The 60,948-nt window shown below is 35.6% G+C and overlaps 9 protein-coding genes across 11 annotated transcripts in view; 5 read left to right on the forward strand and 4 right to left on the reverse strand.

Annotated features, from left to right (window-relative positions):
- LOC104240353 (calcium uniporter protein 5, mitochondrial-like) overlaps positions 1 to 1,309 on the forward strand; it is a 4,507-nt gene extending 3,198 nt beyond the window's left edge. The window contains exon 3 of one of the 2 annotated variants that reach the window (XR_011400340.1): positions 721 to 1,309. The gene's annotated coding sequence lies outside the window, so the exon portion shown is untranslated. Of the gene's footprint in view, positions 27 to 720 lie in introns of those variants that run through there. The other variant, XM_009795190.2, reaches the window with a different exon arrangement.
- Positions 839 to 1,638, reverse strand: LOC104240354 (LOB domain-containing protein 4-like). The gene is made up of 2 exons (XM_070149771.1): positions 1,332 to 1,638; positions 839 to 1,225 (listed from the first exon to the last, which is right to left on the reverse strand). Exons 1-2 carry the CDS (start codon positions 1,611 to 1,613, stop codon positions 839 to 841), a joined length of 669 nt encoding a protein of 222 aa, XP_070005872.1. The 5' UTR covers positions 1,614 to 1,638.
- A 2,510-nt stretch (positions 1,639 to 4,148) lies between these two features.
- Positions 4,149 to 6,199, forward strand: LOC104240355 (large ribosomal subunit protein bL17c). Its single transcript, XM_009795192.2, has 2 exons — positions 4,149 to 4,438; positions 5,559 to 6,199. Exons 1-2 carry the CDS (start codon positions 4,231 to 4,233, stop codon positions 5,966 to 5,968), a joined length of 618 nt encoding a protein of 205 aa, XP_009793494.1. The 5' UTR covers positions 4,149 to 4,230; the 3' UTR covers positions 5,969 to 6,199.
- A 316-nt stretch (positions 6,200 to 6,515) lies between these two features.
- On the reverse strand, positions 6,516 to 10,051 carry LOC104240357 (reticulon-like protein B2). Its single transcript, XM_009795193.2, has 6 exons — positions 9,844 to 10,051; positions 9,427 to 9,598; positions 8,898 to 9,078; positions 8,239 to 8,380; positions 8,073 to 8,142; positions 6,516 to 7,058 (listed from the first exon to the last, which is right to left on the reverse strand). The coding sequence occupies exons 2-6, from the start codon at positions 9,593 to 9,595 to the stop codon at positions 6,889 to 6,891; spliced, it is 732 nt and encodes a 243-aa protein (XP_009793495.1). The 5' UTR covers positions 9,596 to 9,598; positions 9,844 to 10,051; the 3' UTR covers positions 6,516 to 6,888.
- A 921-nt stretch (positions 10,052 to 10,972) lies between these two features.
- LOC104240358 (cytochrome P450 714C2-like) lies at positions 10,973 to 15,914 on the reverse strand. The gene is made up of 5 exons (XM_009795194.2): positions 15,583 to 15,914; positions 14,455 to 14,681; positions 13,695 to 13,942; positions 12,349 to 12,709; positions 10,973 to 11,554 (listed from the first exon to the last, which is right to left on the reverse strand). Exons 1-5 carry the CDS (start codon positions 15,836 to 15,838, stop codon positions 11,129 to 11,131), a joined length of 1,518 nt encoding a protein of 505 aa, XP_009793496.1. The 5' UTR covers positions 15,839 to 15,914; the 3' UTR covers positions 10,973 to 11,128.
- Positions 15,915 to 30,633: 14,719 nt separating this feature from the next.
- LOC104240359 (KH domain-containing protein At3g08620-like) lies at positions 30,634 to 35,515 on the forward strand. Of its 2 annotated transcripts, none has more exons than XM_009795195.2 (7): positions 30,634 to 30,898; positions 31,025 to 31,113; positions 31,947 to 32,110; positions 33,290 to 33,409; positions 33,689 to 33,805; positions 33,900 to 34,043; positions 34,935 to 35,515. In XM_009795195.2, the coding sequence occupies exons 1-7, from the start codon at positions 30,813 to 30,815 to the stop codon at positions 35,079 to 35,081; spliced, it is 867 nt and encodes a 288-aa protein (XP_009793497.1). In that variant the 5' UTR covers positions 30,634 to 30,812; the 3' UTR covers positions 35,082 to 35,515. The 2 variants fall into 2 exon arrangements, with proteins under 2 accessions (XP_009793497.1, XP_009793498.1); XM_009795196.2 differs by having other exon boundaries at positions 30,675 to 30,898; positions 31,039 to 31,113.
- A 926-nt stretch (positions 35,516 to 36,441) lies between these two features.
- LOC104240361 (cytochrome b-c1 complex subunit 8) lies at positions 36,442 to 38,527 on the forward strand. The gene is made up of 2 exons (XM_009795198.2): positions 36,442 to 36,702; positions 38,248 to 38,527. The coding sequence occupies exons 1-2, from the start codon at positions 36,533 to 36,535 to the stop codon at positions 38,294 to 38,296; spliced, it is 219 nt and encodes a 72-aa protein (XP_009793500.1). The 5' UTR covers positions 36,442 to 36,532; the 3' UTR covers positions 38,297 to 38,527.
- Positions 38,528 to 39,335: 808 nt separating this feature from the next.
- Positions 39,336 to 41,649, reverse strand: LOC104240362 (large ribosomal subunit protein uL16). Its single transcript, XM_009795199.2, has 4 exons — positions 41,605 to 41,649; positions 40,310 to 40,811; positions 39,726 to 39,807; positions 39,336 to 39,602 (listed from the first exon to the last, which is right to left on the reverse strand). Exons 1-4 carry the CDS (start codon positions 41,612 to 41,614, stop codon positions 39,537 to 39,539), a joined length of 660 nt encoding a protein of 219 aa, XP_009793501.1. The 5' UTR covers positions 41,615 to 41,649; the 3' UTR covers positions 39,336 to 39,536.
- A 5,002-nt stretch (positions 41,650 to 46,651) lies between these two features.
- Positions 46,652 to 51,588, forward strand: LOC104240363 (26S proteasome regulatory subunit 6B homolog). Its single transcript, XM_009795200.2, has 6 exons — positions 46,652 to 47,254; positions 49,328 to 49,558; positions 50,484 to 50,642; positions 50,734 to 50,886; positions 51,087 to 51,170; positions 51,337 to 51,588. Exons 1-6 carry the CDS (start codon positions 46,775 to 46,777, stop codon positions 51,469 to 51,471), a joined length of 1,242 nt encoding a protein of 413 aa, XP_009793502.1. The 5' UTR covers positions 46,652 to 46,774; the 3' UTR covers positions 51,472 to 51,588.
- The last annotated feature ends 9,360 nt before the right edge of the window (positions 51,589 to 60,948 follow it).

Below are 60,948 nucleotides of genomic sequence, written 5' to 3' on the forward strand. Positions count from 1 at the left end.
ATATCAATGATTTTGAATTTTTGGTATTTCGAAAATAACCCCTGTCATTTATATAAAAAGTAGGCCAAAGACGATTTTACAAGTTCTTTTTGACTAGAATGCCAGGGCTTTACAAGCCCTTATTACAGGGCTTTCGCCATAGTTTAATTTTGTGGGAAATTGTTATCATACAGGTGTTAATTGAACTGTGTGCAGTATTGATGCTTGATATTGATGCTATATCAATGATCTTGAATGTATTGTTCTCTCCACGATAACATCAGTTAGTGATACTGACTACAATCCTGCTGGAAGGTTTTATTTGACTTGAGTGTCTAGGTCTTTTACAAGCACTTTGCGGAGACCTTTCTTTCATAGTTTCATTTTGTTGGAAATTGTCATCAGACAGTTAATTGATTTCAGTTTCGTGCAGTACAGATAGTGTATAATTTCATTAATCAGCTGCAGTTCGTGGGTTATTGACCTGCTCTACTGACCGGCTTTATAAAGTTTGTTCTGAAAAGCTTAGATTTTATGCACTGATTGTGTATATATACTTTCACTATCAGGGAAAATTGACCTACTACGATATATAACTCTTCATATTAAGCGAGGTATTATCACCTGGAAAATAGAGTGAGAACTTGCTATGATCTGTTGATTCTCCTATTAAATTGCACTGATAGTGTAAACAACTTTTTTGTGTTCAGTGTATGCTACTTAAAATCTTTTTTCATTCAGAGGTTCGAAGCATGAAGAAACTAGTATATCTGCAGCTTTGGTACATTGCCTTTACTAAATCCCAAGGTGTTGAATTGAAGGCAAATATTGACAGTCTTTTGTTGTCCATACAAGAAAACTATATGTCCAAGTAAGGCAGTGGAAGAACTTCAGTTCCTTGGAGACAGTAGTGATCTGCAGCTTCTGGAAGTAGAAGCAAGGCGTCCGAGGCATTAGCATATGCATTTTGCTCACTCGGCTTCTGGAAATGGAGAAACTCATGGTTCTCGGGGGTGAATGGAGAACCTTCAATCAGAGAGGGTAAGGATAAAGCATCGGATAACTGGGTTCTGAGAAACATTGCTTCAGCTAAAGCTTCGTTTAACTCGGATTGTAAGTGAAAGACATGTTTCTGGACGGCAGAAATGATGCCCACACAGCCATAAACTGGATCTCTGAGTCTTGCTGTAGCTTCATAAACCATGCTAATCACTGCATCTTCTCTATTATCCACTGGTATCTCCTGCTACAAATACGACAGATAATTTGAGACGGAGGGAGTATAAAGTTCAGAAGTCTTGTTCTTTTACACTTGAGCACTCTTGGCGTTGCATTATGATGTAAAGTTAAACATTATGGTACAAATCCAAACAGACAAAAATGCTCGGTGATTTCTTCTCATTTTTGGCTAACCTTTGCTTGGCAGAGTTATCAGGTAGTAGATAGCCATTAATTAAGAAAAAAGAAGTTAAAACTTTTGAACTACTTACTTGTAAAATTTTGCTGATATTGCTAGCACCAAAAATGCGATGAACAGCAATAAATTTTTGTGGTTCAGCAGTAGGAAAGTGAGGCAAGAAAATGCAATCCTGAGTGCAGCGTCTACGAAGAAACTTACATGCTGAACATGGCATATGTTTGTTCTTCTTGTTTGTTGAACCCATGAAAAACATTAATTTAAAGCAGTCTTTGGTATTTATTTTTGGTTGAAATTAAAGCAAATGAACTTAATTAACTGAGTATTTAAAGGCACAAAGTAAAACATGGGGTCTAGCAAATTACAAAAGGGGTCCAAGAAAATTAGCTGGAGAAAAGAAAAATCTTTAGACATCTTAATCGTAAGATATTGGAGGTTGTAATAACACTATTATTATCTCCCCTTGTCATTTTCATTGGGGAAAGTTCATTCAACAAAATGGAAACTACATCAATTGCTTTTAATCCCACTTCGTCACTAATATATCTTGAGTGTAACTTAGTGGGCATTTGGACATAAGAATTATGAAATTTCGAAAAACAAGTGTAAATGGTATTTGAAAATTAGAGCTGTGTTTGGACATGAATACAATTTGGAGATGTTTTTGAATTTTTGTGAGTGATTTGAAGAGAAAATTTTAAAAAATCATTTTTTTGGAGTTTTTCAAATTTCCGAAAAATTCTGAAATTCAACTTCAAGTGAAATTTGAAATTTTTATGGCCAAACACTGATTCTGAATAAAGTGAATTTTTGTTTTTGATAAAAAGTAAAAACAATTATGGCCAAACGGGCCCTTATATAAATGGATAGCGGAAAAAAAAAAATATAACTATCACCATTCAGGTCACATTTACTTGTATGACCTGATAGTGTGATCTTTTATACATTTAGTGTATATAAATTAACTCATACATTTTTCTACTTATTGTGTAGATAATTCGATGATTAAGAGCATAGTGATATTATAAAGTAGGACAAAAAAGCTTCACAACTGAGGGTCCATAATAATTAGGTGATGATATGATGATTAGTGGAGGTGACATTGACAATATATCCGAAAGACGTTTGAGACAATATATTTGACAAAACAAGATATGGCACTACTTCAGCTTACCGAGAATATAATCTTCAATAAAACTGTGTGAAAGTCCAGAATTAGTGAGTTAATACGTAGCCGAGAGTCTCTTCTAGTCGTACTAGTAGTATTAGTACTAGTCTTGTATTCTCCTATTCCTAGTTCCTTGTTGTTACACGATGTGTTATTATTATCGGTAGTTTTCGCACTTCTCTTATAGCTTCGCATTCCTAGATCTTTGTTATTACATGTTGTGCCATTTGCTTCCGTTGTCTTATTTCCTTGCCATTGTTATTGTTTGTTTATTGTGTCCTTTTTACTGTTCTTGAGCCAAGGGTCTATCGGAAACAACCTCTTTTCCTTCATAAGTTAAGAATAAGGTCTGCGTACACATTACCCTCTCCAAATTCCACGTATGAGATTTCACTGGGTTTGTTGTTGTTATTTGACAAAACAAGATTAATCGGGGGACGACCCCATTTCATCAGGGAATATATCGATCTTTCTTCCACTTTAATTTGAGTAATTAACTCTAGCTTTTTCGTAGAGAAATAGATTACATATATAGCACAAAAAGTTTCTATATATACACAATGGCAAACAATATGGACGTATTATCACAATTCGGCTTATACATAAGTTTGTATTTAGGGCAATGAGATTCTAAGACTTTATTTCTTTCTCAAATTGATGTTTACTTCGTATTACTTTTTAAGTAGAGTCAGATATGGAATCACTTGTATTATTTTGTATACTGGAGTATTATTTTTTCAAACTAATACTAGTAGATATTATTACTATATTATAAAGGCTGTGATAGAGCTAATCCACCGACAGTTTTATGCAGTATCCTTTGTTAAAATTGGCAAGCAACACCTTACCACCTTAAAAAGTTCGATATAATAAAGAGAAGACAATTTCTTCTAGTAAAATTAAATTGTTTTTAGAAAAGGAGTATGATATTCTTTTTGAGACAAACTAAAAAGAAAATTACAAGGCATTAATTGGAATAGAGGGAGTATATATATACATAAAAAAGAAATTTTTACCTAACTACATATTGTAATTTTTTCGTGAAGGATTATTCTATATGTGGCTTCGCCGCTACTACTCGTATAACCTTTTCTGGAGAACAATTAGAGAGAAAAATTTACACGCGAGAGAACGTATTGAAAATACAATGAAATAATTAAAAGTGTGTTCTCTCTAATCATATATACTTTAATAAGAGTTGATGAAGAAGTTGTAAATGCAAATTGAAGAGAATTTTGCCAGTCCAAATTAAGCAACTGAGAAAGCACAAAAAAAGTGTGAACTAGCTATTAATAAAGTAAATAAAAACCATGAACGATTATTTATAGTACGTTGAAATTGAAATAGAAAACAAAAAATATTAGGATGATTTTTTTCTATCCACATAAGTCATGATAGAGAGTTATGTACTAATAGAAAGGCATAGATACACGGAGAAATAGCTTGAGTGCATACAAATTTACGTTATTTTTTTCTTTAAAAAAATAAAATAAAAAAAAGAACCAAATAGACCGTAATCAAGTCAAAAAATAACAGAAGCAAAAGTAATAGGGGCGGAGGGAAAACATAGAGCAAAATTGAGGTACCAAAAATCACTTATCCATTCAGATAAACCCACAACTCATCCCGAAAACATAACCAGTGACCAAGAAAGCAAACCTCGGATATGGCTTCAGCTTCTACGACTTGGAGCATGTCTTGTCTGAAATCTGCACTTCCTTCAATTCAACCAATTTCGAGCTCTTCACTTCGATTCTCTTGTGGGCCATCCCCTTCTCGTCTCAGGATCTGCAAGCCCAAGTCCAGTTCCAGACTTCTACACTCCTTCGTCGGTCTTGCTCCCCTCCATCCACTCTTGTCCCTTTCTTCCCAGGGTAATTTTTTTTTATATACTATTGTGGAAAGAGATGTATTCATTATTTTGAATAATTCTTTTTCTTTTAAGAAAAAAAAAATCAACTGTGTATATATAGAGTTCAAGTCGAAGGCATTGGATTACTCATGCTGCTAGGGTGGAGCTACATGTATTGAAACTTTTTAATTCATAAATTGTTGAGCCCACCCCAATGTGTTTGTGACTGAGACTTAATTAGATGTCACTCCTATGCATAAAGCATCCCGCGTAGGGTCTGGGAAAGGGCCGCAACAAGGGAGTGTGACTGAGACTTAGTTATTGTTGTAGATGTAAATTGTTGAATTCATTTAACATAAGGAAGCTTCTAGTGTACGGACAAATCTGGCTGGAAATTTGCTTTATGTTGCAAGTTCTAATCTAAGATGCTGCATTCTTGCAATATTTGAATTGTATTAGAATTCTGGCTCCGCCATTGCCTGGTTATGTGTACAATTTTTTTTTGGTCTTATGTTAGTGTTTCTGAGTGGGTATTGGCATCCAATTGAAATTGCTGCATAGTGTATTAGTTTGTTTCCCATTGCATGTGAAGGCACAAAAGTTGACTCTTTTTCGTTTAAGGGAACCCAATTTATCTTATTTTGTGGAGTTGGAAGTAACGGCATAGCCATGTTTAATTGTTTACCCTTTGCTGAAAAACTATACTGTGCATATAGGTGAAAAATCTCAGACCCCGCGCATAGCGGGAGTTTAGTGCATCAGGTTGCCCTTTATTGAATCCACTAGACGCAAGAGATCATTTTTCTTTTGAATTACTTGATTAAAATTCCTGCCTCCGCCATTGGTTCGAAGGCACTCCCTTGATGCATTCGATCTATGGAACAGTACCAATTTGCGTAAAGGAGGCTTTCTTATCTTCGAAAATTACTTATTTTCTTAATTCTATTCTTGCCTTTGTAGAAGTTTATTTTACTTGGAGCTAGATATTGATTCTTCTTGTAAACCTGCATCTTCTTGATGCCTTTTCTAATGCAATTTACTTACCTTATCAAAAAAAAAAATTATTTTCCTATTTGCAGCTTTTGCATGTTTGAGTTGTATTGCTCTACCATTCTTACACCTTTAATATATCTATATTGCAGATTCAACAAGTTTTGAGCACTCATTCACCGTAATTGATAATGGCGGCCGAGTTTTTGCCATGAGACATGGTAGGAAGGTGCCCAAACTGAATAGACCTCCTGACCAGCGTCGGGCACTTTTGAGAGGTCTCACGACTCAACTCCTCAAGCATGGGCGTATAAAGACCACTAAAGCGAGGGCCAGGGCAGTTAGAAAATATGTTGACAAAATGATTACAATGGCAAAGGATGGTTCTCTTCATAAGAGAAGGCAAGCCCTTGGATTCATCTACGAGAAGCAGATAGTGCACGCATTGTTTGCTGAAGTCCCAGACAGATATGGGGAGAGGAACGGAGGATACACTAGGATAATAAGAACTCTACCGAGGCGAGGGGACAATGCACCAATGGCATACATCGAGCTTGTCTAGCAACTGAATATTCTTTTTCAAGGTTCTTTTTCGTTGCTTCTAAATTTTCTGATGTGAATTAAGAGATTTTTGTTAGTTTCCACCAAATTATTCCATCCCAATTTCCTGTATGCCATTCCATTTTAACTTGCAGGTCTACTGTGTTTATTTGGCTGATCACCTTTGATCTGTTTTATGCATTTAGTTGTCGATTACCCCATATTATATCAAATATTGTTGTTCTCATGGAAATTGCCGGTAGTCGTATTTGTTAGTGTAACAATTTTTTTACTCTATCTATGTATAGAAGTGAAACTCAACCAATAAACGTGTAAAAGAAAGGAATAGAACGGGTGGATAAATTAGCCAATATTGCAAGATGAAACTCAGTTTTGTAACATTTAGGACTGCTTACAACAACAATAACCCAGTAAAATCCCACAAGTGGGTTTGGGGAGGGTAGTGTGTACGCAAACCCTACCCCTACTCCGGAGGAGTAGAGGGGTTGTTTCCGATAGATCCTCGGCTCAAGAAGACGAAAAGAGACAATAGATCAGTAACAACAACAGAGACTAGAAAGATAATATTAGCATTGTAAGAACTAGAAAATAGATGGAAAAAGCAATAACAACTACCAGTGACAATGGCACGGTACTATGAAAATGGAAAAATAGTATGAACACAACATGAAGCACTAGCAGTCTAAGACAAAATACTATCAGACTAGCCTCACGCCCAGTACAAAGTAAAAAAACGCTCAACTACCTCCTAACTTTCAACCCTAATGTTCGACCTCCACACCTTCCTATCAAGGGTCATGTCCTCGGAAAGCTGAAGTCGCGCCATGTCCTGTCTCATGACCTCTCCCCAATACAAAAATAAGTTGAAGGCTGCATTGTATTCTTGAAGTGAAGCAATATCTGTCTGAGAGAAGAGTTTCATCAGTCCTGTTTAATGTCTTTAAGGAAAGGAATTGGTAGTTTCTTAAGAACTTTCTCATCCAATTGACTGTATTGTCTTCTGAGCTCTTTAATGGCCATTTCTCCATAGGCATCTACTTGATCATCATACTTCTCATAGAAAAATGGTACAGTCAACAGCATGACAATTACTGTCCAAAAAATGAACAATTGGTTATATTGGTAAATGACTATTGACAAACAATGTAAAACTGCAGTGTTTTAACTGCCTACTGTAATATAACAGTTGAATCTGTCATCTATATAACGTTAATTATAGATTGGAACACAGAGCGGTAAAAATGCTTTCAGCTACTGGATTTATAGCCTGTCTGGCCAAGCTTCTAAAATCAGCATATTTTGAGAAATGCTTTTATTTTAAAAAAAAAAAGTACTACTATTTTTCTCAAAATTAATTTTGGTGAGAAGCAATTTGTGTTTGACTAATTAATTTGAAAAGCACTTCTAAGAAGCAATTAGTGTTTGGCCAAGTTTTTAAAAATTGCGTCTAAGTGTATTTTTCTCAAAAGTGCTTTTCAGAGAAGTACTTGTTCCGCTTCTACTCAAAAGTACTTTTTTTTCCTTCTAAAATCATGGTCAAACACTTCAACTTTGAAAAAAAAAATATTTTTTAAATTAAAAAAAAAAAAAACATTGGCCTTGAAGAAACTTGGACAAACCGGCTATTAACCTATACCCAATAACATTGTATTTTAACCTGTTATCACAAGTTACATGCCTTATTTTCCAGTTTATTAATCTCATTTATTATGGGATGGCTACATGCAGTGGCGAAGTCAGGAATTTCATCTAGGGTGTTCAAACTTGAAAGAAGTAAAAGAAAATCTTCGATGAGGGTATTCAATATATTTTATATACCACTAAAATCTAATATTTTACCTATATATACTGTGTAATTTTTCGATGAAGGGTGGTCTGGGGCTACGTAGCTTCGCCCCTGGCTACATGTACTTATTTTTTAGGTGACCTGAATTTTACACTGTAGTGTTAAGTAAAAACTACACATGGGCATGCCCATATTGGGAGATAAGAAAAACAGGTAATACAAGGACCAAACCACTGCATTTCCACATAGCAGTGAGGAAATTTCATAAGTTAGGCTTCTGCAGCCAACAGAAACAAAATGAAGCGTATAGATAACTTACTGATGTATACAAGGGTCAGAAGATTGAACCACCTTCCAACAATGGAAACAATCCACAAGCCAAAAATTGCCTGCAGATGGACACATAATCATATGAACTTGTCACAATAGAAAATTTTCAAGAGTAAGGTAAAATTAACAAAGTTCAGGGTGTGGGAAATTGGTACATAAAGAAACTTCTTCAAATCATTTCCAGATGCTACTTCCCGAAAAATACCAAATGCACAGGTGAATTGATCCCTCAGCAGGAGAGCCACTTGCGTCCACAGTTCTTCTGGCAATTCAATCTTTGGAAACTCTATTAAACTCCTGCCATGAAATTTAGTTTTGTAGTAACAATTAACCAGAAGACTCTTAAGTTATACTCATCGGCGATATAAATAATTTTTTACACTATTAGGTCACTCCAAGAATATTTACATGTAAACCTCCTTAAAATGTAGGGCTCGACTAACGCTGCTCTAGCACAAGCGTAAGCAGCTGTAGGTGCCACTGCACGTGCTCTAGGCTGGGATCTAGCCTTGCCCTGGCCCCTACCATTGGTAACGGCTACAACCTAGGGCTGCGGCTCCTGCTCAATTATGGCTGAATATTAGGGCCGCCGGCCAAACTGCTTCGCTGAAGACAATGACGGCGGCGACAGTTGTCACGAACCAAAATTACACGTAGTCGTGATGGCTCATGCCATAGTGACCCAAGTGTAAAAAAATCTTTTTTTGACGATGTATATAACTTAAACTCATTAATTGGGAGGCAATTGAAAAACTGAAAGTAGCAGCATAAAGCAAAGTGAGAACTGTAATTAGGCAAAGGGAAGTGAACTAACTTGTTGACAAAGAGGGAGAGATTGGACCAAAAGAACAAGATGGCCAAGGAAACTATGAGTGAATGGCAAATAAAAGTGAGCAAATGATAACCAATCCACTCGAACAGAAACCATATGATAGTTGCACCAGCAAATAATCCTCCTGATATCTGCTTGTTCCTCCACAGTAAAATATCAGCCACTGATCCATTCATTTCAGCATCAGTAACAGTTAATCAGTTACTTAAGGGAACTCAAGAATGACCAAAAAAGTAGAGTCTTTAACCCAAATGGTCCCTTAAGTTTGGGGGCAAGTGTTATTTCGTCCTTACTATAGTACTCGTAACATGCATGATCCTTTAAGTTTGCAAAAGTTGAGCACTTCTAGTTCAGCAGGCGAAACTTAAAGGATCATATATATGCTCGAGAATCGAGATAATATAATAAGGGAAAAAATAGACCCACCCTCAAACTTTAAAAGACCATTGAAATTGAAAACTCAATAATGGACATGACTCACAAGAATTAATTAGAAGTTGAGGAAACGTACGTTTGCCACCACCTAGAGCAGCGTGAAGAGATTTATGACGGCCAAAGAGGTGAAACTTCTTGTGTACAGGGCGTCTAAAGTCATTTTCATCTGTTGATGATGACGAAGAAGAATCATTGCGACCAAGGTTGGCCTTTTGCTTTTTCTCCACCGAAGATTCTGAAACCATTTCCTCCACGAAACAACGACAAAAAAAAAAAGTTCAATGGACATGCATGCAAAGATGCATGCGGTTATCCAGGTAAAGCGAATTCAAGATTTATAGTGACTTTAGAATAAGTGTGATCTAATTATCTATACTATCTTTTTTTTTGTACATAGTTCTAACTAATTAAAAGCAATAGTATTCAGTTGAACCCACATAAACTATCATAGATTCGAAACTCCAAGTATAGAAAAAAATAAAAATGATCTTACTGTGTATGAGGTCGAAGTGACAACAATTGGGTCCCTGTATCTTGATCAATTTGCTTCTTTTTTGATACTATGTATTTTTGTTCGTTCTACTTTACTATAGCAGTTTTGGATCTGCCGTTTGTTTTTGTGTTGTGTTGAAAAGTGAAGATTGCAGTTAGGGTTTCTCCTTAATTCGTTTGTTGTTTTTTCTCTATCTACCATACCACAGTGTAATACGTTAGCAATTCAACTCTTGTTTTTAGACTGTTACTGAATCATTCAAAGAGTCTAACTAACTGAGAGCCAAAGGGTGCTTCAAAAGCGCACAATAACCATATGTAATCCATCTTTTCCGCAAAACTCTGAACTCCCTCTCTTTCCTAGTGCTTTAATACTTATTTGAGGCCCAAAAAAAATTATTGAAGTTTACAATTTTGTTTGGTAGAAACTTACCCCATCATGCCCTAGGGGTGCGGCTATTCGCGAACCCTGCGTGAATACGAGATACACCGGGCTTCACTTGAAAAACATACCCTATCCGGTGAACAATCTCTTATGTATACTTATGTATTATAGCTCAAATGTCTAAATTGGTGATTATAATTGATCATTTGATGTTTACAACAATCTCTATATGGCTGGGTAAATGTTGCCGAAATATTGAGAAATTCATTGTTTATACCTTTGATATATATATATATATATATATATATATATATGTTTTACCAAATATGCTCTATTATACAAATTAAATTAAATTCCCGTGTTCTAGGAATCAACAACCCTCTGGCATTTAAAATTGATCTTGGTATAAAGTGATAAAATTGATTCATATACTTAGACTATTAAGCGAGAGAAAACCTGACTCGGATACCATTGTCATTAAATTAAATAATTTTACATTCAACTCCATACATGTATTTGCTAGCATTACAATAGACAGCCATGACCGTGGTTCTTTAGTATATACTGTGATAAAATTGATGCGACTTGCATTTATTTACTGAAACCATGTAAAAATATGTAGAATGACATAAGAAAAAAAACTCAATATTCTTTTTATTATTATTTTATTTTGCACCAAAACTTATACATAGCTATATTGTTGCATAAATACGCACAATAAAAAAAAACTAATGGAAAATTAGTATCCGAGCTCCACTTTTTCTTAAAAAAAGTTATTGCATCGAGGGAGAGGATGGAGAAAGGGGGAGAGAATGTGAGGTTTGAACCCTCCACCTCAACTGTGAAAGACAGAAAGTTCACCAAGTGAGCTAAAACTCAATCAAATCCGAGCTCCATTTGATCACAGCTTCTTCACTGATAGATACACACCATTTCCAGGCTCAATAACCAAATTCAGAGCAGGAGAATGAATATATTTTGGGGAAATAGAGAAAGAAAATTTGGTCAAAATTAAAGAAATGAGTATTTTAAGTTCCATCATAGCCAAATTTTGTCCCAAACACACCCTTGGTCCAACACCAAAAGGCATATAAACATGTGGAAATTTACATGCACCTTTAATTCCATTTGCAAATCTTTCTGGATTAAATTTGTAAGAATCTTTTCCCCATATTTTTGGATCAGTGTGTAATTTTGTCACTATTGTCCAAATATTGACCCCCTTAGGCACATTAATACCTCCAAATTTAATTTCCTTTAAGGCTTCCCTTGATACCACTGCTACTGGTGGATAAAGACGCAATGATTCGTTAATAGCCATTGTTAACTGCAAAATCAGGTTAAAAACTAACATGTGTTAATCAATATAATATTGCAATTTATTTAATTTTAACATTAATTAGAAAGTTAAAAATTAAAGGTTTTGGAGTAATAATGATGGGTTAATTTTACAGTAGAAGTGACACCATGTAGTCACTCTAAAGGGTTATCATTTAGGAATTAGCCAATGTATCTTGAATTTCAATTTTTCAGTTTAATTTTTCAGGACACAAAGTCTTGAATTGTCGTGAAATTAATTTTTTTAGTTTAAAGCTTTATGACAAAATAAATAGTGGCTAATCTTCCCTAATTTTACGGGTACATCTATAGCCGTGAACTAAAATTCTATTGCAGCAATGTCATAAAACTAAATATATTAACCACAAAAAGAACAACAATTTTTCCTATATTTTGCATAAAATGAAATCGCCAAAAATTCATCAACTTTGGAGCCGAAAATGCCATTTATATAATAAGTTTTGTTACCGGATTGATAAATTTCTAGCTATTTAATTTTATGCGTAATATAGTTACAACTGATGTATTTTTAAAATTGTGAAATATAGTTTTGAATTTATTTTGCAAAAAACTTTTAATTCAATGATCATTTATGAAACTAACCCTTATAAGTACCTAGGGACGGATCTACCACGTATCTTATGGGTTCACGTGAATTCATTCATTCTTTCCAGCCTAAATTCATAAATTAAATATTTTACTGTGAATTCAGTTATTATTGTATATTAACTTGAGATTAAGAAATTAATAAACTTCAAATCCTCAATCTGTCACTGTAAATACCTGTTTCATCTTTCGAATCATGTCAGCATCAGGAATTCGACCCATACAAATTTGTAGGACCTCAGCACGAATACGTTGTTGCCAATTTGGATTTGCAGCCAAAAGCATGAGACACCATGTAGCTGCAACAGCAGTGGTTTCATAACCAGCCAAGTATATGTTTTTGCAATTATCAACTATGAAATGATCAATGAATGCATCATTGCTAATTTGTTCACTGTTTCTGGCTCCTTCAATAACCATTTGTAGTAAATCTTTTTCAGATCCAGCTTCCCTTCTTTCCTTCACTATTTTCAAGATTAATTCTTTGATTTCTTTCTCTAAGGTCCATGTCTCCCTGTTGTTCTTGGTAGGAAGATACCTGTTCCATCCAAGAAAGGAGCTTGAGTAAATGTTATATAGTCACGGAAATTTTTTAGGCGATTCAGGTCCGGGGCACGGGCCGACGGCGGAAGGCGAGGGCTATAGCTCACGAAAATATGGGAATCGGGCGGAATTCTAGTTTTATGGCCATAAAATGCCAAAAAATGAGGAACGGCCATGGCTGGATGGGTTTGATCCCTGTGAGGCTAGATTATTAGGCATTGATTTTGTCTGTGATGCTTTAGAGAAGGTTAAAGTTATTCAGGAACAACTTCGTTCAGCTCAGTCCAAGTAAGTGGTGGCAAAATTTATCTATTTTTTAGTTACCCGTTGAATTTGTCCAAGTTTAAACGGGTTGGATTATGACCGGTTTGTTGGCTTGACCCGGAAATGAGCCATCAAACTATTAGGTCAAAATAGATCAAATAGTGTAACACGTGAGTTAAATTGAAACTCAAATCCAAACATACAAAATAAAATTTCGAGAATATTGAAAAGTATGTAAATTTAAGAGAATTTAAATTCATAATTTAGGCAAAACACATTTTGAGTTCGTGTTGGGTGGTTGGGTTATGACAATTATAAATTTGAACAATATAATTTTGATCTGACGTAGCCAGCCAGTTTGCCACCTTTAATGTTTTAAAAACTACTCACCAACTGTTAGAGCCAGAATTTTCATCAGGGGAATTCAATATATAAAGAAATAAAAAATCGAATAAGCCAAGAAGATTCAACCTCTACTATATATACGTAAAAAATATTTTTTAACCTTGTATATATTGTAAATTTTCCGGCGAAGGGGGTTTTGAACTCCCTCCCGCCACCCTAGTTCCGCCCCTACTCACCAATCAAATTTTTAGCATATCATTACCGACGAAAAATTAGACATGGTTAGTGAGAATTCTTATAGCTAACCTCAACTTGCGTGAACTTGATGCATGGTTATATTATATATGTATCAATATAGGTGAAAAATGTACCTTATGCCTGGAATTCCAGTAGTCAGGACCCTTTTGGAAGCAGCTTCCTGGAGAGCTCTGAGCTTAAAGAAAATCTCTTTTCCTTTTGAAAAATTGCTTCCAAAACATGCTTTAGAAATTACATCTCCAGAAAAACTTCTCATGTCCGGATCAATTTTGATGTCACCAATCCCACCTTGAGCTTCAATTTGATTATTCCATGTACTTAACAATGTTAATGCAGAATCTTGTATTAAATTTATCATTCCCTGCACAACTCAAAAAGGCATAAATATCAATAACTTTGTCGATAAATATAGAGTTGAATCGCCTGCTACAACGTGTTAAAATTGTCATTACACTATGGAATATGGATTGTGGGTGGCAAACGGGAGGGCCGGTCGAGGCAGGTTAAAACGGATAATGCAAAAAATGGATAAATTATCTGACCCGACTCATATTTAATTCGAATAGAAAATGTATTAACCGGCGGAGGGAAACCATGTTATTCATAGCTTTTTGAATATGATCACTTTTGGGAAAATTACTAATCTTGAGGAACCCTAATTTGAGGCTTTATAAATGTAAAAGTTAAACCCATTAGTTATCCATTGGTGATACATTCTCCAAGTGGATAATATGGTTCGTATTTATATTTGACCAGTTTTTAAAAAATTTATTATCCAATCAATTTTTAGTGGATAATATGGATAGATAACTGTTTCTTTTTATCCATATTGACACCACTACTATGGATCCATATAATTTAAATACTTTTTACCTTAACTTTTTCCAAATATAACTCAGGAGCAAGAATCTTTCTTTGATGTGCCCAAAAAGGTCCATTTGAAGTTAGGATTCCATTGCCTAGCAAAGGACCCCTCTCTTTAGCTTGATAGGTTGGCTTACCCAAGTCAAGGGATGTGCAAGTAGTAATCTCTCTTACCATTTCTGGTTGTGTCACATGCATTATTAGTGTGTTGCCAAGAGAAAACATGAATACATCACCTGCTCAATGCTCATCCAAAAAAAAAAAAAAAAAAATCAAGATTATAAAACAATAATTCCTGATATAGCAGAGAATCAAGAAAGTTGTGTTTTCATGAACACCACATTGAATGACATGATTAAATAAATATAAGTGTGTTTTCTCTCGATTTAAACTTCCGAGTGAGACAATGATACAATGACAAAGCCAAGAATTTCCCCAAAGGTGTTCAAACTTGAAAGAAGTAAAAAAATTCCCTGACAAACGGTGTTTCATATAAGTTATATACCTCTAAAACTTAATATTTTATCTATATAGACAGTGTAATATTTTGATGAAGGATGGTCAATTGACCACCCTTTAAGACATGTAGTTTTGTCCCTAAAGGGAGATGCTCACATGATTCAGTATGACACATAGTAGACATGGTATCTTGGTTTTAGTTTTCTAAATCTATTGTCTTGCTATTGCTTGCTATCAGTGCTTCTTCCGTCTTTTATTTAGCCGAGAGTCTATCGGAAATAGTCTCTCTGCCCTTCCAGGGTAGGGGTAAGGCTGTGTACATCCCACCCTCCTCAGACCCCACTTGTGGGATTACACTAGGTTGTTATTATTATCGTTGTTGTTGTTGTACGTCCATTATCAAAAAGAAATTTTACTTGTGATAGGCATGTCGAAGACATAATTAACTAAATAAAAGTATTTTTTGTTTAATAATTTAAACTTTCACATGAAATCGCGCTAATTCTATATGGCACTAGTGCGTAAATAGGTTTTAGTTTCAGAGTCTCATCACCACAATATCAAAATGAACTAGCTCGTTTGCATGTTGAAGATATAATTAAGTAAACAGAAGAAATATACTCTCTCATTTCCACCAGCTTAAAAATTTAGAAGAGACGATTACATAATTTAACATACCGTATTGTTTGTGCCATTGATCAAAGAAAGGCAGAAGAGCTGCTCCACAGTTATGGGAGTCTAAATCTCCATTGAAAGCAGCAGCCTTACGTGATTTTTTGATATCCAATATGTTTCCAAGAAGAAAAGTTGGCTGAGGTCCAAATATCCCCTGATTTCTGAGGGCTGATTGGAGTCTTCTTGGCTTTGTTAAAAGTGAATTGTAAAAATGAAAAAGCAACCCAAATAAACACACTAATGCAACTAATAACAACATTTTTGGATTTATATTGGCTCAATCACTTCTCTTCTTTCTTTTGTTGTTGTTGTTATTCTGTTTTAGTTGTGTTTTGGAGGAGTGTGCTGGTTGTTTGCCTTGTATTTAGGCAGGAAGCTTTTTATATGGAAATATTGGAATGGAAAAATATGCTAGAAGTCAAACCCCATAGACTAGGAAAAAGTTAATTGGTTTGTGCTTCAACTACCATAACTGAGTCAAAATAGAAGAAAAAAAAATATGGATAAGTGGATGCTTGAAGAATCAACCATGGGCCCTCTACCCTTAAAGAGGTATCGATCCGCGACTTCAGAGTCATGAAAATGAAAAAACTCTTGGTAAGGAATATTTCCCCAAACTTTTGATAGGAAGTGATTCACCCTTTAATAGGCTATAAGTGGCGTAAATATGAATTAATTGGTTGAGTGTGATGGAATAGATGATGATTTTTCTACCCTTAACTAGAGGTCTTGTTTTCGACTGCAAAAACCTCTAGTACTGAGCACTTCCCTTTAGTGGGTCATACGTGCTCAATATCTGAATTGGTCGGGCGAATAAATACCCAAATACCATATTGGTTATTTTTTAAAATTGGAAAGAATCAATCGTAAGACACAATTCTATTTTTTTCTTTTCTTTTCTTGTTGTTATTTTTAACTTAGAATTTGAAAAACAGATCCAAATTTGAGAAAGAAAAAAGAAGAAACTTCTTGGAGACATAGTGATAAGATAGTGTGTGCTTTGAAAAAGAAAAAAAGGTTAGTGTATAAGATGACCTGGAAAGGTGAAAGAGAAGAAACCATTTGGGATCAACACATGATATTCTAAATCTTTAAATGAAAAATTTCTATACATTTTCTTCTACTTGATTACTTGTTATATTCTAAATCACTAAGAAAAACTAAAAATATGATTATGATTATCACTTATGCACCTTGGAAAACTTGTCATAATGGGAATCAATGGTATACAACCTGTCTAGACCTCATTGTCTTAGAATTCCGGCATAGTCATTACATAAAATGACTTTGTCTTAAATATTTAGGTGAATTAATAGAAAGAAAAAAATTGGACAATCCCCACTTAGCCTCTGTTTTTAATCAAGTTAGTTTCCACTTAACTTACACTGCTTATTGTGCACCATTAGGACTTTTCAGTTTACCAGTCGATCAAGTAGGCAATTACCACTAGCACAGGTTGGGTTACCATTTTTAACCATTTAACTTATTAGGCCGAGCTTTTTCTTTATTGGTGAAATATACATCGTAATTGGGATATGTTTGATATAACAGAAGTCATTTTTTAGGAAAGTATTTCACATGAGCAAATCATGTTTTAGTGTTTAGTCGACAGAAGTTATTTTCAAAAAAAAAAAAAAAATATCTACTCACAAACCAAGCACCAAAAAAATATTTTTGACAAAAATATTATTTAAAGAGAGAGTAATAATAGTTTTAACATTTCTTGACTTATTGCAACTTCGAAGTATAGAGAGTTCTACCAAATTACTGCCATCCTCCTCCATCAAAAGAATTGAATGTGCGTTACAGCGTTAAAACACAATTATCCAATTAAGCCGGCACAATTGGCAGATTGCGCCAGTAATTAGTCACTAAGCTGAAACTAATTAATCAATGACCTTTTCTTTTTGATAAAGAAGAAAATGGTTCTATGGGAAGTGGAGAAGAAAAAAGAAGTCTTTAAATATTAGTCCACATATTTCTTATGAAAATGTCCATCCTTGGATATGATAATTATATTGGATTTACACTTCTATATGTTTGTGTATTTATCATTAATAAACTTGTGCCTAGTTTATAAAATCGAAATATTCCTTAAATTGATTTTGTTTGCTAATTTTATTCGAAACTGTTCCCGAAGTAGTTAAAAGTATGTTCATTATATCTTTTACAACTTTATAAAACTATATAGGTATATATAACCGTTTTACGTTTAAGGTAAATGCTTACATCCCTTATCTCAAAATATTTTTCACTTTCAAAAATATAATTTTGGGCTGTTTTTGATTTTTTGTGAGTAATCTGAAGTAAAAAATTTGGAAAATAATTTTTTGCAGTTTTTCGAATTTTCAAAAAATTCTGAAATTCATCTTCAAGTGAAAATAAAAAATTTCATGGCCAAACGTTGATTTCGAAAAAAAAAAAGCAAAAAGAAATTCAAAAAAGGAAAAAAAATTTATGCCCAAACGGGCTCCTAGTGTGTAAGTTCTCTTATGGAAGTTAATTCAGTTTATTTGGTTTGTAAGATCTCACAGAATCATCACTTTTTATCTTTGTTTGCTGCCGTAAGAAACCACCACCTTGACATTTTAGTAGAATTAGCATGTTTACTTGGGATTTCCGGTAAATTTTGTTAAGGTTTTCAACCATATAGTTCAGTAAATTTAAAATCTAAAAGATTAATTTAGTAACTTTTATTAAAAAGAACCGTAAGTTAGATGATTATTTGAAAAATTATGTTACCTTTGCCCTTTGAATTGGAACAAACAATCCGCAAAGGCTTTAGAAGAATTAATCCAAATAGCCATACACCCAACCGTTTAACTAAAAATAGCCTGTGACGATATAATATATGTATAATTTATGTATTATATATGTATAATTATATATAATCAATGTATAAATTATGTATATGGCTAAAAAAAGTCCCAAGACTTTACTCTGAAAGCCCAAGTCATACAAATCCATCGAAGAAGCCCGCGATAAATATGATCTATTTTGGGATTTTTACCTAGCTATACTGTAGTAGAAACTTATTTACCTATGTTCTTTATGGTTTGTAGTTTTTAATAAGTATTTAGATTTTTCTTATAAATGATATACATTTCTCATTAAAAGGCTCATATCCCATTGATAGTGCCTTCAATTAAGATATTCAGCCTTTCCTTTCTTTCCCTCTCCTCTTCTCTCTCCTTTTTTTTTACATCAAAATCTCTTAATCTACTCCCACAATCTCCATCTTCTCTCTTCTCATCATTTTCGACAACTTTATATCATTAAAAAATCGTCAACTGCATCGTTCTTTTGCTAGGAGATTGGACAATACTGAGAATGAAGAAAATATTTGGGAATTGCATGATAATTGTATCATAATTGTATTTGAATTGTATCGGATACATAAATACCTAAAACATAATTGTATCATACTTGCATCACAATTGTATCTAACTTGTATATGGTACGTTAATACCAAAAATAATACCTGATAAAATATTAATAAACTAATATACAATTATCATATATTTGTGATACAGACTGTGAAATTCGTCACGAACTTGCAACTCCTTGTAGCAATATACAATGAATATACAATTATCATATATTTGTAATACAATTCCTTCAACAATAATGATATATACAATTATATTACAATCGAGATACATTTCTGAAAAATTGTGAAACAATTATGATCTTCATCTTATTCAAGTTTTAATCACAACTCTACACTAAAAATCTAATATAATCATATTATAATTGTATTAGTATCACATCAAGTATTGTTTTAGGTATAAAAAAAGAGATTTTGGGTGATTATTAAGAAATAGAGAAAATATTTTTGACATCCTTTGGAAAAGAAACAGAATCTTAAATGTAAGGGGGGTTATTGGAAATGGGGGTGGGTGTCATATAACTTACAGGCTAAAATTAAGGGATCTTGAATTTTTTTTTCTTCTTTTTTATGGTTTTGTATATAACTTTTTTTTTGGTAATTAACTTTCTTTTGTATTAATCACCAAAGAAGAATTGTACAAATCCGTAGTCAAGCTAACTCAGCTGACTATCTCAAAGTTTAAAAGCAAACATAGCATACCTATTTACACATATCACTAATGAATCTACTTTGTTCCTAGATAAAATTGATGTATATAACTCTTAGCTCGAGTAGCTACTCTAACATTGCAAATATATGTTATCTCATTTGCAAGAACATCACTGCCTTGATATATTTGGTCAAATATACGTGTATTTCTTTCTATCCAAACTGCATATGAGGTCTCAGCATATATCATTCTGAAGATGCAAGCGTTATTGGACTTCCATTTTCCTTGCTTGATGATCTATTGAAGGTGTTGATCCCAGCAGGTGGTGATCATTTGTACACTTTGAATCCACTTCATGACTTTCTTCCATAGTTTTATAGTATATGGACATTGCACAAAGAGGTTCTCCCTTGATTTATCCTGACCTTGACACATAACACATTGAGGGATGACATTTAAACCCAACTGGCTAGACTATCTTTAGTAGGCCGTCTTCCATGGAGCAACAACCACATGGTAATGACTGCCTTTGATTTGGCAGAGTTGTGAAATACTAGATATTTCCAACTAACTCTTAGTAAGTTTCCTAACATTTGTAGGTATATTTGTCTTATAATGCTCTTGTTGTGATCATTTAAGTTCTGTGTCTGTAGCATGGTTACTCTTGATCTAATTATTCTTCTCACCATCCAACTTTCTTGTTGTGGCAATGTCATATGTTGTAGTTGTTGTTATTTGATATAGTATGCATTAATCCACCTTATCCATAGCTTGTCCTGTTTGTGTGCTAAGTCCCAACATATTTTGGCAATTACTGCTTTGTTCCACAAAGGAAGGTTTATGAGATTAAGTCCACCAGTTGACTTAGGAGTACAAATCTTTTCCCATGCTACTAATGCCTTCTTGGTTATTGTGTTAGTTAGACCAAATATAGCTTCTATAGAGTGCCTCTATCATTTTCAATACCTTAGCAGGCAAGATGAAAAATTGAGCTCAATAAGCTTGAATACCAAAAATAACAGATTGAACCAACTGCACACGACCAGCATAGGATAGCTTTTTAGCAGTCCAGGAAGAGATCTTGGCTGTGATTTTTTAAATCAAAGGTTGTCATTGTATGAGAGCTATTTTCTTTGTAGATAAAGGAATGTCTAGGTATTTGAAGGGCAATGATTCTTTTTCAAACCCCAGGTGAGCCAATATCTGCTCCTTCACATTTTGTTTCACCCCACCAAAATACACTGAACTTTTACCCAAATTAGCCTGCAAACCTGATGCTTCGGAGAACTGAGAGAAGTATTTGTATAATGTGACCACTGAGGATAGATTACCTTTAACAAATAACAAGAGATCATCAGCTAAACTCATATGAGTTATGTCCAGTTTCCTACACCTTGGGTGATACTGGAACGTAGGTTCCTTCTTAAGCTCATGTAGGGATATGCTCAAGTACTCCATCACTATTGAAAATATATTGCAAATAGGAAAGGATAAATAGGATCTCCTTGTCTAAGACCCTTAGCAGCATTGAAAGGTTCTGTGGTTTCTCCATTCACAAGGATAGTATAGTTGATTGTCTTGATGCATTCTATTATCCACTTGATAAACCTATCAGGAAAACCAAGCTCCTCCATCACCTGTTGTGGGATGATCCATTCTACTGAGTAATAAGCTTTTTGGAGATCAATCTTTATCATACAGCTAGGAGATATCTGAGCTCTAGTGTAAGATTTGACTAGCTCATGAGCTAGGATGACATTGTCAGCAATCTTTCTACCATGAATGAATCCTGCTTGAGCTTTATAAATGATAAATGGCATGACTTTCTGCAATCTAGAAGCCAAGATCTTAGAAATCATTTTGTATAGGATTGAACAACAGGCTATTGGTCTATATTTTTTGACTGTGGTAGGCTTAGTCACTTTAGGAACTAATGTAACAGTGGTGCAGTTGATGGCCTTATATATCTTTCCCGTTGAGAAGAACTCTTTATATCATCTGTGATCAGAGTGTTGATAATGTCCCATGCTTTTTTGAAGAAAACTGCATTAAAGTCATCAATACTTGGAGCTTTGTTATCACCAATTGCTTTAAGACTCTCAACAATCTCTTGATTAGTTACCTCTGCACAGAGATCAACTCTTTGGTGATGAGACAGTATATGACCATTCTTTATTATGATCTATTGATAGCAAGCAAAGAAGTGGCAACTGACCCCATTAGGCTTTTACAGAAATCAACAATCTCCCTTTTGATTGCATCAGGGTCAGTCAACTTGTCTCTTAGTAGAGTAATGATTTCTGTCATTTGCTTATTTTAAGTCATATCCTTCATTACTGTTGTGAAGTACTTAGAGTTTAAATCTCCAAGTTTTATCCGTCTTTCTCTAGCTTTCTATTACGGGACACTCTCTTTAATTAATGACTAATTCTCAAGGTTGAGTAGTATTTTCTTATCCATATCTAATAAAGCATAATTGCAATTCAGTGAAATCTTCTCTTGGATAACCCTCAGATCTATTCTAGCCTTCTCAATTTTCTGAGTGATGCCCCTGAATTCCTTAGAGTTTAAAGCTTTCAAGGCAGGTTTTAGGTCTTTCAATCTTGTCCAAATTGATTTTAAAGTGCCCTGTGTACTATGAGAATTTCACATGCTAGCAACTATTTGGGAAAAATCTTCATGTGCTGCCCATATGTTAAAAAATCTGAAAGGCACTCAACTAGTCCATGTTGAAGATGATAGTGTTAATAGCATAGGAGCATGGTCTGAAATTTGAGGCAGTCCATAAGTTGTTTCTACATGACCCCAGGTTATCATCCATTTATAATTGCCAAAAACTCTGTTCAATCTACTGCTGACTCTATCTACTCCGGGCTGCTTATTAGACCATGTATAATAATTACCCTTCCAAGGTAGTTTTGTCAATGTAGTATGTTGAAGGCAGGCATCAAAGTCTTGAATTTTTGAGTAGCTTACTGGATTACAAGACAATATATCATTGTGGTATAGTACTGCATTAAAATCTCCGGCTATCAAACATGGTACTGCTATACTCAATGATAGTAGTTGTAAGTTATCCCATAGGGATCTTCTTTGTTCTAACCCATTGTATCCATAGACTACAGTGAGTAAACAATCTATATCCCCTCTTCTACTTTTACCTAACAATGTATCATTTGAGCATCGTCTTTAATACCAGTGATAATCAAGTGACTGCTATCTCATAGTATTCAAATCCTTCTATTCCTAACATCCTTATAGTTTGTCAGTATGCTTCATCCAGGAACAACACCTTTTGAGATCCTTTGAGCATTCACTTCCTTCACTTTAGTTTCTACAAGTCCTACTAGCTTGATTATATTTCCCCTAATATACTCTCTAACCTCCTTCTGTTTATACCTTTTATTTACACCCCTTATGTTCCAAAACAACCAAATCATCATTGTTGAATGATAGTTCCACCTCTATCCCTAGTTGGGATGTGCTCCTCATGCCTACTTGTTGATATAGCTTCAAATCTATTCTTCACTGGGATGGGAGTCAAAGGTGGAAAGTTGATGAAATTAAGTTAAGGACTTTGCACTGATTTCCCTTTATCATTCTGCTTCTCAGCTACAAGTATGGTGTTGTTATTAGTCTTTATAGGATTAGGTGCCTTTGTTGTTCCTTTTTGATCTACAACTTCCACTTTGTTGCCAATTTGCTGATGTTCCTCAGATGAAGTATTCTAAGGACCTCCTGCATTATGTATAGGTCCTTTGGTTCTCCATTCCTGTGTGACAACCTGGTTACTCCTTGTTCTCCTTGTTTGGTTGGGCTGTTGCATCACAGGTCGTGGTTGGTTGTACACTTGTGTCCCACAACCAAACATTTATCACAATTAGACATGTTAAATGGGCCGACCCGACCCGAACCCGAACCCGTTGACTCTTGGCACGTGGGTCCTTAACCGGTCTGGGCCGGTTCACTTTTTTATAGGGGCCGGGCCGTATTAGACCCATTAATCAAAACATGTTGACCCGACTCGGATCCGTAACCCGTAACCCCTTAACCCGGGTCCTAATAGGCCAAATCTAATTTAATTAGAAAAAGTTAAAAACTAATAAATGATAAAAATTTCAAACTTTTATACATATATACGAACTTGAAATTATTACATGTTCTTGAAGCCAATTAAAATAAAAATGAAAGAAAAATCATACTTTAGTAATATGGAATTCAATTAATTATGTATCTAATACATAAGAAAAATGATATTCTAATATAATATACTCTAATTCTCATTAGCTACTCCATCCACTCCTTCAACATCGGACATGGTCAGATCTTCAACTGAGTCTGAATCATCATTTATATTTCCTTGATTTCTTCTTTCTGCATATATCCAATCTCTAAAAGTTACGAGGACATTCAAAGTGCGAGGACTTAAAGATAATCTTCGCTCTCCAAGTTGTAATTTTCCTTGGCTAAATGCACTTTCTGAACCAACAGTTGAAACCAGAACCGCCAAAAAATCACGAGCCATTGTAGATAGCACCGGGTTGAATGGATTTAGTTTCTTTTTATAAAAGAATATATGTAATATTTTATTAAAATAAATCTTACTGAGCTGGTCGACGTCCAATTAGTCAATTACCCGCTCTACTACCATATTTATAAGGGTGGTCCGGGCCGGTTGACCCGTGGGTCAGTTATCGGTTCATGTCCGGTCCGGTTCAGTGGGTCAAAATATTGTAGCCCAGCCCAGGCCCCTTAAATTAATGTGTTGGTTCGGTTAGGGTTCTGTGGGTCACGGGCCGGTTAAAGGGACAATTTTAATGGATTATGTGGATCGGTTCGTAGGTCGACCCGGCCCATTTGACAAGTCTAATCACAATAAGTAGGTTTCCAGTCATAGGTGATAGCTTGCAGAAATTTCTTTCCAGAAGGATCCAGAAACACAATTTCAGTTGGTAATTCTGTTGTAACATTAACTTCAATAAGCATTCGAGCAAAGGATATTCGAGCCTGCTTAATAGTACACTCATCAGCGAAAAAAGGTGTCCCAATTACACTAGCAATTTTGCTGAGAGAGCCAACTCCCCAGCACGACATAGGCAACTTAGGAAATTTTACCCACAATGGTATCACAGTAGGGAATTCTTCCGTGAAATCAAAGTCAGGAGCCCATGGTTTAAGGATGATAGGCTTATTAGCAATTGAGTAAAGACCAGCACATAATATTTCTCGAGCATCTGCAACAGTTTGGAATCGAATGATATAATAGCCTTCATCATGATAGAACAATTCCGGCTCAGCAACATGCGACCAGTGCAAATTGATGTATCGTTTCATCACATTATACCCTGGTCCATCACCTGTGATATATGCAATCAACGCGCACCTCCATTTGTTCTCTTCAACTTCTACCTCTAATTTATCTAATTGAACCATAGGCTAGCCATCAACAATTTGTGGTGGAATATAAGATAGTGACATACCATTGGTAGCAAACCTATTCTTCTGGAACAAAGTTGTCCATGGAGCTTTAGGTACAGCTTCATTTACTATCACCACCTCTTCTACTGCTGATTTCTCCGATGAGCCTACAATATTTACTTGATTTTGAGCTGGATTTACCAATTTTACTGTTCCATTGACTTGTACTATTGAAGAATTTGCTAAATCACCAATTGTCACTAGGGAAGTTAGATCTAGTCTCTTAGAGATGCCAAAATTTGTTGATATAGGTCCAAAATCACATGCAACACCTCCATCTGTTGTTGGATCTGCAATTGGAACTGACGGAGGTGGAGTTATTTCTGGTGTTGATTTCTCCATCGGTGGTTGATTAGCAGTTACCACCGAGCTTACAGAGGTAGTTAATGGTTGCTTCCTAGGTCATCCACGCACTCTGCCTCTCCCTTTCGCCATGGCTGACACAGGCAGCGTACGTTAACTAACGTGCGCCGAGAGCATGAGGAAGGAGAGTATATTTTGTTGTATATAACTTATAAATATTGATATACAAAGTAATTAATAATGAACCTAAATAAAGGTGGTAAATAAGTTTTTATTATAGTATAGCTAGGTAAAAATCCCGTCTTTTATGCAAAAAATTGCAGAAATATGATACTTTTAGAAGATCTTTAACTTTTGAACTCCGTTTATCCCATAGATAGAACTTAAAGGTCAAAAGATAAAAGTGTTGCTCAGGGAGCAAGCGAGAGACAATATTTATTAAACTTGAAAATTTTCATACGGGACAAACTAGGACAAAAATGTAAGATCATCCACTTTGAAGGCTATTTGTGTACTTCACCCCTATTTATGGCTTGTAGCTCGTAAACACGTTCTATCCCGTCTTTTACATCCAGAATTTATGGCTAGAAAAAAACAAGACTATTGCTCTTTACATCCAGAAGTTAACTCAAACATTTCTTCTTTTCTTTACCAGTCAAAATTGGGCATTGAGGGTGTAGAAACAAATTCTTTTGCATTCTGTTTTAGTTTTGAAACTTATACTCCGCAACTCAAACATATGCACCGAATGAATATCGTCTTTCCTCTTGTCCTTTAGAATCAGTGTCGTTCATCCTAACCTTAATTGAGAAATATATACTTTTAGTTGCTCCCAAAAATAATAGTCAATAAAATGTACTTTATATTTTTTGTATATATGTATATTAGAGTATATACATATAATATACATATATAGTTTATATACTTTTGGCTAGTAAATGCAATTAGTTTCGCCTGACTGGTCAATTTTGTATTTTACCCAATTTTATTCCCGAGTTTAATCAGTGTAGTAATAAAATATATTAAAAAAAAAAGGCAAGTAGCATATTAGAGCAGGTTATTATACTAATACTATAAAATTATTTCACTGTATATAATTTAAATCCGTTACAAATATAATCCCTCAAGCAGTCAGACAATTGCAACCATGAATGTGCAGGAGAAAAAGGATCAATAATTACTGTGAGATTTCATCGATCTCATTCCTCTGTCAATCTCTCATGAAGTCCGAACAAGAAAATTCATATAATGTAATTACATTTAAAAATATAAATCTATATTGCCTTAACTCTATGACATCCTCTCCTTGTTCTCCTTTTTAGGCAAATAAAATTAAGAATTTAATACTAAAAACAGACATATTTAAAAATGACGATATAAATAGTACTTAAATGTATATTTGAGATGCAGTTAGTGTTAACAAACTTTTATACAGTACCGTGTAAGATTAAGTATTTTAAATAAAATGAAAATAACATGATTAAATTCCAAGGTAATCTGCGAAACAAATAAAACATATAGATTAATACAAACGGAATATGGGGGACTTATAGGAAGTAACGATGCTAGGTAAACTGAGAATATTATAACATAAGATGAAATCATGTGAGATATAACTTAATAAGTTCAAATACAACTTAATAAGTTCAAATACAACCAAGAGAAAATACGTAAGATAATCTTTTGACCTATATCTAAATTTTGGCGAGCATGAGAGATAATAAGTATTCATTAAATATGCGATGCATACAAACAAGGGCGGATGCACGTTAAGCGAACCAGTGACACGTGATGCCGCTTCGTCGGAAATTTTTACTAAATATATATATCAATACAGTGAGAAAACAGATAAATAGGAAGAAATGACACCACTTGACACAAATTATTTTTGCATGTTGGTTATATGCCTGATTTTGCTCTAAGAGGTCAGAAGTTTGAATTGCAACTAACGCGTATTTTTTTTTGCGAATATTTGAGAGCGCCTCTATGATTAAAAATTGTGATTAAGTAAAATTGAACAGAATCTTTTTAACTTAAGACTCAACAAAACTAATAGACTAAAGCTATTTACTATCTAGAAATATGATAATTAAAGTTATTTATTCATATTCTTGTATAAAATTCGACATCGCTTACAAAATTCCTGCATACAAACTAATTCGAATACCACGTATTATTAAAATTAAGAACATATATTATATATAGGAAGATTAGGGTTGTCGAAGAAATACATGAAATCAATAATTTAAGAAGGTGGGAGGCTCTGAATGAAGTAGCTTTATTGCGATCCACACATTGTTGTCTCTGTACAACGTGCATGGTCATATAATTTTCAAGTACTCACTCTGCTCTCTCCTTCTTTGGAATCCTATGCTAGTATTACAATATTCCATCTTTCCCCCACTCTATTCTTATCATTGTTTTTACCTTTATTTACCATAATATTATTCTAATGTGAGTGATTATTAGGGGAAAAACTTACTTAATTACATGCGGTATTTAGTGAAAATAGCACGGGCTAATCAGTTTTTGAACTGACAATTGAAAAATAGCCAGCATTTGTAAAGTCGTTAAAAAATAGTCATTATTTTGCTGAAACACGGAAAGTTCCAGCATGATATGCGGGGATTATAGAGCTCCTGCGTATAAACTTCTAGCATATTATGTTGGAATTTCAACACACAAAATATGTTGGATTATGGAGCTCCAGCATATAAATTTTTCGCATATTATGTTGGAACTCCAGCACATTATGCAAGAAGCTTATATGTTAAAAAAATCGAACTCCAGCATATTGTGCTGGAATATTTTCGGATCTTTAAGGGTGTTTTTTTTTTCAGATTTTATCTTTACATGAAAAAATGACTAAATATTTCAATTATCAGTTATTAATCTGGTTATTTTTTATTTTTCACCCGGTATTTACAATAAATTCAGCCGAGTAACGTAAATAGTTACTTAATAATGTAAAAAATAGCACTTAACCAACATTAAGTAATAAAAGTTTATATACAAGACACATGTTTTATATTTATTGCTTGCAAGTAAGTTATTCTTCTCTGTAATGTCAATATTTACTGATTTGATACGTACAAACATCGAATCCGACAAATGCTAGTTGTCTTTACATGTAATTATACTAGTATCTAAGTTTTCAGTAGAATTTTTTTTTTAATAAGGTTTTCTAAAAAGCAAAGCTAGTAATGGTCATTATAGAAGGGAGCCTTGGCGTAGCTGATAAAGTTACTATCATGTGACCAGGAGGTCACGCGTTTGAACCGTAAAAATAATATTTTGCATAAATTCAGGATAATTACGTACAACGGACTCGTGTGATCCGGTCTTTTCTCAAACTCCGCATATAGCGGGGGTTAGTACAGCCCTTAGTAATGGTCATTATAAATAATGCATTAGTTGCATTCACAATAACGGAAAATTCATTGGATGTGTATTTACAAGAAAAAGACACTGGCGCCCATTAAGAGAAGTCATGAGACTCAAGAATTTTGTCAGTAATTAAAATTTAATTATTGTAAAAGACAGTTGATTGGTAAATATTTTTCATTTACTAGCTCTGCATTTGTAATGGAACTGCTAAAAAATTTGGCAGATGCTTTCTGCTAGGCTCTGGCCTCTAGTACTTGTGCTTATAGTAATAATTAACATTGCATTCCTAGATGTGCTGTTTCAGTTTATCTAATGCTATTTCATTAAACATAGAATTTAAGATATTAATTTAATTATATATTTATAATAAAGGACACTCTAGTGCACTAAATTCCCACTATGTGCGGAGTCGGAGAAAGGGCTAGATTATAAGTGTCTATTATACGCAGTTTTATCTTATATTTGCAAAAGGTTCCATGACTTGGTCACATAATAACAACTTTACCACTTACGCCACTTCTAATTATAAATTCATAATATACAATATCAAAGTAATACTACATAAACTAATGTATGTAAAGTTAATTTAATAAGAACAACACCATTATTGAAATTGAAGAATAAATCCCTTTAAATTAAATAGTTACTAAGCTAGTCACCTCACCTCTTCTTTCTCATTTTATATATATAAAAAAAGAACTACGGCAAGTTAAGTTTTTCGGCTTATATAATTTAGCTTATATACAATGTAAACCATTCTTATATTATCAATATAATTTAATAATCTATAGATTATTGTACTTATTATGGTTTAGTTATTAGAAAGGAAGCATTGACGTAACTGGTAAAGTTGTTATTATATAATTAGGAATGAGCCGTGAAAATAGCCCTCCCCCCCCTCCTCCCACGCGCCAAAAAAATATTTTTCTTTTTTCCTGTAATTTCAAATTTGTGTTTTTCGTTTTTCTGCACCACCATCCCACCCCACCAAATCCCACCCCCACTTCCCTCCTCCCCAGCGGTACAAAAAAAAATTACTTTTGTTTTGTAATTTTTAAATTTATGTTCTTTTGTCTTTCTGCACCACTCGTTCCCCACCCCCACCAGGGGCGTACACAGAATTTTTTGTAAGCGGTGTCGAAATTTAGAGAGGAGTATAAATGAAGAGATTACTTTAATAAAATCATACTTCAGAAAAACACAATTCAAATATAGTAGTACAGTTCTCTCCCACGAACTTTTATTTTTATAAAATGTACTCATAATAGACTCAGTACAAATATAAACAAAAAAAAATCTATATAAGACAGCAAACTTTTACTCAATAGGATGTTGCTTCTTTCAAAAAAAAATCAGAAGAATACTAAAATATTAAGAAAAAAGTTGTTAAAAGCGTGGGGAGTGGAACGCTCGACCACAAGCATAAACTAGATTGCTTCATCAACGGGCCAATAGAGTCGTTAACATCAAGTTGTGTCATTTATTATATTTAAACTATATTTCCTTTTTAGATTATTTACATATATATTAATAAATAAAAAATTTCGGCCAAGCGGTGTCGGATGCTCAACGTGCCTCCGCCCCTGACCCCCACTGTCCCAGAAATATAAGGTAAAATTAAGTATAATAAACTCTTGTAATCCGATCCTTCGAACCCCGTACATACTGGGGCTTAATGTACCGGACCTCTATTATGGTTTAGTTACTAGTTGTAGTTTAGAGAGCCTATGTATTCTTTTAACTACGTAGTGAAAACAAGAACAAAAAGAAGTGCTAGCTGCTAACGTGGGGCAAGTACATGACCCACACCTATATTTAAGCCTCCAACTCCAACACAGAAAAAAACAGTTCACTATTTATTTCTTCCCTGTTTTCCAGGGTTTCACTGATTCAAAGCTTTTGTTTTCTTTTATTAACCAGAAAACATTTTTCTTTGTTGGCTGTTTCTTGACCCCTTGTTATTCTTCCCCTTTTTCTTCAACTGTCCAAAGTTTTATTGCACACCCTTTTCTTTAATTGAAGTTCATGTCTAATTTGTATAATCATAACTTGAATTTCTCACCTGCTAGAGCTGTTTCTCCTCATATTAGAACCAACCAAGATGTTGATAGGTAAAGGACAAATCTTTGTTTTTTTTTTCTTTTTTGAGACTTAAAGTTGAAAACTTTATACAAGATTGATTCTTTAGCAAATTATATTTTTTTTTTTTTGTTGTTGGTGTTTTTAATTTTGTGTAGTCAGTACATGACAGAGCTGTTAGCAGAAAGGCAGAAGCTTGGACCCTTTACACAAGTTCTTCCAATATGTAGTAGACTCTTAAATCAAGGTTGGTTTGTTTCTTGATCTTTTATTTACTGCTGTTAATATGTTTTTCTTAACTACTGTGGTGTCTGGGTCTCTTGCGTGCAGCTCGACTAATTCCACCTGTACTTGCTACATACTGCTGTTAATATGTATTAGTCTCTCACTTGGTTATTTTGTTGTGCATTTCTCTGTTAGCTAAATACTAGTGTTCTCTGTCTGTTAAACTGCTAATGCTCTTAATCATGGGTTAAAGTCAATCTATACACTAATCTGTTAAGAAGTTTTCTTATGTTGTTTCAACACATGTTTATGACTGGAAAACATTCATAACAAAGTTGTAGACTTTAGGCCAAATTGATCAAATCTACTAGGTTGCAGTATGCTTTTTAGCTCAAAGAGTAAGCAAAAGACACAATTTGTAGTATGTGAAAAGAAAAAGGAAATAAATGAGATGTGATTTTAGTAAGTTTTGATGTAACGTGTATGGTTTGTTACAGAGAGACGAGTAGTTAGAGTCTTTAGACTTACTACTGCTTCAAAGCAAGATTTTGTTTATTCAAACAGTATCATCACAGGAATAAATTAAGAAGGATCAAGTAATGTCCATTATGTAATGATAAACTTATTATATCGATTGACAAGTGCGTATTCCACATAAACATTAGTCCAGTGGCATTTTGAAAGAGGTGGATTACAGGTTAGGATGTAACCTAGTTTTTCTTCAAAGAAATGTTTGTAGCAGATAATATGTATGAGGTTAGTCTCCTTGGTAAGTTGATGTATATTCTGCTTAATAGCTTTAGTGATTTTCAAAATGGGAAGTTCTTGAATTTTAGTTTTCAATCTCTTTGACAGAAATACTAAGATTTTCTGGAATGATTCCCAACCAAGTACTTAGCGACTATGACAGACTACAACGTGGAAGCCCTAGTCCTGTATCTTCATTCGACATGATGCAACATGTCGGAGGAAAAGGTTTAGGTGGATGGAATGGGAATGGATGGAATGCCTTTCAAGAGGTCAGCTTATACTTACTGCTTCTTTAGGCACAATTTTCAAATTTTCTTTTCATTAATTCTGTAATGCTGCCTATTACATGTCTTATGTGTTCTGCCGATAGGTGCTAGTTCATGGTTTCTATGCTAATTGAAACACTAACATGGTGTAATGGGAATCGTAGTAAGTTGAAATATATGGCATCCTCTTGTTACGACTTAGAATCAGTTTAACCAAATATTGAAATGAAAAATTGATTATAATCCCTAGCATGATTATGGTCATGAAAGTACCTCCAAATGAAGAAGTAGGACTTCACTTCAGTCTACAATATGTTGTGAGCTTAGATCTTGTAATATAACATTTAGTATTAAGTGCTTTTGAACTAACTCACTGGAAGAATTAGTAAAAAGTGGGGGATGCAACCACAGATCACAAACTGCTGTCCAGTCTTTGGATGCTGCTTCATAATTTTACATTTAAAGAAACCTCATTTTACGAGTTTGTAGACTATCAATGTGGAAGCTATCCAGCCAGCTGAAATCCATTTCTGGAGAAACTAACATTTGAAATGTCCTCTTTCTAAGTTGACCTAAAACAACTGCTTTAACTTTTAATCCTCTTCTTCGCTGCAGCTGCTAGAAAAGTTCTTTTGTTTGTTTGAGAAGCTTGAGTCAATTTCACCCTATTATAGTTTACTCATATCATCGAAGTATGTTGTTATTTGTCAGTTTCATTTCTAACACCTTTATTTGACAACAGAAAAAGTAACTTGCACCTTAGGTTTGGTAATTATACTACCATGGTATCAATTGGTATAACTCTGTCCTCTGACCCCGTTACATTTCCATTTCTCTTTACTAGATAACGCTTAGTTAAGTCCATTTCCTTAGTTCTCAAAACATGCAAAGGACTTTTGAAAGGGCTTGGTCAGTCCTTTCTTTATGTCGCTACTTTTTTGGTTCATGAAGTTTGAATGTCATAGAAAATTGTGTCATGGAGTTAGTAATCTACATACACTTTCAGTAATGAACGCTCTGCACTTTCAAGCCTTTCCACTTCAGTTACATGCTCCAGGAAGATATGGGAGCTCAGTTGCCCCACCCACCACCACGTGGTGTTTCTTTGGCTTATGTGGCATTGCTGCTTGTACTCCTACTGCTTTGCTGGTTGTATTGATATCCCTGAAATTCATTTTGCAGCAAAGATTAGGTGTACCACAGGGAAGGCCCATCGACTGGCAAGCTTCACCAGGAAGTCCAAGTTCATTTCTTGTGAAGCGGATATTGCGTTTGGATATACCAGTCGACAGATATCCAAATGTAAGCTGACGCCATGGACTGTTGATAGGTTGCATTATATGTTGTAACATATAATGATGCAGTACATTTTCACAACAAACTCCATGTAATAATATTTAAAATGTCAATTTCAACCCTCAGCGATGGTATTTGTACCAATAATTATGTGAATAACTCGACATAATTAAGTAGCTCACCTAAGATAGAGAAAGGGAGTAAAGGGGATGCTTTTAAGGGGATTTTGATATTTTACCAAATTTATTGAGCAGTAGACTAAATCATATATTTCTCATGGCACAGTTCAACTTTGTTGGACGGCTTTTAGGACCTCGAGGCAATTCTCTGAAGCGGGTGGAAGCGTCTACTGGATGTCGCGTGTTTATACGAGGACAGGGTTCAATAAAAGACCCCGAAAAAGTAAGGCCCTTTGACTTTTTCTTCACAGTATTGCTTTTCGTCCAATTATTTTCTTATATTACTTATGCTTTGTGCTCGTCTTATATTATTGAAGGAGGAGAGTTTGAGAGGCCTTCCAGGTTATGAGCACCTCAATGAGCCACTGCATGTTCTACTTGAAGCAGAATTACCCATCAATATAGTTGACGCACGGTTGAAACAAGCTAGCCAAATTATTGAAGAGTTGCTCAGACCTGTGGTAAGCACCTTCTCACTCCGTCGTATACACCTATAAGCAATTGCAGACAAAACAGTCATTGTACTTCTGTGGTTTTTTATCATGAATAATGAAATGGACAGATTGAAAGAATCGACATATGTGTGATATATTTTGCTCTTCAGGAAATAATCTGAGAAGACAACTTAACTGTTCAACTATCAGGAGTTACTGTACAAAAGAAAAAAGGAGGGTGCGGGACATGGTGGATGAAACAAAAGATATCTCTTATGATCTACTTAAGTTTCTTAAGATGGTGACCTACTACCTAATTACTCTTAGAACTAAAACTGCATAGGAGAAAGGTTTAATGTAACTACTCCCTCTACGCAGAGGCGGATCCAGGATTTGAAGCTTATGAGTTCTTAGTGCGACCTCAAGTAAATATACAATAAGTAACTGGGTTCACAACCAAATATTTATGGATTTTAGTGGATTTTTTAATACTTATACATGGTATGTGCAAAAGTTACTGAGTTCCCGGGAACCCACACCTACTAACAGAGGCAGATGTAGTGTATAACTTACGGGTTCAACTGTACCTATAACTTTCGACGCGGAGTCAAAATTTGTATGTAAAAATTCACTAAAATTGCAAAAATAATAGATATGAACTCATAACTTTAAAAATATAATGGGTTCAATGTTAAAAACATTAAAATTGAACCCATATGATTTAAATCCTGGATCCGCCTCTGCCTACTAAGCTGGATCTGCCCCTGCCTCTACGTCGTCTTAGTTTGAGTCAACATGGTGATCTACTAAGAGAGTTGAAAATATATAGTAGTAGTTTAAAAAGGTAGGTCAGAGAATTAGTGTTAGAATTTCAAGGAATATATTGCTAATTTCATGTTCATTGGCCTGGAAATGCAGGACGAGTCGCAGGACTTGTATAAAAGACAACAGCTTAGAGAACTTGCTGTGTTGAATAACAATTTTAGAGAAGAGAGCCCCCAACCAAGGGGTAGTGTATCTCCTTTTAATTCAAGCGGGATGAAACGAGCCAAAACTGGTTGGTGATGGATGCTAAGTTTTTTTCCAATTCGTGGTGCATCTGTACGCTTGGGACTAAGGCGTCGCTGTTAGTGATGGTGCATTTGCATAGCGGCTTGGCGACTTCAGACCTAAATGCAGCTAAGTTATGTGCCTTTAACGTGACGAAAATAGTATGTGACAAAGAAATGCAGCAGACTAAAGACAACATCAAACTGATTTCTTGACTGTAGTTGTTTGTGTTAAAGTAGAATGATTATTTGATTTGTTTGTTATTGACAAAGCTAGTTGACAAAGGTGGTTCCTTTTCTTTTCTTCCTTTACTTTTTGGGATTTGTAATTTATGACTTATTACATCCTCTGTTAAAATATAGATTGCTCCATGTAAATCCTATGATATGGATTTAAGACCATGTTATTCTATAACTGCAGAAGCTACAATCCACTCCATTATTGCTCCCCTTCTGAAGATGGCATTAGTTTGATTTAGATTTAACCAGTAGTAGTGAATATTTATTCAAGCTCAAGAAACTATTCCCGTCTTAAAGTTGTCTTCGTGTGACCTATAGGTTACGGGTTCGAGTCATGGAATCACCACTGATGTTTGCGTTAGGGTAGGTTGCTTACAACACACCCCTCGGCTGCAAAAGCAGGATGCATCGTGTTTCCCCTTTTTATTTAAAGAAACTATTCTCATCTCTACTAAAATTCTTTTTTAAAAAGTTAAAACACTGAAATTTTTGAAAAAGTTGAAAATTATTACTAAATAATACTGCATTAGGTGTATTTTTTTAGAGTTTAACTTTTGTGCATTAAAAGTGTTTACTATTTTTAGAAGAAGAAAAACGTTTACCATTTTTACATATTAAACCAGGTTAACTTGATTTTTACAAACAAATAATTTCTTTTAGCAAATCTAATATGATATTGTGAAAATTGAGGAAATAATAGAGTAATAAAATTGTTATAATCGCATAGTATATGTATGATTTCGTACAATTATTCACTATGAATGTACTCTCATTATTCCTTTCGACAAGAAAATTAAGTGGGGCAAGTGCACATATAGCCATTTTCAAGGATGCTATTTAGAGATTGACCAGTACTTATTTTGCCCTGAAATTTAAACTAAAAATCTTAATTTTAGGATAATTCAGGATATTTTTGTCCTGAAAAACTGAAATTTATGACGCACTGGCTAATTCCTAAATAACAGCCTTTTGAAATTTATGACGCACTGACTAATTCCTAAATAACAGCCTTTTAGAATGGCTATCTGGTGTACAAATTAAGTGATTCAAGATGGGCTGGGCTACACTTGTTGAGCCCATAAGAAAGCCTAAAACGAATTTTCAGGAAGAAGAAATTTCCTCATCCATCTACCAAATGCCAATATCATTCTTCCAATCTCAAGCCCTAGTTTTTTTCATTGAATCAATCGATCGGAGAAATCACCATTAAAATTCAGCTAAGCTAAGATGGGGAAACAACCAGTTAAACTGAAAGCAGTTGTTTACGCTTTATCTCCGTTTCAACAGAAAGTAATGCCAGGTCTATGGAAGGATCTTCCGGGTAAAATCCATCACAAAGTTTCTGAGAATTGGATCAGCGCTACTCTCTTGCTCGCTCCTCTTGTCGGCACTTACTCGTAAGTATTCCAATAAATAAATAAAATCAATTAACTGTGCCTTAATTCTAAATTAATCGGCTATTTGAATCATTTATATCCTCAGATCCATTTAAATTTCGATATGCAATAATAAGCTATGGAGCATTTAGCTTGATTTAATTATTTTTGCCTGCTTAATATATGTTTTCGGATATGTTTTAAGGATAAAGCGACTGAAATGTATAGCAAGTCCAACCGAAGGCTGTAGCATAGAATAGGAGCTTAGTTTTTTGTTTAATGACGGTGGTGTCCGTGCCTCAGATTGCGGGCACCTCGACTATTCCACTGGGTACCTGCTATCCGGCTTATGTAGATGGGAAGAAATTATCTAGAATGGGAACTTAGTTGCGATTCCACAGGATACCTTAAATCCGACTTAGGCAGATGGGAAGAAATCACTTTAACATGGGAACTTAGGTGCTCAGGCTTTGGTTGGAAGATAACATATGACCAGTAGAGAGCTGTTAGAATAGCCATAAGACCATGATTGCCAAACACACCTGTCGGCTTATCAGAGTGTCTGGAGGTAGCTCTGTAGACGACCAATGAGATATGTGTAGCCTTCACGGACTGTGAATCTTCTGCTCATTTATTTAGATGAAAGACAACTGTACAGTGGCAATTTAAACTTGTTGAAAACGTTTGCTTCTATAAGTAATTAATTTCTTAAGCTGAGATTAGTGGGCTTTCAAGCCTATTTACAGATTGAAAAGGCAAGGTTAATAAGGTTTTCCTTTGTTTTGCATCGTTCATGCTGTGTGAAGTTTTATTTCTTTCTTCTTTTGGCTGGGGGTAGTGAGGAAGTACTACACATTGTTCTTTTGAGTAGATAAAGGTTGCTTGGTAAAGCATACGAGCTTAAGCATCAGTTTGATCTCAAATTATTTTTTATTAGAAAAGAGTTATATGCAGTAATATAATTTTTTTTTAGAAGTAAAATGCGATGATATAAAAATACTTAACACTAGTAATTAGATGAAGTTAGTTTCATTAGCTAAAATATAATATTTGAGAAAATATTCACACTAGTTAGATAATCATATACTCTCACATATACTAGTAAATAGTTCAATAACATATTACCACGTTTACAACTCTACCCATATCATGCCTCTTTAAGAGAAACTTAATCTCTGTCTTTTTGTTTTCTTCACAATCATTATATGGTCAAAATAAATGTCATTAACTTGTTTCTCCTCCGTTTGCTTTATTCTGTTCAACTTTGTTGTCTCCAAGCAAGTGAAAGTGACTGCTGCGAAAATCTTAGTTTTTTAAGCTTTAATTAATCGAAAGAATAAGATTTTAATCTGGGTTAGGATTTGAGCTGCATTCAGACGTAGAGTAAATTGACTTAGGTACGCTAGACAGTTGAAGGTTATTAGGAGATTCTGGTCATTGTTTTTATCTTCTGTTGGCTTGAGCTTTTCGAGTAAGGTTCGCTCCCCCCTTTCCCCTTAAATGTGTGTGTCTGTGTGTGTATGTGGTTGCTTAGTTCATAGTCATGGTGTTTCTTTATGCATGCAGGTACGTGCAGCACTTCAAGGAGAAGGAGAAGTTAGAACACAGATACTAAAGTTCTGTTCATCATTTGTATGGGGAGGACCTCTGTTTCTATTTCTGTTTTGAACAGGAAATAAGTCATGTTTTGGAACTTCTACCATCATTTTGAGGATGTTTACTTTTATGGCCTATTAAATGCATCTAGTTGCTTTATTGTCTTTTTGAAACATTTGTGCACTCTGAATCTTGTACTAAGTTCGGAGTTTGAAAAGAGTCCATGAACCCTCTCATATGTTTGCTATTACATCCCATGAAAGAAATGTGTCATTCAGTTGTGCTTAGTGGCGGAGGCAGGATCTCCACGAAGGGGGTTCAAAAAAAAATTGTATCTAGTGGGAATTGAACTCATGACCTTATGTAGATTTTGAACCCCTTGACCACTAAACTACACTTTTGGATTGTGTTAAGGGGGTTCAAAACTTAATATATAGAGGTAAAAAACATATTTTGCCTTATATATACAGTGTATTTTTTCGGCGAAGGGGGTTCACCCGAACCCCCTTGCGCCCCCCTAAATCCGCCCCTGGTTGTGCTGTGTTACCCTTTCATCTTAGCATTAATGGATTAAGTATGAGAAGTGATGATCATAGGCTATAGCTTTTCTCAGCATGCTTTTCTTTTAATGGAATGAAATGAATAGGCCAATACGCGCTCTGTTGTATGGTGTATACCTGAAAATAAGAAATTGACTATGAACCGCGATAAGAACCCAATTTCTTCTTTGTCATTGTATGACCGTGTTTGCTGTGTTTGACCGCTCTGGGATAGCATCTTGGAAGGCGGGGATGGCGTCACAAGTTTCGAGTTTTCTAGCTAGCCGTTGGCTATTTCTTCAGATGTGCTCGTTCATTTTTACGTACTGATTGAACGAAACCAATTCTTTGGGAACAAACGTAAACAGACCATTTTTAACTTTCATGGGCAAACATTAAAATCGTTAGAATTAATTAGTTGAAGAGGCAGATAAGAATGTGTTCTTACGCTGCCTGCATTGAGAGGTATCAATTCGACAAAGATATAAGCTCTTAGTTGTAAGAGACAGTTCAAAGACAGAATAAACAACATACCCAGTTTATTCCCACAAGTGGGGAAGATATAAGCTTTTAGCAGTTCAAAGACAGAATATAATTGAAAAATGTTCAATTGGATACTGACAAGGTTCGTGCATAGACAGAAGTTCAAGTCACAAATTTTCAATCAACAAAAGTAGCAAAACTAATGTGCTATTTGTAGGATTATGCCACTTCAATTTGCTAAACAGCCTCTAGAAAGGCCCTTCCAGGTTGACGTGCAGCAAGTCTACCATGGCAGCCAAGAAGCTGCAAAAACAAAACAAAAGAAATAAGTTTTAACAAGCAAATTACCACTGGCAAAAGGCTCTATAGATGAACAAAACAAAAATAATTCTTTCTTAATAAAAAAAGGTTAAGAAGAGAACAAACCTTTGCATTGACACCATCCGGGACAATACGGTTCTCTGACTTGTATTTCAGATAATCGGTACGGCTAAACTTAGTGAAACCCCTGAAACAGAGATAGCACAGGTAAGGTTCAAGCACAAATTATCCAACTGAGCATCTAAAATGACCAATATTGACCGTGTTCAATCATCTAACTTCAACAGGAAGGTAAAATAGATTACTTAACACTCGAATAGTACTAAGTTTTGGACTAAGAAATAAAGGGCTGAGCTCAGAACTATAATGAGACAACAAAAAACCAAGATATCGTGAAACTGCAACACAGCTCATCTCCGGAGAAAAAAAGAGCAAAACTTCCAATTACAAGACAAACTTTGCATTGAAAGAGAGAAATTTGTGTAATTTATGGCAGTATATCTACTTAGATGGGATCTCCCTAAACTGAATAACTAAGCAAGTACATAAGGTACGATCTTACATGCCAATGGTAAATAACAGAATAATCCTTAGAATGGAAAAAGTGCAAAGTTCTCAAACATATTGCAGACACATAAAAAATAAAAAATAAAAAAATAAAAAAGTGAACCTTCAGATAAAATACATACCACTTTCTGCTGACAATGATCTTTTGTCGGCCAGGAAACTTAAACTTTGCACGACGCAGAGCCTCTTGTGCATGGTTACTGTTTCCATCTTTGCAGCGAACAGAGAGAAGAACCTGACCAATTGCAACACGAGCACAAACACCCTGTGGCTTACCAAAAGCTCCCCTCATGCCAGTTTGGAGCCTATCAGCTCCAGCACATGACAACATCTTGTTAATACGCAAAACATGGAAAGGATGAACCCTGACCCTAAGGTGGAAGGCATCCTTCCCAGCAGACTTGGTCATGTACTTGTTGCACGCAATACGGGCAGCTTCAAGTGCCTCACTAGAGACATTCTCCTTCTCCCAACTGACCAAATGCACACAGAAAGGAAACTCATCAACTCCCTTTTTCTTCATGCCCACATCATAGATCCTAATCTTTGGATCAGGGACACCACGGCAAAACCGTGATTTTGGGTAAGGCTTGTTCTTAATCTGGCGGTAACATCTTGCAGGTCCTGCGCAAAAGAATCCAACCATTAGACAGAGCCCCCTAAAATAAATGAGTTTTGGGAAGACAAGCATCAGGACACATAGTAGCACTATAAAAAACTATCATTACGATATAATATATTCTGAAACTAGCTATGCCAAGACTCGAGGAGCTCTGAATAAGCTTTTTCATACATGTATCCACAATTAATTAATTAAATTTGATAGTCAAATATAAAGCTCCTATTCTTAGATAAAAATAAATCCAACTTACAAAGTCACATTTCATCACCTATTTCACTATGTAATCGTGCAAAGAAAAATCAATTATCAGGTACAGTAAGAAAGAATATTTCTTTGACACAAAAGAAAATGAGAAACTGCTGCTTTCATTTCACAACCATGCAATCCTCCTACAAACACAAAAATTCATCCTCTACAATTTCTCAAATTCTCGCAACTCAGTCTTTATTGGATTGGGAAAAGGAGCTTTCTTTGAAAATAAACGTGCAAAAATGGATATTGGACAATAAGGGATAAATAAATTTTGCCATATAATTCCATTTTCAAGCTACCCATTTTATCATAGCTATATCTGGTTATTAAACGATTGACCTAAAAGCCACTAATTTGTAGACAACGTGATACGAACTACCCATTTATCTAGCACTGTTTCAGAAATGCTACAAAAATTAATCTCAATTCAGAAATTGAGATTTGTGTGAGAGCCCAATTTTTCAGATCTTCAAAATAATTATTGTAATGTAAATGAAGATAGAAATTGGCGTTAAAAATGAGAAACAGGGCAAAGCGACTTACTTCTCCCCATGGCTAGCTTACTGCAATTGAACTGCGGCTTGTAAAGACAGAAGAAAGAGAAATCCCTTTATATATAGTTGTGGAATTAGGCTTAGAAATTGTTTGGGCTTACGTCTGGGCATGCGTCACAAATTAGATGGGCCTGGACCGACATAGTTAGAACACTAATTTCAAACAACCCAAACCCGTTGTGGTCTAAATTACTCGACCGTCCTTAGTAGAAATTCAAAAATAGTCATATTTACAAGTAGTCATTCAAAAATAGTTACAGTTTCAAAAGTAATCGAAATTTAGCCACTTTTCACGTAAAGATAAATCAGAACGAAAATATTGTTCAAATCAGGAAAAATACTTCAGCATAATATACTGGAGCTCCAGTATAATATACTGGTACAGCATAATATACTCGAGTTTGGAGCACCGGTGCTCCAGTATCCAGTATATTATACTGGAACCAGCAAAGTATACCGGTCCAGCATAATATGCTGGAAGTTCATACACAGGTGCACCGAACTCCAGTATATTATGCTGGAGCGGTCTTTGTGCAACAAAATAGTTGCTATTTTTCAATTACTTGGCAAATACTGGCTATTTTTGAATGATCAGTCCAAAAACTGGCTAGACCGTGCTATTTTAACACCGTCCTTGTGCTCTCAAGTCTTGATTTTCAAGTGCCACATGTTGCATTCAGTGGCAGAGCTAGCATAGGACTTGCGGGTTTGGCCGAACCCAGTAACGTTCGTCCAAAATCTGTATTTGTTTTAAATTTTTTATTAAATATGTATAAATTGTTAATTCATAACTCATTAACATAAACGACTTAGAATCCGAAACCACATACTTCAAATCATGGCTCCGCTTCTTATTGCATTTACTTGTAGCAGGCGTTTATACACAAATTCCATGATTTTTTTTTTCAAATTTAAAATTTCACTAAAGTTTTGATTTGAAGATGAAGTTGTGTTTGGTTATAATTTTGCAACATATTTGGATGCACTTTTTTCAAAACCATGAAATATGATTTATACCCCACAATTTGTAAAAAAAATATCAAAATCACCCCGAATTGATTATCCTACTTGAAACAAACAATCAAACATGCAAATTATTTAATTGTACGAACATTCTCTAACAGAAGTTGTAGTGTCTCCTTCAAGTAAAAGTATAAATTGTAGATCTCAAAAATGGATATCAAAATGTAGTCCAAGGCCAGTCAACCACGGCGGGTAGTTGTAGCGTGTAGGTGTTATCTAAGTTTAATAACTGATTGGAGTCTTTTTATAAATTTAAAAAATATAGGGTAAATTTGTAAAACTTAAAAATACTAACTTTTCAATTTTTCAATTGGAAAAACTAGTTCTCAACAGTTTTTCAAATTTGAAAATGCATTTTCAAGTTGGATTTGAAAGAAAAAAAAATCATAACCAAACATTGTTTTGATTTAATTTTTTTTTTTTTTTGAAAAAAAAAAAAAAATCTTATGTCCTAACGGGCTCGTAGTTTGCTGTTAAAAAATACAAACTGTTTACATTAGAATCCTAATACATAAACACCTACCCCATTCTTTATTTTTTTGACACACTGTCAAAACTATGCTACAATATTGACATGTGTAATTTAGAAAGACATTCAATCGTGATATTATTTTAATACACTATACATACACACATATATATACACAACAATGTATATATTTTAATCCTACTAAAATTAGCGTTTACTAGTATAGTTTTTTTCCCCCTCAAATTACTATATTCACTTTTACAGGAGTAATAAAAAGCTCAATCAATTTTTCTTGATTTAAAATTATTTTGGCTGCTCATTTGCACGACAATGGTCAATTGGCACCCGCTTCTTTTCAACATAGACTCCTCTTGGAGTTCAGTGCAGGCCATTGATTAGCTAGCTTGCACATGGTACATCTGTTAGGAGAAATGCGTGCTTTATAGCCTTTGAGATAGTTATATGTATTTTCCATATAATTTGTGGTCCTTATTGTGTTTGAGTGAAAATTAGGACTTTGAGATCATTCGTACTAACATGGCTTTCAAAAAAAAATAAAAAATCAAACTTCTTAAGTATTGTCCATGTCAGCAAACAAATCAGCTTCGAAAGAATTCTACGATCCGCATAAATTTTTGAAATAAATACGATATGATATGCTAATAATAATAAAATACTAGTGACCGAAAAGTATAACGTAGATTAATTTGAAAATATAGCCAAAATAAGGAACAAGGCGTTTCGAATCTAGTACTATAGCTGAATTGAAAAGTGCGGTCAAAGAATAGGATAATACCAGTACTTACCTTTAAGTAAGGTACCGGTAAATCGTACCACTCTGGTTTTGGCCCTTTTTGTACCGTTAGGCAACGGATCCGTTCGTTACATACAAGAAACTTATAATCCTACTTTTCAAAGTTTTCCTCGAACAATTGTTAGTAGTGATGTTTTTAAATTTCAACGTGAATATCAACAATATTTATGGTACCTATTTTTCCACATAGATTGTAGAGTTTCTGTCACTTCTGACATAAATCGTAGTGTAAATGGTTATGGTTACTTAAAGAGGAGAGAAGAAACTTTGGCCTTCCATAAATAATTTAAGAAGATGACAATGCATATAATTAAATAATATCTACCGGAGATGGCGGGGGACGCAGACGAACAAGTGGTACAAATTCCAACCGAAGAGCCATGAAAAGTTATTGAAAAAATAAAGATTGTTCAAAGGAAATATGTAATTTTATTTTTACAAGTATTGAGATACAGAGTAAATACTCGTAACTTGTATTAGAAACTTAATGTTTACGTTGAATAAAATAAAATAAAAGGGCACTTCATACCCTTGAATTTTTTCATCCATTAAAGTGTGTTTGTATTTAGTTATAATGTTTTTTAATTTTTAATTTAAAATTACCCAAAGTACCCTAAAGTACTGGTACCGCATCCTTTGGACCGTTTGGGGTACTGGTAGGGTATCAACAAAAAATACCCTTAAATACCCTTAAGAAAGTACCCTTAGGGGACCCTCTTCTTACCCTTACCCTTACCCCTCTCCCCCCCCCTCTCTACAATACCTTTAACCCTTAAAGATCTAGTTATGATGTGTTAATCGGGCCGACCCGGCCCACTAATAACGATCTGGTTCAACCCGGTTCAATCAGGGTCAGTCCGGTCGGTAAAGGGTGGGACAGGTTTGGCTAAGGTAGGGAGGATGTGTCCGGACTGGGTCGGGCCTTTTTTAGCTACTGGTGCACCGGAACCCGGCTAGCCCAGTAACCCGTTCAAGGGTTTTAACCGTGCTTCAGTCCGGTCCAACCCGGTTTAAGTTATAATTTTTTTTTATATTCTGATAGTTCCCAAAGGTCAAAATAAAAAATGACCGTTTGGCAACGATTATTTTTTGCACTTTTACACTCTTATTCTACTCTAATTTTCTCTCAATTCCCTTTTGATTATTGAATTGCTTATTGCTCTCAAGTTCTCAATTAATTATTATTTCAAGTATTATCAGTTATTTATAGTAGCCACTACAAAATTACAATTATCAAGTGAAGTGTGGTTACCATTTTTGTTAGGTTCAAGTTCAATCATGCCCCGTGCTTCTAGAGTACGCTCACATGTTTGGAAACACTTTGAAGTAGTAGAAGAAAATGAAGAAGTTCGTAAAGTAGAGTGCAAGAACTGTGGTCGAATCTTTAATGCCAATCGAATGTGGGAGGGCACACATGGTTTAAGGAAGCATATCAAGGGTTGTCTTGAGCGTCCTCTAGGAATTCGTATTTAAGATGATTTGAGACAATTTGTGTTGTTTTTAATTTATTAGACTCATTTAAGCTTAATGTATTAGTTTATGAGACAATTTGCTCTTATTGGCATTTGGCAGTAGTAGACACTAAACTTTTTATTGTAGTAAACTTTTAATTTGCAAGTTCAAAAATTAAAAAATGAAAATAGAACTTGCAAGTTAATTTGAAATATTATTATGCAATGAAAATATGAAATGAAAGCCTTTGAAGTTTGATCCTTACATATTGGTCTTATTAAATAATTTTATGTAGCCACTTAATTTTAAATTTTAAAATTCAAACTTAAAATTTTGAAGTTTAAAAGTTTAATTTTATGTCTTAAAATACATATTTTATTATTTAAAAGTTCGCAAACACTAAAGGATCAATTACATTGGACAAGGAAACATAACACACTAAAAGAAATTAACCCGGCCTTGATTCGGATTCGATAAGCCCGAACCATGACGGGCCCAACATAACCCGAAATTTCCCAGCCCATTACCAGCCCCGAACCCCAGCACACTAACCAGTCCGCCCCACTAACCGGACGTGTTATTTTTTCCCATGTCGAGTTTGGTCCAACCCGTCCGGTAAACACCTTTAGACCTAGTACTCCCCCTAGACATCCCTACCCCTTACCCTTTCGGTCGAGCACAACCTTTTGACCACTAGGTTCAAGCAACCCCAAGTCGAGATACCAAAGAAGAAGGAAAATTGACCACCGTCGATTTCGTTTCATACTGAGGTCAAAGTTGTAGGCCCCCATTCCCCCAACCCATTACAGCTTTCAAAATTGGGCTTGTGTTCCGATAGGCAGGAGGTGTAAGCAGTGCGAGGTGGCTTCGCGAGAGGTGTAAGCAGTGCGAGGTGTGAAGCGAGATCAATTTTGACCTACTAGGGAAAGGAAGCAAATTTTTGTTAGACATAAGGTAGAGTAACTATTTTCAAAGCATCTGTCTCTACTAGTGACTCGTGAATGTTGCGAGTTGGAAACATGAAGGCATTTAGTTTGTTTTTTTGGCTTAGAGGCAAATTTGTCATTTTTCCTTTAATTTAAGCGACAAGGGCCTGTTTTGCCAAGTCGATTACTGACTTACTTCTATAACGTGTGTTTAATTTTGAATGACTTCTTTCAAAATACCTTTGTTTTGGATAAATGACAGTTTCTATTTGGTAAATGTATACTACATAATTTATGTTTGACTAATAGTACGCCTTAAAAAGGATTTTAAGTCAATAACACCAAACGAGACATAAAATATTTGATCAGACAGATTATAAAGCCAAGTCGGTTCTATCATATTTCTTGTTTCGTACTTCATTCTTTCTCTCCTCTCTACGTATTAACTCCCATAGCTTTTTCTCCACTTCCAACAATGGCAACACCCATGGTTCTCGATCCAAAACCCTTACCAGAGCCACCATCAACCCGACCCGACCCATCTGTACACGACGTTCCCTCCGACGGCGAAGACGACCTCTACGCCCGCCTAAAATCTCTTCAACGGCAGCTGGAGTTCATCGAGATACAAGAGGAATACGTCAAGGACGAACTGAAAAATCTCCGGCGAGAACACTTACGTGCACAGGAAGAAGTCAAACGGATTCAATCGGTGCCGCTAGTAATCGGTCAGTTCATGGAGATGATTGATACGAATAACGCTATTGTAGGGTCCACTACGGGATCTAATTACTACGTTAGAATACTCAGCACGATTAATCGGGAGCTACTTAAACCCTCGGCTTCTGTGGCTTTGCATCGTCACTCGAATGCGCTTGTTGATGTTTTGCCTCCTGAGGCTGATTCGAGTATTTCTCTGCTTAGCCAATCGGAGAAGCCTGATGTTACCTATAGTGTAAGTTTGTATTATGCTTAATTTAACTGATTATGGTTTATATGTAATTCTGCTTACTAGGGCTATATATTGCTGTTCATTATATTATTTTCTTACGTGCTAGGTTTTTTTTGGGTGAGTTTTAGGATTGCTGTTCTTAATTGGTAGACTAAGAGTTTATAGGGGTTTATTGTGAAGACTTAATTTCTGGAACAATTACATTAGGTTTACTTCATTGATAAATTTTGGATTCAAATTGACTTGTAGCTAACTATAAACTTTGCTAGATGCATTGTTTCCAATATTTAGACCTAAATATGAAATATGAGTCACATTAGAATGGTGAAGGTGTAAAGAGAATCCCAACTTTAATTTTCAAGAAAAAAAGCTATTTTTTTTTAATTGTGGAAAAAGAGTTAGCTTTTTTTAAATTGTTGAAAAATAGTTAGCTTTTTTCTACTGATAAAAGGAATAGTTGTTTTTTTCTCTGAAGGTGTCACAACCTTGAGCTTCTGTAAAATAGGTTAGGAATCAAAATCTTTTTTTTATAGTTCTAACAGTGTCGCAAATTAAATAATAAGGAGATAGTGGCCTAGCAGTCAATGAAGCTAGAATGGACCATGGGAGATGAAAGTTCAAATCTCAGTAGAGGCAAAAAATGATAAATGATCTCTTTCCATCTGTCTATGCTACACAAAGTGATTTCTTTCCATTTGTCTGAGCTGCGGTAGATAGAGTTACCCTCCTACCCAGTAAATGTACCGGTGATAGTGATGTTCTGGTTTCGGGCATGTCCAAAGCCAGTTGCTTTTGTTTCATACTTGTACATATTTGCTATTGGTAAATAAAATAGTTTACTTACCCAAAAAAAAAAAAAGTACTGGTGATAAAAGTATGACCATAAAGACGATGTTTTCCATAAGAATTTCAAAAACCAAGTAAAGAAGCTTTTTTCAATAGCTTATGAACTCATTGAGAATCTTCTCTCTTTTTTTATTATCATATTCTTCCATTTACTGATCTTGTTCAATCATATGTCCAAAATGATTTCTCAGTTTAACTTTAGTTGCAAGCAGCCTCTCATTGAAAATCAATACACATGCAGCACTTGAGTGTGTAGTACTGTGGCTTCTCCTTGAACTTATCCAAAATCCTATCACTGCCCTTCTCGAAAAGCAGTTAAGTGGCTTATTCATCATGTGTACTTCAATCGACCACTTGGTTTTGTTCCTCAAAAGCAAAAAGGAAAGCCGAAACCTTGTTTGCGGGTTTCAGAGAAGTATCATTTTTCATTCAAGACTCTGGCGTGAAAGACAAACGAAACAGGAAGCTGAAGAAAAACAACATAACAAAGAGTAGTTAGTAGGCTGGTGTCTTTGAATATCTAGTGCATCATAAATGTATTGGGTTAATATTGATATAGTGTGTTCTGGGACAGAGCTATGTAGAGTCAAGGAGATTCAAATTGAATATCCTTCGTGGCAAAATTATACTGTGCAAATAGGGTAAAAACGAACATTTTTACTATTTAAACTGTAGAATCCCCTTAACAGAAGGAAAGATTCTAGTGAAGTGACGCAGGGGGTTCAAAATTTGCTTTGCATTATTTGCTCAAATCTCAAGTGTAACATTGTAGTATTTCTTTTGAATCCCCTTGCATAAACTTCTACCTCGGCCACTGACTGTGTTAATGGTTTTCTTTAACCCATATTATTGTATCCGAAAGAAAGGAAAATGGTTGTAAGTAATTGGATTGAACTTTGTAATTAACTGATCAAATGTGCAATATAGTGATCTGGATTCACTTTACAATTGACGCTAGGGAACGTGAGCATGGACTCTGCAACACGTGGTCTTTTCTCCTGTTTTAATCTTCAAAATCATTAAATGCTAGTGTCGTCTAAGGTAAAACGCGCTTTTAGTTCAGAGCACTAAGAGGGAAATCATTATGTACTAATTGTAATAAAAGCTCCCTAAATATGTGTGTGCAGATGCACATGTCACTTACTAGTACATGCAAACTAATGTCTAATGTAATGTTGTACCCTGTTAATAGATGTCTATTTCTTTGCTTTTATGAACTTCTCAAACCAGGATATTGGAGGATGTGACATACAAAAGCAGGAAATCCGTGAGGCTGTTGAGTTACCTCTGACTCATCACGAGTTGTACAAGCAGATTGGTATAGATCCTCCCCGTGGTGTCTTGCTTTATGGTCCACCAGGTACCGGGAAAACTATGCTTGCAAAGGCTGTCGCTCATCACACTACTGCTGCCTTCATAAGGGTTGTTGGCTCAGAATTTGTTCAGAAGTACTTGGGTGAGGTATGTATTGAAGTATTGGGATTGTCTGAGCAGTTATTTCTGTGCATCAATGAATCATTACTCACCCATTTGTTCTTTCTTCAAACTATCTTGACTGTGTCATTTCAGATTAAAAAATGGATTTTAAAGTATTTGTTTCCATCTTGGAAGAATCTTGGAGAAAGAAAGCATTTGCTTCTTGTCCAAGACTTTTTTGCCCTTTTAAATTTCATGATTCGTGACTTTTTTGTGGTGTGAGAATAAGGCAGTTAATTATTGTTACCTTTGTCCCAAATTGTATATATTGTTCTATTTGCAGTAGTTAACTTGGTTAATTTTTTAATCTGAGATCAAAGATTAGTTCATTAATTATTAAAACGACAATTATCCTCAGGCATCTAGCAGACTTTGTGAAAAGAACACTAATATAATTCACTAAAAGATAGGGGACATGGAATTCTGCTGTCCCAATCAGGCTGAGTAGCAACATGATATACAAGAAAATATTTCGTGAAACTAAGAACATCCTATGCAAGAACCATTTGTTGATATTTGGAAGTGGCTGTAGAGACAAGCCAATTTTTGTTTTTGGGGGGGAGGGACTCTTTTGTTTTTCCTTTATTTTTTCGGGATAAGTTAAGAGACGGACCATCTTTCCGCACCCAATCAAGTAGAACAGTTCCATTATGTCAACATGCAGCTTGGAGTGCAATATTGTACATTTTGTCGCACGCATCATGTTGAACAGAACTGTTTTATTGGGGATGCTACTTCGGATCAATTTATAATTTCTTGCATACAAATTTGTTTTTCTTTAGATTTCCTTTTACTCCTGAGTTAAGAGGGACAAAACTCAGTCAATTTTACAGTCCATGAACGGTGACGAGACTCCATTTGTTTCTATTACTCAAGCTTTAATTTTCTCATTTGCTCTCTGACTGTGCAGGGTCCTCGAATGGTTCGTGATGTTTTTCGCCTTGCCAAAGAAAATGCTCCTGCAATCATATTTATTGATGAGGTAGATGCAATTGCAACTGCCAGGTTTGATGCTCAGACTGGAGCTGATAGGGAGGTCCAGCGTATCCTCATGGAGTTGCTAAATCAGGTAGGCTTCTGTGTATTCTTCTAAAGTAATCTGTCAGAATGCATGCACTGAGAATTGTTTATGAAGTTTCTGTTTGGTGTTTCTCCTGCAGATGGATGGATTTGACCAGACCGTGAATGTGAAAGTTATTATGGCAACTAATAGAGCTGATACTTTGGATCCTGCACTTTTGCGCCCTGGAAGGCTTGATCGGAAGATTGAATTTCCTTTGCCTGATAGGCGTCAAAAGAGGCTTGTTTTTCAGGTAGAATTTTGGATGACTTTGTATAAGGATTTCTTCTTTAATCGTATTCCCCAGCACCAAAGAAAATAATTTAAGAGTGAAAAATTGTGGAAGGAAGTTTTGAGAGATTGGTTTATGGATTGTGTATCTCATTCATTATCTAGATATTTCTCCGCTCCCATAACAGACCAAAAATCTAAAGCTGGATGATTTTTGTCCAGGTCTGCACTGCTAAGATGAACTTAGGTGATGAGGTCGACTTGGAAGATTATGTTTCTCGCCCTGATAAAATTAGTGCTGCTGAGGTTTGTCTCTTTGCTCTTCATCTGTTTTTGAGGGAGAAATAGGATGCTCCACTACTGTTCTAAATTTAGAAGTCAGGCTAAATAGTTGTTTTATATCGTGCTGTGTCTGGTTTTGTCCTTCAATTTTCCGTACAACATGATTTGATGCATGTTGCAACGTCTGCAGATTTCAGCTATTTGTCAGGAAGCAGGTATGCATGCAGTGCGAAAGAATCGATATGTCATTCTCCCCAAGGACTTCGAAAAGGGCTACAGGACCAATGTGAAGAAGCCTGACACTGACTTTGAATTCTACAAGTGATCTGTAAAATTAGTTTAAGAGATCAACTATGTACGCTCCTCTGAAGATCTTCTAACTGAAGTTATAATTGTACTGCTAACTTTTCAAACATCTAATGGCTTGTACCTTCTTAGTTCAGTCATTTGTTCGTTCATGAAGTGTTAACAAGCCGTCTGGATCGATTTGACATGCTGCACGCTCATTTCTTTTGCATATTTTCTCAAGCTGCATAAATCATTCTCATGGTGGCAGAGCATCAGATCTTTCGGGCCGTTCAATTGCTGCATTTTGTGTGATGGCCTATGCCTCGCTTTTGTTAGTGTTTCATTGCCCCTTGAATCTTTTGTTGGCGTTTCCAACCTCAAGTTACTGAGCCCGAAAATCTCAGAGCTAATGATAATGTAAAGTACTATGTTCCTGGTACGTACTAGCTGAAAGGTACTACCTTGTCCCTTTTTTCCGACATCCGAGATTTGGTATGCACATTGAGGCTCGATTAATCCAGGTTTGCTTAGTGTAAGACTTCTTATTATACGTGAGAGAGCTTACTACCATAATTTTTCTATTTTCCGAGCTTTAACCGAGACCTTTGATTGAGGATAGAGAGATCTTTTTCATCTCATCACAACCTTTGATGGCCATTTGCTTTCCTTCAACCCGAGCTCTACTTCTCTCCGTGTCAAAGAAGAAAAAACATTGCTGCATGGTCGTTCACTCGTTCTGATGGTGTCAATTCATACATGCGTTACTACTGATTACTATTTGGTGTCAATTTTGACTGATAAAGACGTAACAATCTTATTCTACCTAAACTATCTCGTTTTCTTCACATTCACCTAACGCTCATGTTATAATGTTGGCTTAGAACTTTTTAAAAGCTTTTGCTAAAATATTCTTGGACAAGTGTCATTTTCTTCTACTGCACGTTATCACGAATGTCTTCTTATTCTTTGTATGATAATAATAATAATAATAATAATAAGGCAAAATATATAAATGACCCATTTAAGTTGTCCCCAATGATCAGTTGACACCTCTACTTACCATAAGCGTATCTTCTGAACCTTTGTGACTGATGTGGCATATGCCTGTTGGATAACAAGATTTTGAGCGCTTGAAGTTATTTTTTCAACCTAATTTTCTTTTTCTTTGACAAAAAAATACATCTTTTTCTCTTGGTCTCTCTCCTTCCTTCATAGCCGACACTCACCTCCATTATCGACCACTATCCATGGCAGCCTTAATTAAGTACCCAAAAAACTATACCACTACAGTTTTATCTAAGACACCGTCTTCTACAATTCTTCTCACTGCTAAGTTGCCACCACATAAACACCAATAGCCCTATCACCCTCATCTCCATCACCCCATCATCCTTATCTCCACCAAATAAATACCAACAACCCCTTTAATCACTACTGATGACAACATCTTACTTCCACAGAAACACAAAAATAAGAACCAATTGCTTGAATCAGCTAGACAACAATTTAAGGAGAAATTTACACAAAAAATAACAAACTAGAAACAGTGATATAACCCAAATTCAGCATCAAGAAGATGATAAAGAGAGAAGACTGAAGATTTCACTGGAGTCGATTCTTTCAAATTTGCCCGGCGAAGGTGGCAACGATAGAGTCCAATCGGAGGCATCTTCACTTCAACTCCCTCAAACAATTAAATTAACTGATATGTACAAGGGTTCTGTCAGACATGACAAAATGAGACAAACAAAGAAAGGTCCCTGGAGATGAGCTTTTCCGGCAAGGTCCATCAGTAACCCTTGGAGGGTTCTCCACTTAGTTATTCTCTGTTTTTTAATACTTATATGAGTTTTATGGGAGAGTTTTAGTGTTTAAGTTTTGAAAAAGAATGGTTAAAGTAACGAGGGGAGGTATGTCAAAGAAAATGGTGGGGGAAGGAATGGTTAACGATGGTGGTTTGGAAAAGTGGAAATTGGACGGAAAAGGGGGAGGGGTTTGTAAGGAGAGACCATGGTTTGTTTGGATGGAAAGTGGTTCTGAGTTTTGCTTTTTTAATTTTTATTTATTTAACTTAATAAATTTTTTCTTTTAAGGCGTAATGACTTCCTAGCCACTTAAATTTGTAGGGTTTTTAAAAGCCGATACATAAACTTGCATTTTTCTCATTTGAACACTTCAACTTGATGTAATGAATACTAATAAACATATTTGACCGTTGACTATGCCTATGTGGAAGCGTCGCAGCTGACATGGCTAAATTGTGTGTGAATCACGCTGCAAAAGCGCGTGGATCATATTGTTTTTATTTAAAAAAATATGAGAACTGAAATAAAATACAAATGACACAGGAAAATCTCTTTCCCCTTCTAAATTCCCCTCCCTCCCACCTCTGTCGTCTTTCCCTTCTAAATTCAAAGTCAATAAGCCAAAATTTAATGAAGAGACTACCAAACCTGGAAAGGCCAAACATGTGGATGATCAAGGGAGGTGAAGATGTCACAGATTTTTGGAGAGACGCTGCGCATAATCTCGCAAATCAATAAAATTGCTTTTTTTTTTGAAATAGACCTTTACGAGCACGAGTCCTTCATCGTGGTTACACAAAATTGATTTCAAAAAGCGACCTCAACCTAGAACTTCTTTAAGCACCAGATTGTATGACGACGGCAAGTCGTGGAGGTAGTACTCCATCGCCAACGCTTGTGTCGTTTTCGCTATCTTATTCCCTATTTTTACTCTTTCTTCTCCCTCTTTTTTTGTCTTTGTTTTGTTCGGCAATGAGTTTCGAATTGCTTTTAGCTATCGTCTATTGTTTTTGGGGTTTGGCAATGGGCTTGGAGAAGAACCAGTCGGAGTTCCGGCGAGGCTACTGTGAAAATTTGGGATGAGATGTATGAGAAAGAATTTAATTTGTCAATAATTGCAGGAGGCTAATAAAATCCTTAGATAACCTTGAACATACACGCGTCAACAAAATGTGACTGAATGAATGATATGGCTATACAAAATATTAAATTAAATCCATGTCAGCAGCGATTGAGCAACACACACCATCACAAGTGTTTATTAGTAGTCATATTTTCAAGTAAAGGTGTTCAAATGGGAAACCCAAGAGTTCATATATCGATTTGTAAGGATGCAAGTTTAAGTGGCCGGAAAGCCATTTCTCCTTCTTTTAATTTTTGATTGTAATTTTTAATTCTAAGTTACACGCGTTAATATTTTATTGGTTCATTTGCCACGTAATCAACGATTGCATTTTACGCATGTGATCTGTTGAATGAAGGTATTAAGAAGATACACTTCTGGTAAGTAAAGGGGTCTAGTTGATCAATTGGGAAGTGAAGGTGTTCAACTGATCGTTAGGAACAACTTAAAGGGGCGGTTTATGTATTTAGCCTAATAATAATTCAAGTGCAAAAGTTAAAACTCATCTCATCATTTATGTTTAAAGCTGTTTCAGCACATGCTTTCTGTTGTGCCTTGATTATCAAAAGCGGAATCGTGAAACACCATACGATTTACCATTTCAATATTATGACAGTGTAAAAAATATTTATACGATTAGATCATTTATAAGTCTCTATGATAAAATCGATTAATAATCTTGTAAAATTGGTAATTAACACGTTATAGTAATTGGTTAAATTAATACCCTAAGTCAATGTATACAATTGTTTTAACACCAAGTTCATCATTTTTACTTCCTTAGCAAAAGATTAATTCTATATCAGACAACATATGACAAGAATACCCTTAATTTTTAACAGTATCTTTCAAGCAATTCATCAATTTGACAGTTGCCTTTTGTACACTTTGATGAATGACGCTACGAATTTAACCTCCTCCTTAGCTTCTCTCACGGTCTCACCACAGCCATGTGAATATAATTAACGTACCATGTCAATTCTACGTGCTTTTATTGGGACCATGTGTTTCCTTCTTTCCTTTTGGTTTTTGCCTTTTTATTTATTTACTATGTCACGACCCAAACTAGAGGGCCATGACTAGCACCCGATCATACTTGCCGAGCACCAACGTACATTTTATCTAACCTTTTTCTTAGTATCTTTTAGGGTTGACGAGATCAATATAAATGGTAGACCTCGATCATGGACAACCAGCAATAAAATATGATGGCATGAACATACATAGTAGGGGATGACCAGACAATCAAGAAACTACATATAAGGTACGAGCTACCACGCTACCATGAAAGACTATACAACAAAAACCAGCCGACAAGGCATACAAAACTATACATGAGTCGACACTTGTCTATGAGCCTCTATAGGAACATAAGTACTGCAACATAGCCGGAACAGGGCCCCGACATACCCATAATGTCTATAACAAAAATGCATACCAAGACCACGGCAAGTCCGGAGAAGGGATCTCGCCAATCACTGCTGAACTGGACAACCTACTGTGGTGGGGGAGCTGCACCTGCCTGTCTATTAGGGCCTGCAGCACGACATGCAGCGTCCACAAACAAAAGGACGTCAGTACGAATAAAGTATTGAGTATGTAAGGTAGGGAACCATAAATATGAATAGTAATGTAAGCAGGGATAGAGAATATACAACCTGGAACATCTGAGTACCTCTGAGGGCTACTGACATGAAATGCATGATACATATGTATGTATACATAAACTTTTAAAACATACGCCTCTGTGGGCATCATCATCATCATATCGTACCCAGCCATAATAGGCTTGGTAAAAACGTACCCGGCCGTCATAAGTCTCGGTAGAATCGTACCCGGCCATGTGGAGCTCGGTAAAACCCAACTGATCAGTGGTTGCACAATAGGTGTCGTATCCGGCCGACTATAGCGCGGCTCGGTAGAGTAAAATAGATACATATATATAATGCATGCTCGACTCATGGAATCACATTCTAAACCTTTCGGAGTGACATAAGGTCGGTATCCTCTGTACACGTTATTAGGACCAACTCTTCATTACGAACCTTATAAGAATCAGGAAGTACAAACAACATTGATAACATAGAATAAGAGAAGCAACATTAACATCAATCGTTCCATAAGAGGGAAAGCAATGTAAGTAATGCTAGCTTCTAAGATTAGAGTATCTTTGGAAGCTCGTTCATTACATTATGTACAATCGGAGTCGTGAAAAAGAATAAAAGGGATAGCCTCACATACCTTGTATATACTTCCCCAATCACAAGCTATGCAATTGTCACAACTCCTTAGTCTACAGTAAGAGAAACGATACTATCGTTATCATTTAAGCCTCATAACTATTATGTATCGACCACAACCTATTTTACGTTAAAACGGACAACACTTCCCCTATATATATGACTTCACACCATTCCAAACAATCACCAAACAGCCCAAACAACATCAATAATAAACATATTGAGCCTCCCAAAACAGTCCACGCACAATCTAATTACATCATACATACGACGACCACCGTAGTCATGTCAAACGACCCAGAAATATTACGAATAACTATCAGCCCACAACCCTACATATATATGGTATTTCTCCACACCCTTCCACCTCCAAAACTCCACAAAATAGTAGTAAAACATGCAGCCCAATAGCAACACAAAACAGTCCGCTACAAGTGAATAACTCGAACTCACGGCTTCCGATCACCGTCCCATAAGTCCTTACATGTATAGAACGAATTACCATGAATTCACAACAGAGAAAAATATATGAAAGATGGCAGTAACTTACCTTACTTGTTGGATAACTCAGCCCTTCCCTTGGTTCTTCAAACTTTAGGTTTTACCTTCAAATAGAACTTGAAAGAGAGGGAAAATCAATTAGGGTTTGTGTGGGATTTTTGTGGAGGAGTTGCAGGGGTTAACTTTGGTTTTGAGGGTCTGAAAAATGGATGAAATAACTGAGTTCATAACCCCTTAAAAGTCCTCTCTTGGCCGACTCAGGGCTTTTAATTTTGTCCTATCATTTTGGCAAGTAGGTGATGCACCTACTTGTCATCTACCAATCTGCGCAGGCTTGCGAAAATATGAATATCTCTATACTCCGAGATAGTATTGACAAACGGTTTAATGCGTTGGAAATTAGACTCACAGATATTTAATTTGGTGGGTAGATCACCCCATAATTCCTTGTAAATTAGGAGAAAAGCTTAGAAACATTTAACCTAATGTTTAAGTAAAATTATGAACCTAAGTTGCGACAACGTTTGTCGACTTTTGTTTCATTACTCGTTTGACTTCAAGACTTATGATACAGATATTATATGATTCAAACACTTTAATACATGACCTTGAGTGTATTAAGAACCTCTAGGTTTACCTGAAAATACGAGTTACAACATCCTTGATTCGTTTAACTTTTAATACTTGTTAATCACCCTTATACACCCTTGTATCACTTAAGACCAATATGATTAACTTCTTATCATCTCAAAGGTAATTCCTTCTTGAATTTATGTTAACTAATATATGGCATGAACTAACGTGTGTGTATATGGGTTGTAACACCCTTCCCCCCTTAGGAACATTCGTCCTCAAATGTAAGGGTTCATGGGGAGTTTAAATCATCGTGGATTCCGGCCAAGTTTCTCCCATAAATAGAGGACAAACTTGCAAGCAGTTAACTCAACGTATGGCCTTACAAGAGTATGCAAAGCATTATGGACATGTACATTATTTGCATATCGCCATTTTGTATTAAGGAAGAGTTTTCTCAAGTTATTGCTTACCTCATAGAGCCATTTCACCTTCCAATGTATCATATGTTCCACCAGCATCCTTGTTATCTTCATTCTGGAATAGGTAAGGGTATTTAGACTTCATCTCCTCTTCTGCTTCCCATGTCATTTCTTCCATATTTTTGTTCCTCCACAATACTTTGACGGAAGCTACATCTTTTGTTCTCAGCTTGCGGACTTGCCGATCTAATATCGCCACTGGCACTTCTTCATATGATAGGTCCTCTGTAACTTGTACATCTTTGATAGGGACGACTCGAGAAGGGTCTCCAATACATTTTCTCAACATAGATACATGGAATACCGGGTGGACAAATTCCAATTCGGATGGCAATTCTAACTCATAAGCAACCTGTCCAATCCGTCGAAGAATTTTATACGGCCCGATATACCTTGGACTCAGCTTACCTTTCTTCCCAAAATGCATAATACCCTTCATTGGTGAGATCCTCAGGAAAACCCAATCACCAACCTCAAACTCTAGATCACGACGTCGGACATCAGAATAAGATTTTTGCCTGCTTTGTGCCGTCCTCAATCGCTCCTGTATCACTTTCACCTTCTCAATAGCTTGGTGAATCAAATCTGGCCCATATAATTCTGTTTCACCGACTTCGAACCATCCAACTGGTGATCTACATCTTCTCCCGTATAGTGCCTCGTATGGGGCCATTTTAATACTGGAATGGTAGCTATTATTGTAGGCGAATTCTATGAGTGGAAGATGGTCATCCTAATTTCCCTTAAAATCTAGAACACATGCTCGTAGCATATCTTCCAGTGTCTGAATGGTACGTTCAGCCTGTCCGTCAGTCTGCGGATGAAATGCAGTGCTGAGATTCACTTGTGTGCCTAAACCCTTCTGAAAAGACCTCCAAAAGTTAGCTGTAAATTGAGCTCCTCGGTCTGATATAATAGATACCGGCACACCATGAAGCCTAACAATCTCCTTGATATACAACTTCGCATAATCTTCAGCCGTGTAAGTTGTCTTAACTGGCAGAAAATGGGCACATTTTGTAAGTCGATCAATTATCACCCAGATGGAGTCAAACTTATGATAAGAGCGAGGTGATCCAATAATAAAGTCCATATTAATCACCTCCCATTTCCAGGTCGGAATCTCTATATTCTGAAGCAATCCACCAGGTTTCTGATGTTCTATCTTTACTTGTTGACAATTGGGACACTGGGCTACAAATTCTGCAATAGACTTCTTCATGTTATCCCACCAATACTGCTCCTTGACATCATGATACATCTTTGTCGAGCCGGGATGGATGGAATATCGGGATTGATGAATCTCATTCATAATCTTCTCTCGCAACCCTGCCACATTAGGCACACATAATCGGCCCTGGTATCTCAGTGCCCCATCTCTTCCGATCTCAAAAGCCATACTTTTACACTGCTGAATGCTCTCTCTTAATCGTACTAAGATAGGATTTTTATATTGCCATGCTTTTACCTCGGCTACCAAAGATGATTCTGATGTATTCTATACAGTAACACCTCCGTCATCAGAGTCTAACAATCTGATTCTCATATTGGCTAGCTGATGAAGCTCTTTAATCAACCCCCATCTACCTGCCTCAATATGTACTAAGCTTCCCATTGATTTACGGCTGAGAGCGTCTGCCACAACATTGGCTTTACCGGGATGATACAATATCTCGACGTCGTAGTCTTTCAATAATTCAAGCCACCTACGCTGCCTCAAATTCAACTCTTTCTGCTTGAAGATGTATTGTAAACTCTTGTGATCTGTGTAGATGTCAACATGGACGCCGTATAAGTAGTGCCGCCATATCTTCAAAGCATATATTACTGCAGCCAATTCCAAATCATGGGTTGGATAATTCTTTTCATGCTTCTTCAATTGTCTTGATGCATAAGCAATCACCTTCCCACGCTGCATCAATACGCACCCCAAACCTATACCTGAGGCATCACAATATACCACATAACCTTCTGTTCCTTCAGGGAGAGTGAGCACTGGTGCGGATGTCAATCGATTCTTCAGCTCCTGAAAACTACGTTCACAAGTGTCAGACCACTGGAACTTGGTAGCTTTCTGTGTTAACTTAGTCAATGGTGATGATATAGAGGAAAACCCTTCTACAAACCGCCTATAATATCCTGCTAGCCCTAGGAAGCTGCGGACTTCTGATGGTGTTGTAGGTCTCGGCCAATTCTTTACTGCATCGATCTTCTGAGTGTCGACACTAATACCCTCGTCAGATATCACATGGCCAAGGAACGCTACTGAGTTCAACCAAAATTCACATTTGGAGAGCTTAGCATATAACTTACGATCCTGAAGCGTCTGTAATACTATCCGCAAGTGGCCCGCATGTTCCGCCTCCGAACGAGAATATACTAGAATGTTATCAATGAATACAATCATGAACACATCAAGATAGGGCCTAAATATAGTATTCATGAGATCCATAAAAGCTGTTGGGGCATTTGTTAGCCCGAACGACATCACCAAGAACTCAAAGTGCCCGTATCTTGTCCGGAAGGCCGTCTTTGGAATATCCTTTTCCTTAACCCTCACCTGATGATACCCTGAACATAAATCAATCTTGGAGAAATACTTGGCACCCTGGAGTTGGTCGAATAGGTCATCAATTCTTGGAAGTGGATACTTGTTCTTTATAGTAGACTTATTCAACTGTCGATAGTCGATACACATCCGTAATGACCCATCTTTCTTTCGCACGAATAGGACTGGTGCACCCCAAGGTGAAATGCTAGGTCTAATGAAGCCCTTATCCAGCAAGTCCT

The sequence above is a fragment of the Nicotiana sylvestris genome, chromosome 6 (assembly GCF_000393655.2).
Source record: "Nicotiana sylvestris chromosome 6, ASM39365v2, whole genome shotgun sequence".
NCBI classification, from domain to species: Eukaryota; Viridiplantae; Streptophyta; class Magnoliopsida; order Solanales; family Solanaceae; genus Nicotiana; species Nicotiana sylvestris.

Excerpts from the sequence above, each read along its gene's own strand:
- LOC104240354 (XM_070149771.1), bottom strand. The coding sequence starts at position 1,613 with ATGCCATGTTCAGCATGTAAGTTTCTTCGTAGACGCTGCACTCAGGAT. Across the intron at positions 1,226-1,331 it reads GTTTGGATTTGTACCATAAT|CAGGAGATACCAGTGGATAA; the intron begins GTTTAACTTTAC and ends TCGTATTTGTAG.
- LOC104240355 (XM_009795192.2), top strand. The coding sequence starts at position 4,231 with ATGGCTTCAGCTTCTACGACTTGGAGCATGTCTTGTCTGAAATCTGCA. Across the intron at positions 4,439-5,558 it reads CTTGTCCCTTTCTTCCCAGG|ATTCAACAAGTTTTGAGCAC; the intron begins GTAATTTTTTTT and ends TCTATATTGCAG.
- LOC104240357 (XM_009795193.2), bottom strand. The coding sequence starts at position 9,595 with ATGGTTTCAGAATCTTCGGTGGAGAAAAAGCAAAAGGCCAACCTTGGT. Across the intron at positions 9,079-9,426 it reads TGCTCTAGGTGGTGGCAAAC|TGGCTGATATTTTACTGTGG; the intron begins GTACGTTTCCTC and ends TGAATGGATCAG. Across the intron at positions 8,381-8,897 it reads CTCTCCCTCTTTGTCAACAA|GAGTTTAATAGAGTTTCCAA; the intron begins GTTAGTTCACTT and ends ATTTCATGGCAG.
- LOC104240358 (XM_009795194.2), bottom strand. The coding sequence starts at position 15,838 with ATGTTGTTATTAGTTGCATTAGTGTGTTTATTTGGGTTGCTTTTTCAT. Across the intron at positions 14,682-15,582 it reads TCAATGGCACAAACAATACG|GTGATGTATTCATGTTTTCT; the intron begins GTATGTTAAATT and ends AGCATTGAGCAG. Across the intron at positions 13,943-14,454 it reads TATATTTGGAAAAAGTTAAG|GGAATGATAAATTTAATACA; the intron begins GTAAAAAGTATT and ends TGAGTTGTGCAG.
- LOC104240359 (XM_009795195.2), top strand. The coding sequence starts at position 30,813 with ATGTCTAATTTGTATAATCATAACTTGAATTTCTCACCTGCTAGAGCT. Across the intron at positions 33,410-33,688 it reads CAGTCGACAGATATCCAAAT|TTCAACTTTGTTGGACGGCT; the intron begins GTAAGCTGACGC and ends CTCATGGCACAG. Across the intron at positions 34,044-34,934 it reads AAGAGTTGCTCAGACCTGTG|GACGAGTCGCAGGACTTGTA; the intron begins GTAAGCACCTTC and ends CTGGAAATGCAG.
- LOC104240361 (XM_009795198.2), top strand. The coding sequence starts at position 36,533 with ATGGGGAAACAACCAGTTAAACTGAAAGCAGTTGTTTACGCTTTATCT. Across the intron at positions 36,703-38,247 it reads CCTCTTGTCGGCACTTACTC|GTACGTGCAGCACTTCAAGG; the intron begins GTAAGTATTCCA and ends TTATGCATGCAG.
- LOC104240362 (XM_009795199.2), bottom strand. Across the intron at positions 39,808-40,309 it reads ATCATTGTCAGCAGAAAGTG|GGGTTTCACTAAGTTTAGCC; the intron begins GTATGTATTTTA and ends TCTCTGTTTCAG. Across the intron at positions 39,603-39,725 it reads CGGATGGTGTCAATGCAAAG|CTTCTTGGCTGCCATGGTAG; the intron begins GTTTGTTCTCTT and ends TTGTTTTTGCAG.
- LOC104240363 (XM_009795200.2), top strand. The coding sequence starts at position 46,775 with ATGGCAACACCCATGGTTCTCGATCCAAAACCCTTACCAGAGCCACCA. Across the intron at positions 47,255-49,327 it reads AGCCTGATGTTACCTATAGT|GATATTGGAGGATGTGACAT; the intron begins GTAAGTTTGTAT and ends TTCTCAAACCAG. Across the intron at positions 49,559-50,483 it reads TTCAGAAGTACTTGGGTGAG|GGTCCTCGAATGGTTCGTGA; the intron begins GTATGTATTGAA and ends CTGACTGTGCAG.